At 35.4% G+C, this 72089-nt stretch overlaps 4 protein-coding genes across 6 annotated transcripts; 3 read left to right on the top strand and 1 right to left on the bottom strand.

Annotated features, from left to right (window-relative positions):
- The first annotated feature begins 1642 nt into the window (after positions 1-1642).
- On the top strand, positions 1643-21062 carry LOC108982936 (methionine aminopeptidase 1D, chloroplastic/mitochondrial). The gene is made up of 10 exons (XM_018954419.2): positions 1643-1788; positions 2145-2214; positions 3440-3668; positions 4034-4195; positions 4293-4334; positions 4840-4911; positions 18556-18635; positions 19046-19143; positions 19642-19689; positions 20704-21062. Exons 1-10 carry the CDS (start codon positions 1683-1685, stop codon positions 20847-20849), a joined length of 1053 nt encoding a protein of 350 aa, XP_018809964.2. The 5' UTR covers positions 1643-1682; the 3' UTR covers positions 20850-21062.
- Positions 21063-24791: 3729 nt separating this feature from the next.
- On the top strand, positions 24792-43712 carry LOC109003499. Of its 3 annotated transcripts, XM_035692132.1 has the most exons (13): positions 24803-25225; positions 25457-25558; positions 26537-26617; positions 28245-28354; positions 28474-28609; positions 29504-29602; positions 31864-31969; positions 32057-32188; positions 32261-32517; positions 32584-32760; positions 32859-33056; positions 42974-43300; positions 43408-43712. In XM_035692132.1, exons 1-13 carry the CDS (start codon positions 24923-24925, stop codon positions 43498-43500), a joined length of 2121 nt encoding a protein of 706 aa, XP_035548025.1. In that variant the 5' UTR covers positions 24803-24922; the 3' UTR covers positions 43501-43712. The 3 variants fall into 3 exon arrangements, with proteins under 3 accessions (XP_035548024.1, XP_035548025.1, XP_035548023.1); XM_035692131.1 differs by having other exon boundaries at positions 24792-25225; positions 32075-32517; XM_035692130.1 differs by having other exon boundaries at positions 32057-32517.
- A 275-nt stretch (positions 43713-43987) lies between these two features.
- LOC109003495 (patatin-like protein 3) lies at positions 43988-47048 on the bottom strand. Its single transcript, XM_018981643.2, has 7 exons — positions 46780-47048; positions 46396-46577; positions 45836-46022; positions 45241-45402; positions 44822-45124; positions 44373-44548; positions 43988-44233 (listed from the first exon to the last, which is right to left on the bottom strand). Exons 1-7 carry the CDS (start codon positions 46927-46929, stop codon positions 44161-44163), a joined length of 1233 nt encoding a protein of 410 aa, XP_018837188.2. The 5' UTR covers positions 46930-47048; the 3' UTR covers positions 43988-44160.
- A 17521-nt stretch (positions 47049-64569) lies between these two features.
- Positions 64570-68826, top strand: LOC108979575. The gene is made up of 6 exons (XM_018950281.2): positions 64570-64966; positions 65708-65943; positions 66032-66290; positions 67795-67974; positions 68095-68250; positions 68508-68826. Exons 1-6 carry the CDS (start codon positions 64937-64939, stop codon positions 68673-68675), a joined length of 1029 nt encoding a protein of 342 aa, XP_018805826.1. The 5' UTR covers positions 64570-64936; the 3' UTR covers positions 68676-68826.
- Positions 68827-72089: the final 3263 nt, after the last annotated feature.

The following is a 72089-nucleotide window of genomic DNA, read 5'->3' on the forward strand; positions in this document are numbered from 1 at the left end:
ATATATATGTATTACCAGAGTGATTATGTGCTTAAATCTCAAATTAAGTAATAATTATAAGGAGTGATCGAGAGATACAAGGACATTCGTGCATGTTAATCATGTAAAGATTTTAAATAAGTAATGATATACACACAACATATTACACAACAATGTTATAAAATGAGTGTATTTTTATAAAATTATGTTACAAGATGTTTTAAAAAATACTCATCATTTAAAACATAATTATATAAAGTGTTGTAAAAAATATTATGTATAAATTATTTTCTTTTAAATAAAGGCCTCATTACAATGCTCTCAGAAAATATAGCTTTCGATCCCACCTTTCCAATGCATGTGTGCGCGCCTCACGCACGGCCAGCACTATCTTGTGCTAGCTCGATCCATCTCATGTGACGATCATGCTTTTCCGATTTTATAGGATTATGTTATTTGCTTTTTTTTATTTAAAGGAGGACATGGAAGTAGTAAAAATGAGAATCTCCAACAAAAGCTCCAAAATAGTTGCTTGTACGTACGTATGTAGTGCCTGCATCACTTGGTGTGGCAAAAAAATAATAGATCGATCGATCTGATCATGACATGTTTTGACCTTAAAAGAAATAAAAGGAACAAGAACTATTCTTTTTTCTTTCTTCTTCAAGTAAAACCTATTAAAGGTGGCCGGCTATAGTTGCCTAAACTTGCCTTTATAGCTAGCTATATGCAATTCCCGTTAATACATGAATCTAGTATTAATAAAGATCATCTCTCTATTTTAATTAAATTAAAGTGTTCATTTCAAAAAAGAGATATATACAGGGAGACCAAACTACATCATGAGAAGGTAAGTCTCTCACCCTTGAAAACTAATGTGCTACCTTAATAACCCAACATTTAAAAAACGACGTTTTCTATAATATTTTTTTGAGTAATTTTATTTGAAGGTGTTTACACCACACATCATCTATATGATATAATTTAGTTTGTAAGATTTAAATTTTAAATTAAATTTTGTCACATGGATGGTGTGTATATGATGTAAAGGTCTTCATATAGAATTATTCTTTTCTCGAAAGGGGTTATGACTTATGACAATTCTTCTTCTTTGGGTATAGTTGGGGCAATATGCGGGTTTCCGAGCACTTCGGAGGCTTTGGAGGAAGCTCTTCCCTCATGTTCCTAGAGCCAAAAGGTCTGCCTAATGCATATTCTACTGTCCAATTAGTTGAAATCCCTCAGCAAGCGGAACCGATCGTGTTTTCAGTTTTTTCTCTTTTAATTTTTAGTTCCTATCTAATTCCCAGCAATATAATATTTATCATAAAGACCCTTAAAAGTTCCTAAATCTTAAAAAACCCCTTTATGATTATCTGTTACAGCGAGAACAAAAAAGTCTCATTAAAGATTATTATTTTGATTATTATTATGAGTTTTTTTTTTTAATCTGAAAAACACTGACCATAGGTCCATAATTCTAATTATACAATGCAGATATGAGATGGCAGAAAAAAAGTTCCATTTTGGGCCGAATAGCTGAACTGAGCCCAAATGGCCAGCCTTGGGCTTGAACAGTCTATTATGAGGCCTCAGCCGAGGCCTAGTTTCTACTTAAAAAAGAGAGACCGACAAATTGACAATGTTCCGGTTTCGTGTTATAAGGTACACAGAGTGCGGAAGGATATTTAGAGACGGGAAGAATGGTAGGCGCCATGTCTCTGCGACCAAGGATTCTCTCTTCTTTTGTTGGAGACCGCTTCCTTCATTCAACGCCGCCTCTTCACCAACTCTTCCGCTACAACCCAGGTCCTTCACTTTCTTCCTCACTATTCTTTTTATTCAATCTTACTTGTGGTTCTTGGAAACTGAGCTGCGATATTTGTAACGATTCTAATTCTTCAAGGGAGCGTTTTTTGAACCCACGACCGGAAAAAGTGTCATTTGAGTTAGAACCCAGCAGCAATTGGTAACGGTATTCTGTATAAATGATCTAACTAGATAAAAAAATTTCAAGGAGTTTATTTTCAGGTGATATTTGTATGAAATGAATGGTTAGCTTGCTTAACAAAGGAGGATTGATTGGTATAATCTGCTGTGGACTTCATACGACTAATGTCATCTCAAGTTGAGTTTGGGTTATTCTTAATTTGCTGTTTTTGTAGGAAGCAAGCATGTGACATTGCAGTTATCCAGAACGCTTTCTGGCTTAACCAACCTTTTATTCAATAGAAGGTGTGTAATGTTGTATTTGAAATTATTATTATTTTGTTAAGACTCATACACAATCAAACAATGGTCTTCACATTTCTTCCCAGGGCTTCACTTTAAGTGGGACCAACACTGCGTAATGACCCTTAGAGTATGATTCTGCAATATGAGCCGTGCCATGTTGTTTTGTTAATTTGATAGCAGTAAAATATAGTTTTATGCACTAAAATCTATTAACATAAAGATGAAACCTTAAGTGGGGTTTGTATATAGCATGGAATTTAATGGTCTTGTTTTTTATTGGCAGAGAATTTGAAATCGCAAGTAGCACTTTACCCATGGTTACAAATATTCGTGAGCAATTGGAGTGATTTATTGAAAAAAAAAAAAAATTGTGATTGTATAATTCAAACAAATGTAAAAGAAAAAAAAAACTTATAGATACAATTAACTACGATTAAAACCGTAGCGGTGGGTATTCCTTTCCTAAATTCAATAAACAAATCCATCGAGACTGTGGTTAGCTAACTGATTTGGCTAGTGTAGACCTATATCACATATTGCTGAATTCATATATAAGAGTTTGTTTAGGTTTCAATTTGCATCGGTAAGGAAATTCCAAGTCACATCTACGCTTATACTTCAAAATGACTAGCCCAGGTTTCAATTGAGGCCCCTTGAAATCGTTATAAGCTGCAAGAACTTCTCCCTCCTAGATAATTTGGGATTCTTTTTACTACCCTTCTAGACTCAATCTGAGGTATAGTCCTCATCAGGCCATCTTATTATAGGAGGCACAACTTTAAGTCCTATACTTATGGTTGGGATTAGTTTCGATACCGTATGTAACAACCCAAGGAAAATTCTCATTCACCACCGACCCATACTTAATTTAGGCTACTACACTTGAACTACTTCAAAGTTGGAGTGACATGATTATTTCAAAGGACTGATGTTTATACAAAATTGTCTGATGAAGGCATTACTAAAGATGATATTATTGTGCATGCCATTTTAGGTTGATATTTCTTCCACACTTTTGATGTGTATGTTAGAAGAAGCTCTTGGTCTTTAGGGTGGGTTTTGTATCTCCTGCTTTGTTTAAACTCATGATCTGGTTATGGCCACTCTTTGGGCCTTTTTTCCAGAGGATTGAGGACTTGACATGATCAATCATGAAATTGCATATGTGCAAGCGACACATTTTTCAGAGATAGATATTTGACAGGCTTTCCGTTGAAATTAGCAGAAATCTAGATGAATTGTCAAATAACAAGCGTAAAAGTCTAAAGCCTGGGAAAGTGTCTCCTCGTCGACCTGTTCCAGGTCATATACTGAGGCCTCCTTACGTGAAATCTAAGCAGCCACCTGGAATTGCAAGTGGACCTGAAGTGCATGATGAGAAGGGGGTTGAATTCATGAGAGCTTCTGGAAGGCTTGCAGCACAGGTTCTTGAATATGCTGGGACTTTAGTCAAGGTGACATTGTGATACTTTTGGTCCGCCCATTCTCAAATAGATTTAATTTGTGATCTATCACCAAATTTTTTCCTCTCCCTGTAAAACATGATATTCAACCCCCCTCTCTCCCCCCTTCTTGCTAAGGGCTTTGTCCATAAGAGTTGGGTTTTGTAGCTTAGCATTGACTTTTGAAAAGTATTGTAATTTTTCTTATATATTACCATCAGTTTTCCTCACTTCACTGTTGCAAACAATTGATGGTTTCTAGCATTGGTTTGTGTTTGGTAGCTGACAAGGAAATTATATATAGATGCAATGTATATTGTAGTACATGATGTTGGAGATGAGCACCTTCACATATCAAAATTTATGTGTTGTGGCAGCCAGGCATAACGACAGATGAAATTGACCAAGCTGTTCACCAAATGATAATTGATAATGGGGCTTATCCCTCACCTCTTGGCTATGGTGGGTTTCCAAAGAGTGTATGCACGTCAGTGAATGAATGCATTTGCCATGGAATACCAGATTCCCGTGCTCTCGAGGTCCTTTCATTTTAAGTTCTAAAGTTACTTAACCCAGTATGTTTAATTGTTTAAATATGAATTTAGATCAAATTACTGATACACATTTTATTTGCAGGATGGTGATATTATCAATATTGATGTTACGGTTTATCTAAACGTAAGCAGGTTTTGTTTTGGGCATGCATGATTTGAATGAAATGAAAGGGTATCATATAGATTTAGACTTTGGAGATGAGATATTCACGTACCTTGTTTTGACCTTATTGATGTATTCCTTTAGTATTTCCAAAGTTTTTTAGGATGATTTCATTGATGCTCATGCTGCTGGGTTGTAGACCTTGGGTACTGTTTCAAGCATTTTCATATTCACTTTTTGTTGTAAACAAGTGGTGAGATTAACCCACTTCCGTTGTTTCTTAATTTGGTGGTGATCATTCTGTCTTGTGCTCAATCAACTCTTTTTTGTTTTGTTCTTCCCCCAATCCCTCCGCTCCTCGTTTTCCACTCAAGTTTTTTCGTTTGATAACAACATCAGAAGATTTTTCTGTAAATCTCATACCATCAGCATATTGCATTTACATATCTTTTAATGCATACAGCATATTCTATGATTTACTTTTTTTGATCTCAAGTATTACTTGTGGCGTAACTGTGTTTTGCAGGGGTATCATGGGGATACATCAGCAACATTTTTCTGTGGAGACGTTGATGAAGAGGCCAGACAGCTAGTCCAGGTAGCTATCTTTGACTTCAATCTAGGGACAGCTCCTTGCGTTCGATTTAAGATTCATGATAGTTGGAAATTAAGTCTATAAAAATTATATACTTATAAAAAAAAAAAGTCTATAAAAATTATGTCTTCATGAACAAGGTGGTTTGTTGTTTTGAAATCAATGTCTTTCTTGGTTCAGTAAATGGGTACAAACTCCTTCCTAACTCCACCAGAATCATTACTTATTGGATGGGATTTTTATTAGTTAATGGGATAAATTCACTATCTTGGGTGCAAACAATTTCTAGGGGCCATCGGACTGTGGGAACTTCCCCTTGAATTACCCGAGATGCACTTGTGTCAAACTCCTTGACCAGGGCTTGTGCAGACCCGAGATTGGTCGGGACTTTGTTCTTGGACACCCTGTGCCAATAATAATAATAATAAAAAAAGGATAAATTCACTAATGTGAGGTACCAAAGCATTCATAAAAGAGTTACTCAACAACAAAATGATAATAGAGCCATTCAACAAGGACACTCCTGATTTCTCCATCTTTCTTCTACTAAACCTAAAAGCAAAGAATAGAGGTTGAAGGGAAGACAAATTTACCACATTTTGTGTTTGTGACTTTAAATGGTAACTAATGAGAGAGCAATGTGTACTGATATTATTTATTTATTTATAAGTAAATAATTGTATTAATAATAATAGACATAGCCCAAGTACACAAGATGATATACAAGAGATAACCTATCTAGGAAGAAACAAAAGATACAAGAAAGTCATGAACATCAAGTCCATTAAAATCTACAACTATGGCCCATAGAAATAGAGTTCTAATAAAAAGAGATCTAAGTTCCTCTATTGTGCGCTCCTTATCTTCGAACGTCCGATTATTTCGTTTTTGCCTAGGGGTTAAAGTTGGTCGGTTCGGACCGGAGAAACCGACCGGACTGGACTGGACCGACCTGGGACCAAGACCAGTCGGTCTCGATCCCTGAAATAGAGGACCGAGACTTTTCGGTCCAGTCCCGGTCCAAGGTGGGAGGTCTAGGGGTTTCCCACCCTGAACCGAACGGACCGAATTTAAAAATATATATATTTTATATAATAATTGTACAGTTAATTATGTAATTTTCATCAAACCTATCACCATTAAAAATATAAAATTTTAAATATGTTATTAACAAATTAATATAATATCAATTAACTAATTATATAGTAATTATATAAGTTAAGAATGTAATTTTCATATAATTTATTATCATTGACCATATAAAGTAATTTTTATTGAGTCAGTTACATAATCCACATTAATAATTCACTTAATTTTAATTTAGTATTTTAAATAAAATTTTTATTAATTTATTTTTAAAAAAAGAAGCAAAAAATAAAAAAATAATTGGGCCAAACCAAACGAACCGACCAAACTGGACCGATAGCTACCTGTCCCGTCCAGAGGGGTGATGGACCGATTTACACCCTACTCTTGCCACAAACAAACACCACAAAATACAGATAGGAACCATCTTTCACACGACTTTGATTTGTGGGATACCGCCTAGATTTGTCCAGCTGGCCAAAATCGCTGCCACTGAGGTTGGCATGACCCAAGCTAAGTCTAATATGCGAAAGACTCCAATCCCATAACGCTCTAGTGAGCTCACAATGTAGTAATAGGTGATCCACAATCTCGCCAGTTTTCTTACACATATAGCACCAATCTACTATAATCACCTTGGGTTTCCGCAAGTTATCCATCGTCAAAATCTCACCCAGAGAAGTTGTCTATATAGAAAAAGACGCTTTAGGAGGTGCCTTGTTTCGCCAAATCCTTCTCTATGGAAACTGAATGTCCTGTGATTGTGTGAGGGACTTATAGATAGAGCGAATCGAGAATGTACCCTTGCATGCGGTTACCCACCACAGTATGTGTTGAGTGCTCGATGTGGACATGGAATACAAAAGACTAAAACATTCCTCAAAGCTGCCTATTTACCAATCTTGGGCCACCCTATTAAAGTTGATATTTCATTGAACTTGATCCCCAAATATCACCATAAGGTCAGCCACTGAAGCTTCTTTCTCACTTGCAACACGGAACACTGAAGGGAATTATTCCTTTAAAGCATTATTCCCACACCAAAGGTCGCTCCAGAATTTTATTCTAGAGCCATCTCCCAGCACGAGTCTAGTATGACGAGTAAAACCTCCCCACCCTCGTCTAATGTGCTTCTAAACTCCCATCTCATAGGCTCCACTTACCTCTCTAGTGCACCAACCCCCCACACACTCCCATATATGCAATCAATCATCGACTTCCATAATACTTTCAGTTTCATATTATACCGCTACAACCATTTCCCAAGTAAGGTCTGGTTGAAAGTCCTTAGATTTTTTATGCCCAAACCACCAGATGAGATTGGGGAGCATACATTCTCCCATCTGACTAGATGAAATTTGAATTCATCCTCCATGCCACTCCATAGGAAATTGAGTTAAAGTTTCTCAATACAGGTCACCACACTTGCTAGAATAGGGAATAGGGAATACGTTGGTAAATTAGACAAAGTACTCTTGATTAAGGTGATCCTACCAGCTTACAGTAAGTACAATCTCTTCCAACCATCCAATCTACAGTCTATCTTCTCGATCACTATATCCTATATTGATTTGGCCCTCGAGGCAACCCCCAACGGGAGACCATGATAATTCATAGGAAGGGAGGAGATCTTACATCCAAGAGTGTTAGCCAGAAGTTAGATGTTACGAACATTGCCAACTGGCACCATCTCTGATTTATCAAAGTTCACTTTCAAATCTAATGCCACTCCAAAACAAAGAAGTGCCCTTAGTGCCCGAACCTGGTTTCGATCTGCCTCATAAAATGTTAGTGTATCATCTGCAAACAATAAATGAGAAATGTTAAGAGAACCCCTGTTGGAAACACCAACTGAGAATCCACTCACGAAGTCATTAATGACCAAGGCCGAGATCATTTTACTAAGTGACTCCATAACCAAAACGAAAAGGAGTGGGGACAACAGATCTCCTTGTCTTAGATCTTGGGAGCTGTTGAAGAAACCAATTGGGCTACCATTCACTAAAACTAAAAATTTCACCGTTGAAATGCACCATCTGATCCACGAAACCCATCTCTCCCCAAAACCACACCTCCCAAGAAGGTACAATAGAAAGTCCCAATTAATATGATCATATGTTTTCTCCATATTCAACTTGCATAGGATACTTGTATCTAGGGATGTAAACTCAAACCGGTCCAGACCGGACCGGTTTTACCGGTTTTGAACTGGTCCGGTCCGGAACCGGTTTTTAAAATGTAAAAACCGGCTGGTTCCGGTTCCGGTTCCGGGATTTTTTGGACCGAACCGGACCGATTGATTAAAAAAAATAAAAAATAATATTTTTATATATAAGTTTTATATAAAATATTTTTTATATATATTAAATATTAATATATATAAGTTTTATATATAATGTATGGGTAGTGATAGGCTTACTACCTACTACTACCAATCTACTACTTGTAGTGTTTTTATTTTTTTATCATTTTATTTTAAATATTTTTTTAACATCCTTAATCATTAAGAAAAAATTAAAAAAATATATAAATTTACTAATTATCACTTCCTTAACTATTAAGTAAAATAAAAAATTATAAAAAAAATCAAATATAAAAAAAGTAGTAAATAAGTAGTAAAAGGGTAGTAACTCTATCATTTTCCATAATGTATAATTATAAATTTTTATGTGAAATTTTTATATATAATATATATAATTATATATATTCATATATGAAATAATTTCTTAATATAATTTATAAATTATTACATAAAATGTTAATACTAAATCACTAAAAGTTTATAACTAATACTAATATATAACTTATAACCATATCAAAAGTCTAATATTAATACTATTATATAGTCTAATATATTAATAAAAGTATAAAACAGTTTTTTTTAAATCAGTTTTTTTTTTTTTTTTTATAAACAAATTTTTAATGACAAATTGTGAAACTTACATTTTAAAAAAATCGGACCGGACCGGACCGGAAGTACCGGTTTAGGAGGGTAACCAGTGCGTAATCGGTTTTGAAAAATACAAAACCGGTACATACCGGTTCGATCCTAGATTTTATCCAAAACCGGACCGAACCGGACCGGTTACACCCCTACTTGTATCGACAAATTTTAATCTACTATCCATGCATTCATTGGTGATGAGAACCGAATCCAGAATTTGCATGCTCCTTACAAATGCATTTTGAGTTTTGTAATTTTTCCCAATACCTCCCCTAGATGGTTTGCAAGCACCTTGGAGATTATCTTATATACCATGTTCACAAGACTAATAAGCGGAAGTCCTTAACCTCTAATGCCCTGGCCTTCTTAGGAATCAATGCAAATAAATGTGACATTGAGGTTTTTCTCAAATTTTCCAACCGACAGTTCTTGGAACACCTTCATTAGACTCTCCTTCACCACCTCCTAACATGATTGGAAGAATCCCATAAAAAAACCATCCGGACCTGGTGCTTTTTCTCTTACCATTTTCCTCACCACTCCATGAACCTCTGACTCATCGAAAGGCCTCTCCAACCAAGAGATAGTATGCAACTCAATTGACTCAAAAACTAGTCCATCCGGCTTTGGTCACCACCCCTCTTGCTCGGTAGGCAACTGTTCATAAAAATCAGCCACATGTTCTTGAATAGAAAGAACATCCGTACAAGCCACATCATCTATATTTAGCATCTCAATGTTATTGGTTCGCCTATGAGAGCTAGTCACTCTATGGAAGAACTTCGTACTTCAATTCCCTTCTTTCAATCACTTCGCCAAGATATTTCTTCCAATAAGATAACCCTCTCTAATTTTGATACCAACTCTGCCTTCCAAGATAATTCTTCAGAGGATAGAACCCGACCCTCTTGTAACCTTTCTAACTCCTAAAGCTCCTCCACCATAGATTTCTTCCATTCGCCTATGTCGCCGAAGGAGAGAGAGTCCCAAAGCTTTAAATAATTTTTTAGAGATTTCAGTTTACCTGCAAAGATAAAGCTAGGGGTACTATGAATCTAGTATGAGGACAACCATTGTCTGACCCTATCCACAAACCTTCAGTTTTCAGCCACATATTTTTGAACTTAAAAGTAACGCCGCCCTTCTTGGATATCGCCACAATCCAACAATATTGGAAAATGATACGAACAAAGACGAGACAGTCTTTAGACACACATCTGGGTAGTGAGTTTCCCATTCCGACGAGAGTAAAAATCTGCCCAATCTAGACCAATTCTAACTGTTGGACCACGTGAATGTTCCCCCATTGAGAGGAATAATCAAACTCAAGTCAAAAATACACTGAGAATTCTACTATTGCTGGTCGTAGCCTGCTTTCTCTTGAGCGTTCACTTGGAAACCTTATAACATAAAAATCCCCACGTATGCACCATGGCAAGTCCCACTAGCTATGGAGTCCAGCTAATTCTTCCCATAAAAATCTTCTGTTATTATCCACATTCGGCTCATAAATACCAGCAAAAGCCCACAAGAAGTTATCTTCCACACTCTTAAATGAACATGTCACTGTGAACTCCCCTATGAATTCCTTCATTCTCTCTACCACCCTTCTATCCCACATCATTAAAACACCTCCTGAGGCCGCATCCGATGCTAGATAAGCCCAATCAACATATGGACAGCTCTATATACTTCGGACAATTCTTCTTGTAATGGATTTCAGCTTAGTTTCCTGCAAACATACTATGTCCACTTTCAACTCACGAAGCAAATTTTTTATATGAAGACGCTTATTGGCCTCGTTGAGCCCTCGAACATTTCAAGAAACAATTTTGGGCTTGATAAAAAAGAAGTTAGCCCTTTCCCTTTGGATCTTTCTCTACTAGAGCTACCCTCATAGTTAAGCGACCACATTAATCTCTTTAGCTCCCTTTGTTTTTTGGATCTAGATTTTTTAAGCTGTTTATGACTCACTTCAATGGCAGTGAGCAAAGCCATAAATTGTTCATCAAATCCCTCACATTCCATCCCCACGCAACATTGAATTTCCTTCGCCTTGTGTAGAACCCAATCAGAAACATTAGACTGGGTTAGTAACTAGCAGTTAAGTGGTCTAGGCTCCCCATCTTTAGTAGGCCACTGCAAGCCCATTGGCGTCCCCATTTCCTCCTCCATGAAATTATTCTCATACACCTATTTAGAGAGTCCCTGCGATGGAACAAGCATCTATGAAGCTTCCCCAACTCCCGCATCGCTACTAGGGAGGGAAAACTCGTCGGAGTAAGCATATCGCCCCTCCACTACCAGCTGTGGAAGCCTCCACCAGAAGAGAAACTTCATCCTTGCTGTTTGTTGGCGTTTTCTGGCTAAGAAACGACTAAAATCCAACGTTTTTTAGTATGAAGACATTCTGATCTATTTTGAAGCTTGTTGTTGACGTCTCCTCCACCATCATCGTCCCCCTCTGGGTATCCGTCAAGTGTTGCTCGGTCTTTCTTGACGAGATCAGAGCCTTTTCTGGTGCGGATGCAAAACCCCTTCTACAGGAGGCCATCACACCTCCTTCTCGAGCTCTCCATACAGGCTAAGCCCTCTTTTCCTTTCTACCATCTAGCCCAATGGGCTGAGGCCTGACGAAGTGGCCCACTTGCTTTAGGCTCCGCAAGTTACTAAAGTTTTCCTCATGGGCTACCTTGCTACTAGATCCAGCAACGAACGAGCCCAAGCCCCTTTGACTTTTCTTAATCTGCCCTTTTCTAATACGTCCAGAATCATCCATGCCCAAGCCTGTATTGAGGCCTCTTTTCGCCGAGTCCATTCCCGTGCCTCTTCCTTCCTCTTCACACCATAATAAAAAGTCCACTCTGTCCTGAAGCAAGCAGAGTTGCTCCTTCAAGTCCAGTAGCGTACTGTGTACACTTCCCTTTGCCAAGCCAATAGCAGGCCTGCCACCGCCACCCTTCCATTGCGCAGAGCCTGTCCCTATTGTATAAGGAGCTCTGCCATACCTCTGCCCATTGCCCCGACTAGTAGAGGCTCCTCTCAGAGCTTCCCTGATGCCGCTACCTCCACCCTTGTCATTGGGTTGCCTCGACATTGTTGTTGCCTCCAGAATACTGTTTTAAATACCGTACCGTAACGGCTGGTATGGCCGAAATATGCCATACCGGTCACTGGTCCGGTATAGGTATTACACATATTTCATATCGGCCCAAATACCGGCCGTACCGGCCTATATTTCGGCCTGTACCAGCCTATATTTCAGCCCGTATCGGCCGATATTTTGGCCTTTATTTTTATTTTTATTTTTTTCAAACTACGAGCTCATTTTTTGACCCCCAATTCAGACTAGACTATTTATAATTTATATATATGTATTTATATATAAACTATTATTTTGGAATATAATTTATATATATAAGTTATTCATATATCGACTATCCTGAAACGGTATCGGTATCGAAATATTTCATTCTAGTGCCTTGACCTATATGGCGTCTGTCAAGATAAGTCGAAATATTGTGTGAAAATAGCCAAAAGTCTTCGGCCTTGTGGTTTCTCTCCAATATATAAACTGTACAAAGGATTCTATACATGGAAATAACGTTGTATATGCTAATTCTATCCCTATACAATCTGTCAATTATTAAGCTAATGATTCTGAAGAGTAAATCAAGGAAACAATATATGGAAACAAATATGGACAGCAAAGCTGTCCATTGACAGCCCCCCTTAAATTGATGCGGGTTGATCAACCAACATCAATTTGCTACTTAGGAAGCAATGTCGATGACGAGTAAGAGCCTTGGTAAAGATCTCTACAATTTGTAGCTCAGTGGAAATGTGCGGAAGAGTGATAACACGAGCTTCAAAGGCTTCACGGATAGAGTGACAATCTACTTCAACATGCTTGGTGCGCTCATGATAGATAGGATTAGCCGTGATCTGAATAGCACTTGTATTATCGGCGTGTAAAGGTGTAGGATCAATCTCAGAGAAGTCTAACTCAGCAAGCAAACCTCGAAGCCAAATAATCTCGGAACAAGCAAGAGACATCGCTTGGTATTCAGATTCTGTAGAGGACTTAGAAACTCTGTCTTGCTTTTTACTCTTCCAAGAGATCAACGCATCACCTAAGAACACACACCAACCAGTGATGGAGCGACGTGTATCAGCACAACCAGCCCAATCAGCATCGCTATAAGCAGCAAGACGAGGAGAATTGCCTGCAGGAAAGAATAACCCACGGGCAGAAGTGCCCTGAACATAGCGTATAATCCTACGAACAGCAGCCAAATGAAGATGACGGGGAGTTTGAAGAAACTGGCTGACTTGCTGTACAGCAAAGGAAATATCTGGTCTAGTGATAGTGAGATAGACAAGGCTACCCACCAACTTCCGATATAAACTGGGATCGGTAAGTAAGTCACCCTCCTCTTTGCGAAGCTTGACATTTAATTCCATGGGAGTATCGACAGAGGGAGCTTCCTGTAGACCAGCTGTAGCCACCAAATCAGTAGCATACTTATGCTGATTGAGGGAAATACCAGAGGAACTACGATGTACCTCAAGACCAAGAAAATATGTGAGAGACCCAAGATCTTTCATATGAAAAGATTCTGAGAGATGAGTCTTGAGCTGGACAAGTAAAGCAGAGTCGGAACCAGTAATCACAATATCATCAACATAAACCAAAAGGACAACAATACCCATGTCTGATTTTCGAAGAAACAATGAAGTGTCATACTTGCTCTGCTTGAAGGAAAATTGTAATAAAGTGGTTCGAAACTTATCAAACCAGGCCCTTGGAGCTTGTTTGAGACCATAAAGAGAGCGACGAAGTTTACATACATTGGAGGTCGGAGAGGGAAACAATCCCGGGGGCGGCTTCATATAAATACACTCTTTAAGGTCCCCATGAAGAAAAGCATTCTTGACATCCATCTGATGTAGTGGCCAATCATGGGAAGCAGCAAGAGCTAGGATTGTACGAACAGTAGTCATCTTAGCCACAGGAGCAAAGGTCTCTTCATAATTGACACCATATTCTTGATTATTCCCAAGGGCAACAAGCCGAGCTTTATAACGATCCAAACTTCCATCAAAGCGAACCTTGACTGAGTAAACCCATTTGCAACCCAGAGGAACTATAGTGGAAGGACAAGGTTCAATGTCCCAAGTATGATTGGCCTCTAGAGCGGCAATCTCTTCCTGCATAGCTTGTCGTCAACAGTCATGCTTGACAGCATGTGAGTAGCATGTGGGAATATCAAAATTGGACAATGCAGCAGTAAGAGCGGAAATAGAATTGCCAGAAGAGAACCCATACCTATCTGGGGGTATAGACACTAGAGGAGAGCGACGTACCAAAGGCTCTGGAGGCGTTGCAACTAACTGATTCTGATGCATGTTAGGATCAGATAGCGGGTGAGCCACCGGAAGAGACTGTGGGCGGGAGCGTCTCGTATACACCATACCTGGTTTAAAGCGAGAACTGACTTGATGAAGATCTGAGAGTTGCTGCTCAAAAGAGGGGAGGACCACAGTGGAAGAAGAGGGCATAGAAGGCACAGGAAAGAAATGTTGATTTTCAAAGAAAATAACATTCCTAGAAATGCGTGTGCGATGTAAAGTAGGATCATAGCAAACAAATCCCTTTTGACACATTATATCCCAAGAATGCACATCTAACAGATTGAGCAGATAATTTATGTCGCTCATGAGGAGATAAATGAACAAAACAAACACAACCAAAGATACAGAGATTATCGTAACTAGGTTGCTTAGCAAACAAACGAAAATAGGGAGATTCCATGTGTAAGACTTGGGAAAGTAAACGATTAATCAAGTGAGTAGCAGTTTTCAGAGCCTCGACCCAAAACATGGAGGGAACAGATTATTCTAACAAGAGAGTACGTACCACATCAAGAAGATGGCGATTTTTGCGTTCAGCTACTCCATTTTGTTGGGGAGTAGCGGGACAAGAACGTTGATGGATAATACCTTTAGAAGCCAAGAATACCTGAAACTCAGTAGACAAATATTCACCACCAGAATCTGTGCGTAACGTCTTAATAGTCGCAGAAAATTAATTATCGACATACGCTAAAAACTCAGTGAAAGTACGAAAAACCTCAGATTTAGAGCGAAGAAAATAAACCCAAGTGAATCTGCTATGATCATCAATAAAAGTCACATAGTATTTAAATTTTTTATGTGAACTAACTGGGGAAGGTCCCCAAACATCACTATGAATAAGATCAAAGCAATGAGACGCTCTACTAGCATGCAAAGGAAAAGGAAGTGTTTTGCTTTTACCAAGTTTACAAGAATCACACTCAAAAGATAAAGAAGAAGAACGTTCTTTATTACCAAGAAAACCAGAGTGCAATACATGAGATAAGATCTGAGTATTGGGATGGCCTAAACGACGATGCCATACCATACTCAAATCAGGAACATTATTACAAGCAAAAGATTTAATAGAGGATACTGAAGAAAATGTGGGAATAGGTAAAAATAGTGGAAACAAGCGCCCCACTTTAGGTCCCTTCGCGATCGGCTCCCCTGTGACCTGGTCCTGCACAACACAACCATCACCAGAAAAATTAATAGCACAATTGTTATCAACTAATTGACCAACAGAAATAAGATTCGTGGAAAGCTGAGGAGCAAGAAACACATCAGTAAATGTGGAAGAAGCATCTCCAACAGCATCTATAGGCAAAGAACTACCATTGGCAGTCTGAATGGCAGATTGACCAGCATAGGGCCGAACATGACACAGGGTTGTGGAAGTATTCGTCATGTGATTAGAAGCGCCCGAGTCTACGTAACAGAGTTTAGTATTATTTTTACCTTGAAATCTCATCGCAGATAATGCCGAAATGAGCATTTGTTGCACCATTTCTGGTGTGCAGTAATTTGCTGCAGGAGGTGCAAAATCAAAGGAAGCACCTGAGGAGGAGCCATGTGCTACAGGAGTTGCTGCAGGAGGAACAATAACAGAAGTCTGGAATGCTTGAGCTTGACGATTCTGTGGACGGATGCGACATTCTTTGATAATATGACCATTTTTCTTGCAATAAGAACAATATTTCTTGGGACAGTTGGCAGCAATATGCTCATATTCCTTGCAATAGAAACATTGTAAATTTTTAGAAGTCATAGGTGATCCTCGTCCTTGGGCAGCATAAGCCACAGTTGCCATCCCAGAATTACCATGAGATTGCTCCAGAATAGCTTGAGTACTAAGACGTTGTTCTTCACGAAATAACTCACCAAAACAAATATCAAGAGAAGGAACAGGTGATCTATTCAGCAGAGAGGAGCGAATAGATTCATATTCCGGGCGTAGTTTCATAAGAAACTGATCACGCCGGCTAGTCTCATGAAGAGTCTGAATAGTCGAAAGAGCGGCAACAGGAACATCCGCTGTAACCAAATCAGTATATTCATGCCAAAGAGTTAGAAATGCTGAGTAGTAGTCTTGGATGGAAAGACTACCATGTTGAAACATGGCAATCACATGTTCTAACTGAAAGCGACGAGCATCATTAGCTTGATGATAAACCTTCTTCAAGTAATTCCACATGGATTGAGCGGAACGATGAGCCCGTAAGTTGGTAACAATATGTGGTTCCACCGAACCAAGAAGCCAAGACATAATCCGAGCATCAAGCACAGCCCATGAAGGAGAAGTCTTGAGATCATGGGATGTGTCGGGATTAGATGTTTGGGCGATATCTGTGCCATCAATATGACCCCAAAGATCTTTTCCCTTGAGGAAAAGCTCAAACTGAAATGCCCAAGTAGAATAATTGGTGCCCGTAAACTTGACACATACAGGTGCAGAGTCCATCGCAAATAAATGAAGCCAAGACAAAGCAAAAACAGAAACAGCAAGGGAAATCAACCGAGACCAAAAAAATATAGACCGAAAGTTTCTATAGTCTCCAGGAAACAAAATCAAGACAGAAACCGAAAGCCAAAGAACATAAAAAACTGACCAAGCCGCGAGAGAAAAAAAATCCCACGTGAGAAGCTGCACCCAGACGAAGTCGAGAACCCAAACGGGAATAACCAGAACAAGCCATAGCCACCCAGACGAAGCCGAAAGTCACAACAACGAGAATCCCAGAGCCAAAAATTGCCAGAGAGTTGCGATGGCAACTACGAAGACACAGAGACGCCGGAAACACTACCAGAGTGTTGCGCCGACAAGCAACTGACCACAGAAATGGCCGAAAGGCATAGAGAAGACTGCGTCGACAGCCACCCAACAACAGAGAGTGCCGAAGCCACCAGACCCGAAACGGGATTGCCGAAAAAATTGACGACGACAAGAAACTAGGAGACGGCTCTTGATACCATGTCAAGATAAGTCGAAATATTGTGTGAAAATAGCCAAAAGTCTTCGGCCTTGTGGTTTCTCTCCAATATATAAACTGTACAAAGGATTCTATACATGGAAAGGATTCTATACATGGAAATAACGTTGTATATGCTAATTCTATCCCTATACAATCTGTCAATTATTAAGCTAATGATTCTGAAGAGTAAATCAAGGAAACAATATATGGAAACAAAAATGGACAGCAAAGCTGTCCATTGACAGCGTCTAGTACGGTATTCAAAACATTGCTCCAAAACCTCCCTATAGAGTGGTTTTGCAGCTGAAGCACCACGCCTAAAGGTGCTCTTCCTCTTCTGCGGTTTAGCCCTTTTCCTTTGTTTACGAACTCCCACAGTGCCTCTAACCGCGAATATTAACCGTTGTGCCTGCTTCCACCACCGTATTCCACTATTGCCATATACTAACCGCGAATATTAGAGTACCGCTGTGCTATGAAGCTGTAATTCCCTTCCCTTAACGTGGTATAGAAGTCCTTTTTTACACCCCCTACAAACAGTCCTCCAGTGCTTTAGCCAGCCACTGCACCGTGGACAATCCCATTGTCACCTTATTTATCACCTTCCAGGTTCTCTCAGTAATGAGCAAGGAATTTCCCTCCCTTGCAAATGAAAAAGCCTTCGATTCTATCAGTAAGTGTTTAGGAATCCCCATGCTAATCACACCTACAACTCTAAACTCAACTGCAATCTCACTGCCACAGACCACAGACCATCATCAGAGAAAAAAAAAAATTGGTTTGTACGGAGAGAAAATTTTGGTTTAGCCCATCAAATCCCCCAATGTCTAGAATATTTATTTTGTAAATCTAAGATCCTTCAAGTCTTCACATTGGAAAACTACAATTGGACATCAAAAAGGGAAAGGAGGTCCAGCAAAACGGTACAGGGGTGGAAAACTGTTAATGTGTACTGATTTGCAACAAGTACGGTCAAATTGGATGGTCATCATCTCTCTATGCTAAATGTAAATTACGAATGATCTGTTGACTTGTTGAATTACTTTTGGCCATTAATTAGAAGTTTCAATTCCTTTTATTTGTTACCTTTTGTGCACTCTTTTTGTTTATGGTATTATTTTACATTCTTAGGAAAAGTTTCTTGAATGATATTGGTCCTAAAGAAGATTGTTTAACAACTAGAGATGCTTTCTTCCTTATGTTACTTATATTTATACCTAGTATTGGTTGGGATTTATGCTTCAGGTGACTAAAGAATGTCTATATAAAGCAATATTGATATGTGCACCAGGAGTTGATTTCAAGAAAATTGGAAAGACAATTCAGTAAGTCCTCGACTATATTTTTATTTCTTAATCTTTTGGTTCTGATTTCTCCTCTTTTTTCTGCAGTCTCTGTGGCTATGTCGTTGAATTAGTTTTTAGGAATTAGAGAATTGCATGTTTGTTGTCTGCCATTTCTTTTTGCCGCATCCGATTCCCTATGCTTAACTTATCTTTTGCCCCCTTATCAAATAATTTTAGTTAGGAAATTTGTCAAAAGAAAATGATGATCAACTCTTATGATTTAATGAGTCAATATACTGTTACTTTCTGTGATCTTTTATCTTAGATACTTGTAATTATTGAAGATTGTGTTAGCATTTTTAGTTTACTATACGTGAATGTTGATTCTCTTTTTCACACTAACTTATTGTAAACATGTGTGTTCATGCGCACGTCTTTCTCCCCTTAAGTGACCATGCAGATAAATATCATTATGGCGTTGTTCGACAGTTTGTTGGCCATGGGGTTGGGCGTGCATTTCATGCTGATCCAGTTATTCTACACTTCAGTAATTTTCCTAAGCTTTTATATTGTGTCTTTCTATATTATTCATTTTTGTCTTAGCCTTTGCTTTCAATGCCAATATTGATTTTGGTTTGTGTGATCTTGTTTAGATCAGATTTTATATTTTAGTTCTGCTTATTTCTTCCAAGTCATGCAAATTGTTGGCTAACATCAATGGTACATCAACTTTGATAAGACCATCCCGAACATAGAAAGACATGCCATTTGACCAAAATGCAACTTGCCATACTGTTCTATGATCTAAATTTATGTACTCATTGAATGGTCCCTTATTCGGAAATTGAAAGCAATAAAGTGATATGAAGTTCAGTAATTGTGGTCATTGCATTTTGAATTTCTTTCAGTATTTTTTGATAAGTTCTTCCAGTATTGTTATAATGAGTTCTCATTTACAAGATTGCCTCTATCTCCCTGTGCCATGTGTACATTTTCCACGGCAGCTCCAACATACTCTGTTGTAATAGTACTTAATTCTTTTCAGGGAACAATGATGCTGGACGCATGATGTTGAATCAAACCTTCACAATTGGTACTTAATTTTCCCTTATTAAGTTATTTTAGTTATCTTTAGTTGCCCATGGATTCTCATGCTCATGAATTATGATATGTGGTTTCTCTGCAATTTTCTTAAAAGAAGTTATTCAAATCTGTACATTTAGAAAACAAAGTAGGTCTGATAGAGATCATTATTGATGGAATGACAGAAGTCTGTATGTATTGACTCAAATTGCTACCTTGTACTTTTTTGGAAAAAACAAAAGATGGCTTTGTTGACATAATTTGGCAGTTCAACTTTTTGTAATAAACTATTAACACTGACCATAAAGATTGCATTAAATCCAATCGTTGAATGATCTTTGGATGTTTCTTGAACTCCTTGGACGTAATACTTGTAATCAATGATAAACCTGATGATTTTGACTTTGAAGGAGTCTCTTTAGATTAGTGGCTGGTCATGGCTTCACATGATTTCCTTGGATTTTTGGAGTTACTCAGAAAGTGATTCCTAAAGTCGAGGAATCCATACTTACTCTAAAGAAAATGAAAATGTGTTGTTGAAAAGAATTGTGACTTCATACGAGCACGCCTGATATTCTTCTGTTAGAATCTCTTACTGTGGCCAGTGATTTCATAGTGTGTCCATGCCCAGTGAGTAGCACAGTCTAGTTATAACAAGAAGTGCATGCTTTCAAGATTGCTTCTATTCAAACTTACGAGTAGGCTTATAGTAGGGAATAGTCTAACCCTGGGAACGGGGGGCCTCGGCGTGTCCTTCCAATTTGAAAGGATACAAAGAGGTAATTAGACTCTGGAATAATGCCTGATGAATTTGCACTTGCTGGTGTGCACTCAACAACCATACCACAGATCTTGGTTACTAGCAAATACATTCACTGCTTATATGGTTTCAGCTCTCATTGTCTATGTTCCTCTATACAGACTCTTTTGATAATTATTCTTGTTGTGGTTACAAAATAAACGATTTAAATGTGTCAGATTCAGATTATGGATGATCGTGTGCATGTTTTGGTAAATTATGCAGAACCAATGCTTACAATAGGTAGCAGTAATCCTTTGATGTGGGATGATGACTGGACAGTCGTTACAGAAGATGGGAGCTTGTCAGCACAATTTGAACACACGATTCTAATAACCCAAGATGGAGCTGAGATATTGACACAGTGTTAAAATTATTGTTTGTAACTTTCCTTTCTTCAAAATTTTTATTCATTTAAACAACTCTAGATTTATGTTGTCCATCTTCTGGTTTCATCTGCTACATTTCTTCCAGCCTCTCTTATTATTATGGGCATACAGACAAGAATTTGGTTCAATTTCTTGTTGCATATCATCAATATTTGGTCTTCAGAAGAAAATATGTATTCTTTCTCAGTTTTCTTTCTTCTCTTTCAGTTGTGAATTATTGGTTTTCTCAGAAAATTAATGGAAAAAATATATATCTCAAGCAAAAAACATGGACTCAGCATAGGCTTTAGAATCATGTTAATAAATAATTATTAAGGCAATTGTATTGCAATTGCGACTTCAGATAGACATTCTTCATTACGAAAATTCTTTAGGCATTATGAAAATTTCCCGTCACTCACTAAATTGGTTTCTTTTTATTTAGGCTTTGTTTAAATACAATAAGTGTTTCATATTATTATTATAACTTTCTCAAATTTTCACACAAAATATAATAAACAATTCAACTTTTTCAAATTTTAAAATAATAATAATATTAAAAATAATATTATAACAACATTTTATTCAACTTTCAATTTTCATTTCAACTCAAAAGATGAATAATAATTCCGAATAATACTATTTTAAAATTAATATTTTCTACTATTATTTATCTCAAATGTTTTTTTACTTAAAAAAATAATATGTAATACTAGATGTGGTTCTAAAATTTATAAGTCATGTGCACTTTCTTTATAAAATAGTGGGTTCGCAATAAAAATTGATTTTTTTTTATATGGTTATCCGACTTGTCTATTCTTTTTTTTTTAAAAAAAAAGAGCGGAACTTGCATATTATAAAAAGTGAGTTTTTTTAATCAAATTTGTCCTTTTTTTTTAAATTGCATAAATCATTTTTCGTAATAACACATGGTATATAAATTTCACCATATTTAGGCCTGGTTTGAATTGCGAGATATTATCATCTCATTTCATCTTATCTCATTTCAATATCCAAACATTACAAATACAAACACTTTTTAATTTCAAATGTTCAACTTTTTTATCTAATCATGACAAATTTTCTAAAATTTTAAACAAACCTCATAGACATCTTAACTCAAACTATTTTATTATTATTTACAAATTATTTTATTATTATTTAAATATCATCTCATCTCATTTCACTATCCAAACGAGACCTTATATATCTACAAACACACTTGATTTGAGACCGACGCTTCCTCGCGTCTAGTTTTGACATTTAATGCATGTTTGGAATTAGGTTAGAAAATACAGCTTATAGTTTAAAGACTTATTTTTTATAACTTAAATAATAAATTTTACTATTAAAAAGTTATTTACTATTTGATGACCATATGCTTAATTTTCAAACATATTATATTTGTTTATAAACAAATTTAAAAAATGCTTTACAAGGTGGAAATTATGATTATTTGGTTTTCTAAAAATTATTATCATATTTTTAAAAGTTTGAAAGTTGTAATTATATTAAAGTTATACGGTATTTTCATTTATTGACAGTTTTTTTAAAATTCGAATTATGTTTAAGAAAAACATGTTTGTTTTCATCAAACGTACTTTATAACCTATTAAGATTAAATAATACTTTAATATATAATCCAAACAACCTAATTTTTTTTATTAAAAAAATTTTAAAATTATTTAATCACTTTTTAAAATTTCTACGGCAACCCCAAAACAAGGCATTAATAAATATAGTTCCTCTTTGGAATGGCAAATCCGATGCCATGAGTTTAACGAAAGCCAATAATGAGCTGCCACATCACTTAAGCGCATAGAAAAATCTCGCACCGCATCATACCATAGCAAAAGCAAAATCAAAATCAAAATCCCTTATGTGTGTATTTTCCTCCTGTGAAGAGACCCACTTTAACACCTTTGCGAACTTTGCACGCCTTATGACCTCCAAGACCACGGAGGAGCTCCAAACCAGACCCGCGCACCCTTTCAAACGATCGCATCTCTAGACCTTCAAACTGTTGCATCTCTAGCAAATTTTTTGTGTAAAAAATATTGGAGAATTCTATATATCATACTATCATTCCACTTTCATCTCACTAAGTATGAAGTGATATATTTATCACCATTAAATGATCATTTATTATATGTTTCTTTATCATTTAATGGTGATAAATGTGATACATACCACTTAATATGATCAAAATAGAATGAGAATATGGTGTATATCGTTACTAAAAAATATTATGAAGTATACAGGGGTACTTCATAAAAACTAATGTTATCATTGAAGTCTAGGAATGCTAGTAGTTTCTACGACAGTTTTTTATTGAATTAAATAAACGACATTTTTTTATTGAATTAAATACATTCATTTTCTAAGAAAGCCAGGTGATCTTCCTCATTGGTGGTTGGGGAAGGCAGCAAGTGTAGTTTTGGAGATTTTGTTCTTGCAAAGTTTGTTTGAAACTTAAAGATTTTGTCAATACTAGTCATTTGGTATGACACTGATAATTCAACTTCATTGTATTTGAAGCACATGTATCAAATGTCTACATAGATTTACAAATTACAGTTTCTTCTTGTTATATGCATGGGTCTCTTTGGTGATTAAGAAATAGAGGTCTTACATTCATCTTTTAAGAGTTTTAAAACACAGGACCTTAGACCTTGAGTCCATAAACAGTAGTCACTGTGTAAAAGCGAGTATATTTGTCGAGTTGGTTCTAAAATTAAACCAAAGTGCAAAGTTATTAAGTTGATAGATAAGGTATTTTCTTGCAACTTTGGTTCAATCCCCATTTTCTGTAGATGGATGGTTTAGCAAAATATTAAGAAGAAATTTTTTGAATTCTTCAACTTCTTTTGACAGTTTGTTGAAATGACAATATTTTCTACAGAAATTGATAGATTTCAAACTCAAATAAATAAATTAAGAGTAAATAAAGTTGCAAAATGCCTAACATTGAATGTCGAGATCAGAGGTGATCGTCGCATGCAATCCCGTCGTTAATTGAGGGGGTTTCGGTGGAGAGAGGATTATGGTGGAAGGAAAAATCTACTTTGCCGTATAAATTTTATCGCTCTATTTGACCGTTTTGTGAAAAAAATTAATAATAATATTTTTTTTACGTAATGATTAAAAAATTGATTTTTAATGTATTCATATATTTTTTATATTTTTTTAAAATATTTAAAAATAATAAAAAATATAAATAAAAAAATTAGATAAAAAAATACTAACTTCACACTACTCGGCACGCTAGCTTAACTCTATGGTGGAGATTGTGTATGCCTAGCGTGGAGAGAGAGACAAAGAGGGTGACTTTCGGTCAAAGGAGTCAGACCGAGAGAGGGAGGGTTTTGGTGGATTTTGTACGGAAATTTTCTGGTAAGGAGAGAGGGGGAAGACTCTTCGTGAGAGGTGAGTAAGGAGATATTTGGATTCGAAGATGACTTGAGATGAGCTGATATGAGTTGAGATTGATTGTGAATAGTAATGAGATGAGTTGTGAATAGTAGTGAGATTTGTGAGTTAGAGTTGCTGAATAGTAATGAATAGTAGTGAGATGAGATGAGTTGAGATGAGCTGAGATGACTTGCGAATTCAAACAAACCTTAAATTTTTTTTTCTTCCTCTGCAGTGTGGTCTACAATTGAGAGGATACGATGTCTACATGGCAAGCCACCATTAAATACTGTTATTTGGAGTAAATCGGATGCACTTGTGAAAATATATTCTCTATTGAATAAGGAACACCTCTCGCATCTTGCCTCTTGGGAAGATAATTTTAGGCATGTGATCTCATTTTGGTCCTTCGGATGTTACACTTCCACGTCGATGCCAGTTATATTTCAATTTCACATTGCAGGTGAGGATACCAAAACCCTAACTCACTGGCATTCCTTTTAAGACACCTGGCACCTTTGGTCCTATACACATATGAAATTCAATCAACTTTTGATCTCTTACCTCAAATCGCCGCCTTTCTTGTTTCCCGAGAAATTATTTTCTCTTCAGAGAACCAAACAGTAAGATTTTCTCGCTCTCAAGATTTTCCAGAGAAAAACGAAATGGATTCCGCGCCAGTTAATTGGGAAGCCCTCGACGCTCTGATCGTCGAGTTTGCTAAATCAGAGAACCTGCTCGAGGACTCATTCTCTTCTTCTCCACCTTCTTCTCCTTCGTCGTCTTCTTGTTCGTCTTATTCTTCTTCTCCTTCGCTGTCCTCTTCGTCTTACCATTCGAGGTTGACCATATGGAAGATCAGACGCTCATTAGAGGCCGGTGACATTGACGCCGGCATGGATCTCCTCCGCTCCCACGCGCCTTCCATTCTCGACGATCATCGACTTCTCTTCCGGTTACAGAAGCAGGTTAGTGCGTTGCAATGCTCTGCTTGGATATTGAGGAAATGTGGCGAAATAATACTGAATCTTTCATTCCCGAATATTTCTAATCGTTTCAGAAAAGTTGTGGCCGTTCGAATATGAGGTTCTCTTATCTCCTCGTTTCCTCAATTATCTGGGAAACTGAACCCTGCGTTTTGGCATCTGTTATTTATCTAGATTTCTGATATGATTTTTTTTTTGTAAATTTTGTTGAAGAAATTTATTGAGCATTTGAGAAAAGGGACTAGCGAAGGTCGCGACTTGGCAATTGCTTGCCTGAGGACAGCTCTCGCTCCTTGTGCGCTTGATGCCTACCCGGTATTTCCAATTTTATTTTTCTTTTCTGCACTTGTCTACTTTCTGTCCTTTATTTCTTTGGGACAGAGTTGATTGCTACCACTTATACTCTTTCCACCGTGTTTGCTATTGATAGACTTGTAATAATCTTTCAATTCTGCCAATTTATGAGTCCTTGATTTTTATTTGTTTTTATTTTTAGATTTGTTTGTACTTGCTACATACACTACAGATGTTACTACATAGGTGTTGGATACCAACTATTACAAATGAGAAGCTAGAATCAAAAGGCGAGTTACCGTTGTAATTATTATATTGGTGATGTGGTACCAATCACATGAACTGCCAACTCAGTTTGTAAGACTTTGTAGTAAAACGTGTAGTGTCCTTAGAAGTTAGCACTTTCCTTTTTATGTTGATAATTTTTTCCTATCGTATGGAGTGTTTAACTATGCTTAAATTCTCTTTTTCTAGGAATGGGAAGGTTGATATGTAAATAAAAATAGGGTTGGTATCAAAATTGAGGTTTTTGTTATCTCAAGAGAATCGTTCAGTAAATTATTGGCAGTTAAAAGTTGAACTTTCATATTAGAGTATGTGGAAAGAAAGTTATTTCGTTTCTTTTCTGTTGAGGGGCATAAACCGTATAATGTCATCAAGATCCCAAGAAAGATGAAGATGCAATGGTTAAGTGCATTGGAACTGATTAAAACCCTATTTTTGCCACTGGCAGCACTTCCCATGCCAACCTTTCTGAAGCTCAAACTCTAAGATCATGGCAGAACCCAAACGATTCCAAACAGCAGGACTAGGAATCCCTTTAACTTTATCGGTATCAAAACGGCATTTCTTGGGGATAAATCATTGTTCAACCCTAGTTTTGTTGTTTTGGTTTGAAATAATATTTTTTGTTTATTGCAAAATTTTTGAACCTGTTAGGAATTCCCATTCTCTTGTTTAAGTTGTGAATTCTGACAGATGTCTGTATTTGTTTTCAAGGAAGCATATGAGGAATTCAAGCATGTTCTTCTTGCCTTTATATATGACAAAGATGATAAAACTTCTCCAGTGGCAAACGAGGTGGGAAGTGTTTGATGTTCTTTTGGACTACTTTGACTTCATGTTGTTGGTTTTGTAGACAGCAAAAACTCTATGATGTATTCTATTGTTTTTTTATTTCATGTGTGTTAGCTTTTATCTATCAAAGATTAAATGGTTGGTTCACCTGTCAATCATAGGATATGGTAATATATGTCAATTCTTTTTTTTTTGTTTCTCTGAAGATAAATATTTTAATATGTGGATGGAGTGTGGCCTGTAGTTTCTCAGCAAACTTGAAATCTCTACAGTAAATGCTGAAAACAATAAAACCAACTGCACCTATGTATCTTCACTTATAACCATGATATTTCACAGATAAATGAACACAATCTCTCTTCTTTGAACTTGACAATTTGGTGAGAAAAATAACCGCAATGAATTATTTTATTTTATTTTTTATTTTTTTATTAGGAAATAAGAATTTCATTGAAAATAGGCGAAGCCAAGTACAACCGCAATGAAAATTTAAAACCATGTGAAACCTACTGTGGGTGGTTGTTATGATGTGTCTATGCCCTCTGGTCTTTTCTCTTCCACCAAAATGACAAGGATCTCACAGAATAAAATTAATGTTGGTCTTGGGTCAGAAACTCCCTAGATTCAGACATTGTGAAGTAATTTTTTTTTTTGATCGGTGACATTGTGAAGGAATTTTATTTGCTATACTTGATCCATTTCAGATACATCTATATTTGATTGACATGTCATGGTAGACAATGCCGGTAATAGCTCAAGAGTGGGTATGGGCCTTAATTTAGAGATGCTTAACCACCAAAGCCACATGTTGTGTGAATGGATTAGCGAATGGGACACCCTCTGGCAAGTCTCAGGTTTGGATTCTGCTGGCAATTTTCAAATGGTTGCCCCTTCTTTTTCAAATAATGCCGACATGGCTTGCCCTTTAGGTAATTCCAACTCTGAGATATTGAATGGAGCTGCTGTTGCTGTTTTGGTGTGAAGGGTGCCTCAGTAGCTTCTTTGGGTTCCTCTAGAGTTGTGGTAATGCTCTTGAGTGGGCTGTTATGGCTAGTCCTCCTATGGATCTGAAGGGCTTTTGTCAACTTAGATAGGTGTGATTTGGTTGGATTGGGGGCGTTGATGGGGGCTTTCAGTCTCTCAATCTGGCCTAGAGTTGGTAGCGTTCTCTGAAGAGGATCCTCTCCCATTGAGTAGTTGTCTGCTAGTTGCTAAGAAGGTTCAGGAAGGGAAAAAGTCTTCGCCCCGGATTTTAATGAGTGAAGGAAAATCATCATATGGCGGGACTTTTGTGTGATGGTTATGAGTCTCTTAATGCTTTTGATGCTTTTTTGGGAGGGGAAGTTCATTACGATAGAAGAGTTTTGTCTCTGGATGGTAGTTTATCTTTGTGGAATAGGACATGGCGGGTTAGGGCTTAGTCTGCTAATTTTTCTTTTCCGTCCTTTTTGATTAGGTGGTTTTCTTGTATGCTTCTTGTGTACTTCGGTACACCCTTTTGTTTTGAATGAATTTGATTTCTTATGAAAAAAATGATGTTTCATCTTCAGTTTCATATGTTTTAGCTGATAACAATGAAGTTAGGTGTTTCTTGCTATTATTGTTTAATATATTTGGCTCTTTTTTTCAGTGGTCAGAAAGGAGGAGGTATGACATTGCTGGATTGATGTCCTCTGTCTTAAGAGCTCATCTACACGCATATGATCCAGTCTTTTCGATGACCTTGAGATATCTGATAACGTATCATTCAGCTTCTGTTAATCACTTTCAGTTGATATCGTCACTTTGATGCTTGTGCTCCTGTGATGCATGTTGTTGATTGACTATTTATTTTTTAATCTTCTCCCTATGCTATGCAGCATACACAAAGGATATTGCTTTCGCCAAGGAATTGTATCGCCCATTTCAGATCTTACTCAGAGGTTGCTTCTTGATGAGCGTGACCCTCCTGCTACAGCACGGGAGAGTCTCTATGAAGCACCTCCTTTCGACGAGGTGAGGTTTCTGAATTACAGCTAATTGTCTTCAGACGTTAAATTGAGGTAAAATGAGAACTATCTTACTGCTCAATTTTTTTGGTATCAAAGGATAAACTTTTTGTTAATACTTGACAGAAAATTGTTCCAAAGCATGTGCCCCTCATCACCTCCCTCCCCTTCTCTATACTGCCATCGCCTTTCTCCCTACATGCCTTCCTACCCCCACTACAACCACATCCTCCCTCCCTTCTCCTCCTATGCCACTGCCCAGATGCCACCTCCTCTCTCTCTCCCCCACACAAAAAAACAAAAAAAAAAAAAAGGAAAAGAAAACTTTCCCACCGCTATAATGGCAACAACCATTGCCTATCAATGTTGGTAGGGTTTTATTAGCTTTAACATAGATATCTTTGGAACCCTTAGGGGTTGGCTCAAGTGGTAAGGGCCTTAGTCTTAGTGTTATGCTCTCTCCAGGTCTAAGGTTTGAACCCTTGGGTGCAAACAATTTCTAGGGGTCACGTCCCATCAGTGAAAAGCTGATGATTTACTTGATTCGTGTGATGGGGACCCATTACATTGGTTCAGGGTTTAATCGGGTAAAAGATATGCTGCGTTTGCATGGTCTTCGGGATTCCTCGTCATAAAAGAAACATAGATATCTTCAGTGCAACCAACACGAGATTTTTTTCAAGGTTTCAACCAAACAGCAACAAACAAATCATCTTCCCTCAAAGTAGAAATATTTTTCATCAAACAAATGATGAGTGACTTTGTATTCTTGTTAAAACAGGAAAAAAAAGGACTTGGTATTCTTGTTCATGGGTTTTGCAATCAACTATAAAAATGTAATTTCCAGAGTACATAGCAGGCCTCTTATAACTGTCATTTTGCATTTGATTTAATAAACCAGGTGGATGTACAAGCTCTTGCACATGCTGTAGAGCTCACAAGACAGGGGGCAGTTGATAGCTTGAGGTTTTCCAAGGGTGATTTATTTCTGGCATTTCAGGTTATCAAATTTTTATCAATGTAGAGTTTATAAGAATAGAAATATTATATTTCACCATATCCTCGATTTTGTTTTCTTTTATTAGCACGGGGTTTAACAGCAAGATGTAGGAGGCGAGGTCAACACCTTGCAATATTACAGATTGGAAATTTGGCTATACTTGGGTAGCTGAATTGGTTCTGTATATCATATTCTCTTGGTGAAGGGGTTTTTCTTTACTCTTGATATATACAAAATCGACATCGAATTTGATCTCTAGTATTTTCTCACTCCCTAATCAAACTTCTAAATTCTTTGATCTATCTTCAAACTTTAACATTGGCAAGGGCGCTGATTAATAGTCATTTCATAACTTTCTTCATAAAGTTGGATTGAGAGAAAAAGATGGTGAAAGCACCATTTCATTTGAAGTGCACAAAAAATGACATTCTACTATATATACAATATGTGGTAGATGTTCAGTGGGAAGGAATTCGACCTTATCTCCATCATCCACAATAGAGGAGAGTGGACCAATCTCATTGAGAGGCTATTGACTTCCTACGTTTGTACTTGTGGTTCTACTTGGAGGCACCCTATGAGGATGTTAGGGCCTAGATTTTGATCATTTAGACTAGTTGCACCTTTGCAAGAATTAAGACAGCATTATATTCCATCACGATTTTTCATCATTTATTCCTCTTTTTGTTTTTTTCTTGGAAATTAAATATTGATTCATTTGAGGTGTTCCTTATTTGCGTCACTTTTAATCAATGGCTGAACCGGTAGAAACCCGGGAATGAAACTTAGGCTGCGTTTGGTTGCAAGACTCAGCTGAGCTTAGTCTAATTTTAAGCTGAGTTTAACATCAAAACACCTAATTCTCAAATTACTAAACCTATCTCAACTCAAAACCTCCTTACACGTGGGACTCACAATCTTTTTTAACTTAATACATCTTTATACTTGGGACCCACTAGGGCTGTACAGAAACCGACAGCACCGGCCGCCACCGACGCGAACCGACCGGCCGCGTCAGGAACCGGCCGGAACCGGTGGAGAACCGGTCGGCGTGCGGTGGAAATTTCAAGAAACCGATGTTCAGCTGTTCGGTCTCGGTTTGAAGCTGGACCGGACCACTGAACCGACCGATATAATAAAATCCTTTTTTTTTTTTAATATACCCTTATCAAAACGGCGTCGTTCCACTTAAGTTTAAGTTGAACGGCGCCGTTTTAGTTAATAAGTACTGCAACTGATACTGGAAACGACGCCGTTTGGCATTAAACCAAACGTCTTCGTTTTATTAAGGACGTAAGAAAAAAATAATAAGTCTGAAACGACGCCGTTCCACTTAAACTTAAGTGAAACGGCGTCGTTTCGTTAAGAGTATTCTTCTTCTTCCCCGATCTTCTTCTTCCTGAACTCTCCTCTGTATCCCTCTCTCTCTCTCTCTCTCTCTCTCTCTCTTCTGTAACTCTCTCTCTCTCCTATGCATCTCTCCCTCTCTCATTCTCTCTCATAATTATCTCACTAGAACCGCCAAAGAACCGACGCCGACCGAGAACCGGCAGAGAACTGCCTCGATCGGTGTCCTCCTTGCCATCGACTAGTTACGGTCGGCACCTCATCCATTTTTCCAGACGTCGGTCGGCGTCGGTTTTGCCCAAAAACCACGCCGACGACGTCGGTTTTCACCCCTAGGACCCACAACATTTTTTAATTTTCCATGAAAAGTACTAAACTCATCTTAACATCCAAACACACTTTAAACTCAGTTTAGATGGGCTCCACATAACTCTCTAGACTACTCAACTCACTACTATTCATAAAGAACTGAGCTCAGCTCAACATCCAAATGCAGCCTTAGAGTTCAAGTTTTCCCATATATGTAACATCACAATCCTTGGAGTTGTGGGTTTTTATTTTTAAACAAAAATAATAAATAGCAAATAGCAAGGAAACTTTAAGCATTGATACCTTTTAATACCTGAAAAAGAAATTGCACTTAAAAAAGAAAAAAAAAAAAGTGGCAGGCTGGAAATATTTATTTATTAACTGATATCTGTTTAAGTTACATGTTTATTGTACCTCTTAAGTTTAAATGACACCAATATTTTCAGTTTTATCATTTTAAAAAATATGCTTTCTTCATGCTCATTTATCAAATTAGTGAACTTGTAGTGTTCTGCTGGAGTAGTGCTATTCTATTCCTTTTTTGGTCATGTTGTAGCTGGTACATTGAGTCTGTAAGTATTTATTGGTGTCTATATTTATTGCAGAATGAATTGTGTAGGATGAGATTGGATGTTTCCATGCTTGATGAGCTTGTTTGTGAGTATTGTGTTTATAGGGGAATCGTGGATTCAGGCCTTGCATCCACTTCTGGTAAAAGTCAAACTTTCCTGCTTTTTTTGTTTTTTAAATTCTGATTCTCTTTTCCCTTTTTTGAAATTCTGGTTGTATCTCACCAAGGTTTCATGATGCTTTCAGCATCAGAAATGCAAGCAATTTTGGAACCTAAAGTAAATCAACTAGAGCCCGGGTGTAGTTCATCAAGAAATTGTTCTCTCGAAGTCGATTCTGGTGCCAATAAACATTCTGATGGTGAGACCTCCATTAATAATACTCATATGGATGGTTCTCCTGAAAATAATGCTGATGTGTCTAGCATGCAAGGAATGGATGTTGAGTTACGATATGCTTGTGAGCCATCAAGCAACCATGAAGACTGTAGCACCAGTGGATTGCATCAGTCTGAAAATCCAATAGCTCTGCAGAGATATAGACCCCATGGAACTGGAGAGAGGAGCAAACGCAAGAGATGGAGGGGAAGACATGATGATAAATGTGGCATGTCTTTTGATGAATGCAGTGGGCTAGAGCTTAGCACGACTACCCTGGTTTCCAGTTCTTATACTTTAAAGGAACAACAGGTACCTTTTCGGTAATTATATTTAGTCCTTGTGACAAGTAGATATTGACATACTAATTTTCTGTAGGGCTCAGGAAAACACTTCATTTTAGATGTTAACAGTAGGGAGGATAAATATGAGATTGTGCTGGGGTTGAAGGAACTAGCTAGGAAGGGAATGGCTGCTGAGGTTGTGGAAGAGGTTAATGCAATGGATCCGAACTTTTTTATGCAAAATCCTATGTTATTGTTCAAACTAAAGCAGGTTAGTTATTCTATACCATCAGCGGCTTTATTTGAATGAAACAGTTTCTATTCGTATAAATACATAAAATGCAACTGTTTGATCTGTTTGCCGGGTAGGTTGAATTCCTTAAGCTGGTCAGCTCTGGTGACTATTCTAGTGCTCTGAGGGTTGCATGCGCCCATTTAGGCCCTTTAGCTGCTAGCGATTGTACCTTACTGAAGCCCCTAAAGGAGACTTTGTTGGCATTGCTCCGACCTAATGAAGATGCACTTGGGAAAGGCTTGCCTTTACATGCCCTTTCAACTTCTCTCCAGGTATGGTGTGATTTGTAGAGCTAATTCATCGACATTCAATTGATGCATTATTCAGTTTTAGTTTTATGCTTCTGAGGCTGGCATTCCCCCCTTTTGCTAGCCTTTGTGGTGGAATCTTTTGATAAGAGCATATGCTTGATATGAAGCGTGTTGCTGTTTGTTATTCATATTGATACAATTGGAAGCTATTTATAAAGAAAAAAAGGATACAATTGAAAGCCTCGGTACTTTTTTTTATAGGTAAATGTTAAATTTTACTGAAACACATCAAAAGGTGTTCCCCGAGTACACATGAAGTATATAAAAGAAAACACCTAATTACAATCTAGGAACTAGAAGATGATATGAGAAAACCATGAATGCTAGTTCCTTTGTGTACAATAGCAGAAAACCAAAGAAACAGTGTGAAAAAAAAGGTTTCTAAGCTCTTCCAAAGAACGTTCTCACTATCTTCAATGCTCATTTCATTCCCTTCAAACCAAATGCACCATATAAGATATAAGGGAATCATCCTCCACACAGCAGCTACATAAGGACTGCCATGTAGACTTATTCCAACGAGCTAGAAGATCCACCACCCTCCTGGGCATCACCTATGCAAGCCCAAGCCTACTAAATGTCTCATCCCATAATGCCCTTGCCACCTCACAATGTAAGTGATCCACAGTTCACCATACTTCCTACACTTATAGCACCAATCCATGATAATAAGTCCTTGCTTCCTAAAATTGTCTGTAGTCAAGATTTTTCCAAGAGAGGCAGCCCAAACAAAAACAAACAACTTTAGTTGGCACCTTACTCCTCCATATACTCTTCCAAGGAAAAGAAAGATGACTCTGAGAAGACAGCACCTAGATTGAATAGTGAACTTCTTTGTAACACCTAATTCCATAGGTCAGGAATATTACTTACATTCGTAACATAATGCCTGGTAAAGTGATTCAATTTCATAAAAATACCTCATCTTTTTTATCATAAAACTTGTCTAGCATGAGTCCATGACAGTCTTTCATAACTTAAAAGCTGAAACATAAAAGAAATGATATAAGCTAGTTCTATGTGATACTAACACTGTCTTCATTAGTAACATAAGCAGAATCAAACATAATCATGGCAATATATGTAACATGGATGCATGAATGACTGACTCCGTGCATTTCCTATCATTCATACATAACTTATTCATCATGTCCTTCACTTATTTAGTGGCCATCATAACATATGTGCATCGGTCCAATTGTCATTGACCTCATAAATCATGTGGTGAACCACACTTGGGCCCATGGCACCATATAACGTATCATAACATGTAGTGAAATACGCTTGGGTCTGTGTTATCACATAACATATGGTAAACCATGCTTGAGTCTGTGGCACCGCATAACATATCATAACCTGTGGTGAAACACGCTTGGGTCCTTGTCACCTCAAAAAATAATAGCTTACATGTGGTGGACCATGCTCGAGTCCATGGCTTGCACTTCCACCCATAACATAAGGCCAATCTTGAAGCTTGTTTGTCATTCATGTGTTTTCTTACCAACTTTCATAATACATGTGAACTTGTTGACTTTCATGAATTTACATGGCATGACATACTCTTGTGCATGTCATACCATTAAACATGTTATATTAACATGAATCTTACGCAACATAGCATAGCATAGACATGGCATAACATGATCTGAATATTACATGGCATACGTGTGATTTGCATAACATATCATCCATTCTAACAACAATCCATATCAGCATAGCATACATAGTCTCATTCACAAGCATATCATCGTAATTTATCGAGATTCATGAAAAGGGGCTAACCTTGAATTGGCTTGTAGTGTAGCATAGGTAAACATCACATTTTTCATGCAAAAACATAATTTTTTTTTCTTTTTACAAGTAAGAAGAATTTATTAATCCACAAATTAGGCATGGCTCAGGTACACAGGAAGTATACAAGAAATGAACTTAATCACAAGCTAGGTGCTGTTAAAAGCAACATAAAAGTCATTAAAACTGATCTCATTCAGTAAATAGCCGAAGCCCATAGTAACAAAGTATGAAAGAAGACCCTAAACCCTCCCCTCGAATGTTCCCGATTATCAAAGCAGTGACCATTCCTTTAGTTCCAAGTACATCGCATTAAACATAGAGGCACCATCTTCCATACAATTGCGATTTGGCAACTGTCCCAAATTCCTTTCCAACATGATAGCAAGTCGACCACCCTCCTAGGCATGATTCAAGCAATGTCAAGCCTAGTAAAGATTTCATCCCATAAAGCCTTAACCACATCACAATGAAGAAGGAGATGATTCGCCAATTCTCCATTTCTTTTACACATGACGCACTAATCCATTATATAAAGACCGTGCTTTCTCGGCTTGTCACCAGCCAAAGAAAGCAACCTTGAGAGGAACATTACTCCTCCAAATGATCTTCCAAGGGAGAACATTGGAAGAATGGTTGACTTAACCTTGAAAAAGGAACTGACTGAGAAATTCTTGTTCCCCGAATGGATCCATAGAACCTGTCCTCCCCTCTAGCATTTAAATTCATTGCATATAATGCAGTGTAAAACTCTGTCTTCTACCTCCCAATCCTGGACAGCTCTAATGAACCTCATAGACCATTGAAGAGAGCCTGAAGAAATGTCCATGTTATCGGCTGCAAAAGCACCCTTGTCCAACACAATCCTATAAAGAGAAGGGAAAGCATTTTTCAAGGCAACATCACCACACCAAATATCGTACCAGAATCTTATTTGTCCCTTCCCACCTCTAATATGATATTACTAAAGGCATCTTTCCATCCATTCTGGATAAATTTCCAAACTCCCACACCATATGCCCCTCTTACTTCATTTGAGCACCAACCTCCCCAAATGCTCTCATATTTGACATTAATAACATTCCTCCCAAGGGCATCCCCTTCCCGATGATATCGCCATAGCCATTTCCCTAATAGTGCATTATTGAAGGTTCTCAACTTTCTGATCCTCAAACTGCCACAAGATAAAGGGGTGCAGATCTTATCCCACTTAATCAAGTGGGATTTTTTTGCATCCTCTAAGGCCCCGTCTGGATACACTAAGTGTTTCATCTCATCTCATAATTACAACTTTATCAAATTTTCACAAAAAATATATTAAACAATTCAATTTTTTTCAAATTCTAAAACAATAATAATATTAAAAAATTATATTTTAACAATATTTTATTCAACTTTCAACTTTCATCTCAACTTATCTCATCTCAACTCACTATCCAAATCGCACCTAAGCCTCCCCACAAGAAATCACGAAAAATCTTCTCCAATCTATTCGCCACCCCTGCAGGCAAAGGGAATAAAGATAAAATGTTGGGAGGTTAGAGCGTACTCTTGATTCAAGTGATTCTCCCACCTTTGGACAAATAAATTCTCTTCCAACCCGCCAATCTACATTCAATCTTTTCAGTAATCCCATCCCACATTGCCTTGGATTTATGGGGAACCCCCTAGGGAAGACCAAGATACTTCATAGGCAAGGATGACACGTTGCAGCCCAAGATAGCTACCAATTCACCTAAGTTATGAACCGAGCCAACAAGGACCATTTCAAACTTTGATAGGTTTAGCTTAAGGCCGGAGACAGAGACAGCTTCAAAACAAAGCAATAGTGTGCCCTCAAGGAACAAATCTGGTCGGGATCTGGCTCACAAAGAACCAGCGTGTCTTCTGCAAAGAGAAGGTGGGAGACATTTAAACTACCATTCGACGAGCCATCCACTGAAAACCCCGAGATGAGACCTCTATTTGCTACCGCCTTCAACATTTTGCTCAACACGTCCATAACTAAAACAAACAAGAAAGATGACAAAGGGTCCCCTTGTCTCAAACGCCGAGAGCTGTTAAAGAAACCTTCAGGAGTACCGTTGGCCAAAATTGAGAATTTGACAGTTGTGATGCAATGTTTCATTCACTGGCACCATCTCTCTCCAAAGCCATATCTGCCAAGAATATACACAAAAAAATCCTAGTTTTTTTTTTATAAGTAAACGATATTATTCAAGTACACAACATTGGCAGTGATCTTCAGCCCATGGACCATCTAGGTCGCAGTAGTGGAAATAAGAAAATCATGTAAATTTAGGCCATTAAAGTCTAAAGCTATGCCCCATAGAAATAAAGTACGGAGAAAAAATATTGAAGTTCCTCTAGTGATAGCTCCTTATTTTCGAATGTCCGATCGTTACGCTCTCGCCATATGCACCACATAATGCAGATAGGAACCATCTTCCACAAGACTTTGATTTGTGGAGCACCTCTCGAAAGTGTCCAGCTGGCCAATAACTCAACCACTGTGGCAGGCATTACCGAATTTAACTCTACTCGGCTGAACACTTCAATCCACAAGACTAGCTGTCTCACAAAAAATCTCAGTTAACATGATCAAATGCATTCTCCATATCTAGTTTGCAAAGAATACCTAGGGTACCGGTTCTGACTCTACTGTCCAAGCATTCATTAGCTATAAGTACCGAGTCAAGAATGTCTTCCCTTAACAAAGGCATTTTGTGACTTCGAGATGATCTTTCCTATGACTTCACTCATTCGATTAGCTAGAACTTTGGCAATGATCTTTTTTACCCCGCTCACCAAACTTATGGGACGGAATTCTTTTGCCTCCACCGACCTTGCCCTTTTTGGAATAAGGGCAATGAATGAAGTGTTGAGACTTTTCTCAAATTTCATTAACGAGTGAAATTCTAGAAAAACCTTCTCGATGTCCTCCCTAACAATGTCCCAACAAGCCTGAAATAAAGCCATAGAGAAGCCATCTGGTCCCAGTGCTTTGTCTTTGTCCATCCTCCTTAATACACTAAGCACCTCATCCTCTTCAAACGATCTCTCCAACCAAGACGAGCTTGACTGATCAATCGAATAAAAAACTAGCCCGTCTACCTTAAGCCTCCAAGGGTATTGTTTTGAGAGAAGATTATCATAGAAGTGAACAATGTGGTCCTTAATTTCAGCGCTGTCCATGAGGACCCTACCTTCTGAGTGAAGAACCTCAATGGCATTGTGTCTTCGGTGGGAGTTAGCTACTCTGTGAAAAAATTTTGTGCTTGTCCCTTCCTTCAACCAAAGAGCCCAAGACTTTTGTTGCCAAAAGATCTCCTCCATAGGGGTATTTTTTACAGCTTGGTCACAACAACCATTTTCCTTGCCTTGTCGTCAACCGAGAGAGCCCCATCCGCCTCTTTTTCATCAAAACACTGCAGCTCCTGAAAAAGGATATTCCGCTGCTCATTAATGCTCCCAAAGACTTCCATGTTCCATTTTATCAAATCTTTTTCAGGAGTTTAAGTTTCCCAGCCAAAACAAAACTAGGAGTCCCCGAAAAATGATAAGAGGACCACCACGACCTAACCTTATCCATAAATCCATCAACTTTCAGCCACATGTTCTTGAATTTAAAGTATCTCCGCCATTCATGTAGACGACCCCCACAATCCAATAATAGGGGAAAATGAGCAGAGCATAGCCTAGGAAGGCGTTTTTGACATAGGTTAGGAAAATGAGCCTCCCATGAAGGAGAGACAATAAATCTGTCCAACCTAGACCAAGTGAAGTCTCCTCCAGCCAAAGGAAGATCAACCAAATCCAGCTCAAAGATTAAAGAGGAGAAGTCATTCATGGCCAAACCAAAACTAGAGTCCTTTGACCTTCACTCGGGAACTGAGTGATGTTAAAATGCTCCATGGGCCAGCCCACCAATTGCATAAACCAACAAGCTCATCCCAAAGAAATCTTCTATTGCTGTCAACATCAGGCCCATATACTCCAGCAAAACCTCACCCAAAACCATCTTCCACATTCGTGAAAGAGCAAGCCACTACAAATTCACCGAGACACTCTTCCACCAAATTAACTATTCTCTCTTATCCCACATCACTATAATACCACCTGAGGCACCCTTGGAAGCGAGAGAAACCCATCCAGTATAGGGGCAAGCCATATTCCTGTCAACAATCTTCAACTTAGTCTCCTGCAAACAAATTACATCAACCTTTTATTTCCTGATTATATTCTTCACCCGGAGGCGTTTGCTCGGGTCGTTCAATCCCCGAACATTCTATGAAAGAATTTTAGGCTTCATAAAACACCAAGATTCTCCTTATCATTGTGCCTCCCCCTACTGGCACTTCCTTCCCTTGCATCGTAATTGATAGAACAAGAAAGTCTCCTAAGCTCCCTTTCTGTTTTTAGAAGCAGATCTAGCTAAAAGGGGCTGTCCTGCTTCAATGGCTATAAAAAGAGCTTTAAACTGATCCTCGAAACCATCACAAGATATCCCTACACAATTGCGAATTTCATCAACCTTTCAAAGGACCCAGTTTGAATGTAGACCAGCCCATAAAGGCGCTGGAGGCAAAGAGCAGATGGGGCTAGGCTCGTCCCCGGAATCTTCTAGAAACAGAATATTTACAGCACACAAAGTTATGATCATGCTACTTATATCTTAGTGCTGCTTCTTGGATCCTACTTCGTAGCTCGTTACCTATACGAGATACTAGACATTACTAAATTTCTAGAAGAACATGTCGTAGCATTTTACTCAATTAAATACATATCATGAACTTTAATCTACCAAAATATTCAGCTACATACTGAATTCAATAAATACTAATATCATATAATTATTTAAACACTAATATCATATTTAATCTTTCAAATATACTTAGTAGCGTAGATTAGGCTTTATACAAATCTATTAGACAAGCCGCGGAAATCTCACTTTATAACATAGTTTTAATCACATTCAAAACGCTTAAGAAAATAAAATCTGAACCCTTATTAAGTACTGCTGTAAATTGATTTGTAAAAATATTAATACTTAATAACATAATTTTAACTCCAAATCATTTTCTGAAAAATAAGGTTTTTGAGCTAATATTTGCCCAAGTAAAATCAAGCCCATGTAAAACAATATTAAAGGATTTTTCTGTAAAATACAACCAGCCCAATTTAAACATCAGGCCCACATGAAGTCAGCCTGCTTAAAATATATTAATAGTTTCTGAAATACAATAAAACCAATAAGAGATTAAACCCAATGTGAGAATTACACCCAGCCTGTAACAACCCAATAGAAGGTTCAAACCACATGGCCTATACTCTGAAAGGACTAGTCAATGATACAATTGGAGCCCCATTGAAACCTTATAAAGAGCAAGAATTTCTCATTCCCAAGCAATGTGGGATACCATTCACCACTTACCCTTATCCTTATCATATGGGGTATCACACAACCAAAGCTCAATATATATACATCTTGCTATGACTTGCAAATGAGGGCAGAAGTGTAAGTTAGGCTTAAAAGTATCCAAGGGTTTACGGAAATCTAAAGGCAATGGAAGGGTGTTTTTGTAATAACCAAAAGCAAGCATGCACTTTTTGGGAAAACTGAAAACAAAACAATAAAAAGAAGAACAAAGGCTTACGGGAGAGGAGCATCATGCGACAGGGAAGGATTCAACTCACCGAGAGAGAAGGGAGATGTGACGGTGGCTCTGGGTGGTTGGGAGTGCCTGGTTGGCGAGTTCTGAGCAACTTGGGTAGTGTTCTGACGTTCCTTGTGGTTGACGTTGGGCTGAGCAAAACACACGGGCTGTTTGGTTATTGACAGTGGAGAGAGAGTGATGGAGAGAGGTTTAGGGGTTGACGCACGTCGTGGAGGAAGGAGGGCTCACCGTTGGCGTGCTCTGTGGTGGTTTCCGGCAAGGTAGGTGCTTGGTTGCTATGTAGCTTTGGTTTGAGGTGTAGGAGAAAATTTGATTTCCCGTGGGGAGGTTGTGGCCGCAAGGATGATGTTGGTTTGATGGAGGGACTGTTGTGGGGAAAAGAGGATTTATACTAGGGTTTTGTTGTGTGAATTGGTTACCAATTAGGAAGGTTTACAACTAGGAAATTAACACTGAGAGGTATAGGGGTCTGAAGAGAGCGGAAGAATCTCACTAAAATAAAATCACCATCTCAAAACAGATATTATAAAAAATTACTAAAAATACTACTACTACTAATAATAATAATAAAATAATAATTCTAAACCCTAATTTAGGACCCGTATGTTACATTCTTGCTCTCAGTTGCCTCTGAAGCAACCTATCCACCCCATGATTACCAATGCTCAAAGAGTGTAACAAGCTAAAGAACTTCGAAATGACTCCAATTTCCCAATTTTTGGCCGCTCTAATAAAATGAACATTCCATTGACGAGAGCCATTAGAGCTGTCCAAAAATCCAACACTAAGGTTGTGTTTGGTTGTTGAACCAAACTCAACTCATTTCAACTCATCTCAAACCAATCATTTATGAGACTCACTTCTTTTTCAACTTCCCATAAAAAAGTTAAACTCATCCCAACCTACTTCATACATTTCAACCTAAAATGTTAAACTCATCTCAATCTAAAAAAGTTAAATTCATCTCAATGGGTTGCACAAAATACTACTATTCACAACTCAACTCAATATCCAAACGTAGCCTAAAGTGTCCTGGTTAGAAGCAATTCGATAAAGAGCTGGAAACACCACTGAGAGCAAAATTACCACACCAAACATCATGCCCAAATATGATCCTAGACCCCACTCCAACCATAAAACTGATATAATTGGCAAAAACCTCCCATCCTTTCCTAATAAATTTCAGAGGCCCACCCCATAAGCTCCCCCCAGGCACTTCCGTACTTCAAATCAAGTACCTCCATTTAGAGAGACTTCCCCCTCTTGATGATACGGCCTTAGCTTTAATAGAGCCACCAAGGGGAGACCAAGATATTTCATAGGCAAAAAAGCAACCTTACATCCTAAAATGCTTGGCAAACCTCTAATATTGCTCACCACTCCCATCGTGACCATCTCGGACTTTCCAAGATTTACATTAAGACCAGAGGCAGCCTCAAAAGAAAGCAAGAGAGCCCTCAATGATTGGACTTGGCCATAATTCGACTTGCAAAAGAGCAATGTATCTGCAAAAATAAGATGGGAAACATTGATAAAACCATGGTTAGAACAGGAAACCGGAGATAAACCCTTCTCCAACTGCAGCCTCTGCCATCCAACCAAGCGCATCCATCAAAATAACGAAGAGGAAAGGGGACAACGGATCCCCTTGCCTCAATCCAAGAGAGCGAGAAAAGAAGTTCACTGGGGTACCATTTACCAGAACTGAAAAGCATGTTGTAGATACACAATGCTTAATCCACATACACCTCTCCCCGAAACCACATCTCCTAAGCAGATAAAGGAGGAAGTCCCAATTCACATGATGATAAACCTTTTTCATATCCAGCTTACAAAGGATACCAGGAACTTTAGCTCTAATTCTGCTCTCTGAGCATTTATTGGCAATAAGCACCGAGTCTAGAGTTTGTCTTCCCCTGACAAAGGCATTTTGAGCCTTCGATATGATCCTCTCCATAACCAATCTCATACGATTGGCAAGGACCTTAGAAATGACTTTATAAACCCCATTCACAAGACTAATGGGAAAAAAATCCTTCACCTTTGAGGCCCCTGTTTTCTTCAGGATAAGAGCTAAGAAAGTTGCATTAAGGCTTTTTTCGAACTTCTTAAAGAATTGAATTCGTGATAGACCCCCATTATGTCCTCTTTCACAAGATCCCAACGCATGATAATCTATTGCCAGTCGTTTATGATGTTATTATTGGAATGCCAGTCTTAAATTGCCTTGTGGGTATATAATTGGTATTTTTTGTCCAGTCTTGCCAGTCCACTTATGACTAAACGTTTGCACTTTAACTTTTATTTTCTTTACATGCTTTGAGAACCTTTACAGATTACCAATTGTAAATCTTCCATGTATTTAATTTTAAACTTTACTGATCTCTAAGTGCATTTCGTCTTGAATAGGTTGCAATTGGTAACAGGCTTGGTATCGAAGAACCCCAGCTTATGAAAATTATGAAGGCAACTCTTAACTCCCATAATGAGTGGTTTAAACTTCAAATGTGTAAAGATCGGTTTGAAAGTCACTTGAGGATTGATTCCTTGAAAGAAGTGAACACACCCTTGCACCCATCTGTTGCTTTATCAAATTTAAATGCTGATACTTGCACCCTTGGTTCTTCTCAAGTTACAATATCTTCAAGCGCTAAGAATTCAGAAGATGGTAGCAGTCCTACTCAAGTATCATCTAGGGATGTCATCTGCGATGAAAATTCCATTCTTAAAGTAATGGTGAGTTGTGGATGTCTTACCCCAACTACTACACTGTTAAGTCTTAACATAATTTATTTTTTTTCCTTCTGCAACCTCTAATATATTTATATTTGGGTTGGGTGCAGGAGTTTCTTGCTTTGCCAAGGGTAGACGCCATCCATCTTCTTGCACAGTACAATGGAAACGCAGAGATGGTCATTCAGCAAATATTCGCTTAGTTAGGAGTATGTATTAAAACTGTACTATAGCTGAATGTATTTGTTTATTAATTTATGGATATTATTTGATTCAATTTGTGCCCATATATTTCCATTTCAAGATAGTAGTTAGTTACAAGCCTCGCATTCTGTAACTTTTCAATGCATCTTGTTATAACATAAGTTGTGATTAATAAAAACAAATTTATGTATGGATTAAATGGAGAGGCTGATCATAGGAGTAATTGTTCTTGTTTTATGACACTACTAGCAACAACTGTTCGATTTCAGTTGAGTCTAACAATCAGCTCTTAAATTACTAAACTTATTTCAATTTAAAATCTCTTTATACGTGAGATTTATAATTTTTTTCAACTCAATTTTTTACACGCGGGACCAATAATATTTTTTAATATTTCATGAATATATCTCATCTTCACCATCTCAATTTACTACTATTCATAAAGAATGTAACCCAACTCAACATTCAAACAGGACCTAAGTAAGCCCCGGAAAGCTGTAAATTAATGAGTGCTTCTAATTATTTTGAAATTCTTCACATTCCATTTTATTCTTCTATGTTGATTCCTTGCTTATCAACTGAAATTACAAATTATTCTCCTTAAACAGCATCATTCACTATTTTGTCCCAATATCTGTAGGTCAACAAATCGGAGTTCACTATTTTGTGCCTTTGTTGCTTGGTTTTTTGGACTCTCGGAGTTTCCTTTCGTCTGAAAGTATCTTTGCAAACCTGCAAGCATTATAGAAACAAATACATGCATTACTTTATGGGTTGGGTTGAGTTTTAAAATATAAATCAAACGATTATAATATTCAAGAATTCAGCTAAATAAACAAACCCCATAATACAGAAGGAAAATTGTTATGACCTTTCCAAGGCTTCCTCATTGGTTCCGCCATTTTCAATTGCTTCATAGAGACCAGTATCCAGATTGATGCGCGAAACTGGTTTCTTCAGCAAGTTCTCACCCAATTTCTCTAGATTTTCCAAGTTCTCTTTGGTAGCTACATCAACAGAAGATAAATTACCGAGCAGCGTATCATCCTGATTCAGCATTCAAAGAACAATTAAAAGCTAATCATTTGGCATTACCCTTTAAAAACTGCAAAACAAAACAGCTCAACTTCAATAATATATATTAGAATATAGAAAGACTTTTCTATTAGAGTATATAATATCCCATGCTCTGCTTTGACCAACAAGAAGTACATGACTCAATGGTGTCGCAGGTGTTTGTTACTTTCTTTTGGAGATAAAGCAATACACTTTTGTCCAGGAAAAAAAAAAAAAAAAAAAGAGATAATATTGATCACTTACATCTATACGAAGGTAGTTGTTTTCGGAATTAAAAGCTTGAAAAACCACAGAATTGTGGAAATCAACCATATCCTTGCTTGCATCACTGTAACAATCTATCACTGGACTATGGCCACCATTATATACCCAAGATATTGCTCCCCACTTTGAAGCCATTTGAGCATTATATTTTTTTTCGCTCTTGTTTGAACCGGTCCCCAACGAAATCACGAGCAACCGGTTGAATTCCATGCTTTCAGTGGGGGGAAAATCTGGATCCTTCTTAATAATCTGTTTGACCACTTCAGTAATGGCCACCAGTGTCTTGAATCATAGCCAGCAAGAAATCAAGAATGTTAGTTTCCATGCAGTATATAGTTTCAAAGAATTATTAATGTTAAGCCCTTTTGTAGTTTATTTTTTTGATAAGAGGATTTTACCGGATTATTAACAGCCATGCCACCATCAACAAGATTGAAATCATGCGTGTTCCCTTGTGCATCTTGATTTGTAAAATAGTGGGCAGGAAAATAAGTCGGGGCTGCAGAGGTGCCTATACATATGTCTGATAGTGCAGCATCCACATTTGTTTGGGTTGACACCTGCATCAAGAATTTCATATTCGATCAGGTAGCACGCAAGGATATATGGGAGAAGAGTTTTAGATCTCAATTTAAAGTTCAAGCTCGATCGTGGTAAATTCATGAAGGATTCATGCCTTGTTAATATGTGAAACAGAGAAAGTTTTTGGTATAAGGTGGTGTTCATTGCTTTTCTATTTTATTTTTTGCCAAATAACTTTTAAAACTTGGGTTTTGGTAAAACTTTGTTACAGGTATACATAGAAGGGATTCTGAATTGGATTATGAACCAAATCCCTTCAGAATCTCCAGATAGGATCGATGCAGCTAGCCTAAGAGTTTGGTGCATGGTTATAGATCACATGCACGCTAAACGAATGAAATGATTTGTTATTTTTACTAAATGATTTGCTGAACGGTATAAACTCAACAAGAAACCCAAAAGAATACAGACCATGTATGAGGAAAACATGGTGGGCTGAAGTTTCTTGATGTCAAAAGTTGGAATAATGACATTTGTCAAGGTTTGGTGCAACTTTATGTCCCCTAGATTCTTTCTTATGAGGTTGTGAAGATACTTCCCATCATACTTGGGACCTATTAAAACTTTCACTAGATTCACAGCTGAAGCACAAATCCCCCTGCATGAGTAGTTCACAAAAAGCCAAGAGCAAAAGACACTTTTTAGTTTACACAATATCTTATGTATAAAGCGGTACAATCTACAAAAACATTTTACAAAATAAACTTATAGATTGACAACTGCCGTGATTTGATATGATACATTAAATTATTACAATTTTTTTTATTGTAAAATAGATTTAACATATCACATGATCATACCACATCAATTGGTAAATTTAAGCACCTCCTTTCATGCATGATAATATACATATATGCACATATATTGATATATGCAATATGCATATAATTAATACGTCCGATTAGCATGGTATAGTCAAGAGTGTGTCTAGTTAGCATCATGACAACATTGATCAGCTTCAATATTCTTACTTTGCTTGCGGGAAGATTTTGGGAGAGTTCTCAAGGTAAAACGGTACTATATCTTTGGCAGCATACAAAGGGCGATTCTTTGCATTTGGTGCTGCTATCATGGCTGTAATAAGACCACCTGTACTTGTCCCAGCTATTACATCAAAGTAATCAGCAATTCTTGCATCCTCGCCATCAAGCTCCTACGTACGTACGCTCCCGCCAAAACCCAATTCATTAAAGGAGTTAATTACAAACAAATGTAATCATATATATATATATATATATTATTAGCTTATAATTTACTGATAATTTGAGTACAAACTTGGGAAAAATAACCGTAGGTTTTGGCATGCATGCATGCATGAATCTGGATGAATAAATGTGAAGATTATATATAATTACCTGAAGTTGAGACTCGAGGTAAGCGAGAACCACTCCAGGAATGATTCCTCTAATACCTCCTCCATCTATACTAAGAACTGTAATAAGATCTCCATATGCTGGAGGTTGAATTTGAAAGCTGGACGATAATATTCTACTTGCCTCGGCCATTACTAATTAATTTTTCTAGTTTGGAGAGAAAGATCGAACACTAGCTCCCACAAAAGTATGACAACTTAATTATCATGAAAACTGTACAGTACTACGTACAAGACGGTTTCCTCTGGCTTGAAGATGAAGACCTTATCTATCTATATATATATAGTAGCGGTGTGTGTGTGTATACATACATACATGTATGTATGTATATGTATATGTAAATGAAGAATATTTAGCACGTTTACTTTTTGATGATTTGAATGCACTGTTCCAAATAGGCCAGGCTGCTGTGATTGCGATTCTTTCATTTTTAAACTTTGATCGCCCGCATAACTTCATTAATTAGCCACCAATAATTTAGCAGTTTCTTGAGTAAAAAAAAAAAAAAAAAAAAAGAAGAAAGAACAAACCCTATAACAAGTACGAGGGAATCCCGCTGCCCTGGTCAGCGAGCGAGGATTGCTCATGAAGACATGATCATCTAGTTTGTTTTTGCATGGTTTCTTAATTAAGTTCTTGGAAAAAGAAACGTCCTAGCTACCTCATGACGAGACCTAATTTTTGTAAACGACACATTTCCTATAGCTAGTACTAGACTAAGGCTATATTTGTATGCTGAGTTGATCTCATTAAAATGTATTTAAATATAAATAAATTTATATATGCGTTTGAATGTATGAAATAGATTGAGATAAGTTTTAAATTTTTATGAGAAATTGAAAAATTAATAGGTCTCATTAATGATTGGTTTAAAATGAGTTGATGTGATTTCATTTTCCAAACCAAGACATTTGGAACTACTAGATACAAATTATAGCATTGAAAATTGTGTAATGTTGAATACAGTCATATATAGGTTGTGCAAGCATCACACACTTATTTTGAAAAAGAGTAGAATCCACCATTAAAAAATTAATTTTTTTCATATAGATCTTAAATTTGCTCACTTTTTTTCAAAATGAGTGAGCGACGCTTACGCAATACATGACTGCAATTAAATATTATTTCTCATATCAGCTTATGATCTATCATCAATAACTACTATTTTAACTATATACTATTTAAACACTCGAATAAGCTTTTGCATGTGCAGTTCTTGTGGTTAATTTTCTTATCTTTCCCAAGTCATTCAAGATGCATACATATATACATACATACATATTAAGAATAGGCTCACGAAGATGGATTATATATATAGATCATCATCAAGACCTAGATGGGAACTGCCTGCCACCCTTTTGCACGTAAGTGAGACCTATCCAAAACAGATCTCATCACTAATTAATTAATGGACGTCAAACATCACTTAATTCAAGTTATCGAATATCTTAATAATTAAATTATTTATTATATTAATATTAATGCCGGATGCATGCTTAATTCACGAAATCTCTAGGTCTCCCCAGCTAGCACGTCTTCGATCGATCCCTAGTTCTTCTATATATCTAATTAGCAAAAAAAGAATATTTCAATTCTATATGATATATATATATATATATAATTAATATTGAGGTCACGTTGCTTAATTCTTGCTTACTAGACCGTCGACTATATATATATTAATTAATATTGTTGATACCAATTTGGTTGTTCATCATGTGCCGTGTGTTGAAACGATTCATCATGAAATACAATATAATTAAATGCTTAATTGGGGCATGATGATAAACCCTAGCTATCTAATTATATTAATTAATCTCAAATGCATGCACGTGTTATATACAATGGTGGAACCATGAATTTGTTGTAGGAGGGCCGAGCAAAGCTAAAATTATAATATATAAAATATTTTTTATTATATTTCTAAGTCAAAATAATCTATAACTTTAAAATAATTTTATAAAAAGGGCCAAGATAATTTTTTAGAAAGAGAGCCAACACAATATAAGATTAATATAATCTTATTAAATTAAAAAAAATTAATATATATATATATTTTTTTTCAAACTTTGGGGGCATCCCCCCCCAAATAGGTCCGCCACTGGTTATATATTAAACTCTCCACTTAATTATTTGCGATGATCATAACTTATTGCTGCTGCAAAGCTGGACGAATTAATATTTAATGCGCCCTTAATTATAATATATGTTATACGGTACTATAGACTATAGACTTTTGAAATTAATATTCCGCAAGCAATGAGGTGTCTTTGATAGTGCGTGTACACGTTATATCACTCCAAGTTCTTCTTCCAATAATATTCCTAGTAATACTTTTATTTTTAATTTCTTTCGGAAAAAGTTTTCTAACTTCTTAATTAATTGGAATATATGACCAAAAAATTAACCCGATCGAATGGATATATCAAACTAAATAAATTAATAATTAGAGTGGTGAGATTTTAATTAATCTAATTTTACATTTTAGGTACAATATTATTCTCAAGGTGTCCCGTTTCTTACTATCATTATGTATAATTTATAAGAGAAATAATAGTTACAGTTGTGAATATGTAAATGCTGTGTAATCATTAAAAAAATAAATATATATGGGACTCTCATGAAAAAAAAAAATTAATTTCTTAATAATAAAGTACCTTATTATTTTTTAAAATAATTATATAATATTTATATATTTTATAACTACACGTAACATTACTCAATTTATAAATAGATGGCGTATAAAAGTAGATCAATATTGACCAGATTATATATCGATCCAGAACAAGTACAGAATTTTCAAATTAGAATGAGTAGTACGTACTACTACAAGCTATCGAAACTCTTCTTCCAGCTCGGATATTCTTCTTCTTTTTTTAAATCACTTTCTATATATCTTCTCTACGTTAAAGAAACCCATCTGTCATGATCTCGCTCCCCCCAACACCACCCGACAAAAAATAACCATATAATTAACTACATGGACCGACAACTTGTTATCAAATTTTATATAACTATGGATTAAAATAAGATATTTTAACAAATTTTAGTTGGGCTTTTATTTTGATTTGAAGTTTTTAAATGTTTTAAAAAAATTATTTTATTATTGTAAATGGGGCTATAATTGGGTTGTAAGCCTAATATCACTGCTCTTGCCTAATGTCACATGACTTTCTATCATTTGCCAATTCCATTCAAAACTTAATCCCATGTTATATTATTTATCTAAAGTACTCTATATAATAATATGTTATTATTTTTTAGAATTTCTTTGTCATATTTTGTAGATCTACTGGTTATTTTGTTTTTAATTAAATAAAATATATTGGGACGAAAATCACAATTTCGTCTCAAAAAATATCTTTTAGGACAAAATTGAAAGAAACCATTCGAATATATTTGAACGAGAATTTCTTTTGTCACGATTGAAAGTCGTCCCAGAATATCGTTCGAACGGAAACAATTTGACGTTCGAACAGTAGTAATGTGTTTGAATGATTGTAAAATATGTTCGAACAAAAATAAATTCGTTCGAACGGTATGAATTTAGCTTTACGTTTGAACGTTAAAGGGTCAGATCGAACGGTATATGGGTTCGAACGGTATAAGTTATGTTCGAACACTACGGAAATAAATGACGTTCGAACGTTGTGTAATCGTTCGAACTCTACGAAAATAAATTACGTTCGAACGTTAACAAACGCTATGAGCGTTCAAACGTTGTTTTGTCGTTCGAACGATAACATCTTTATTTAAAGTTAAAAATAGAAAACCAAATAGACATTCATAATATTTGAAAAAATACATTAGAAATTGTTTAACATTCACAAAAGTTTTATAATAAGTGCGAACTAAATAAATAACCGTGAGACTGGCATTGTTTGTATATAAATAGATAATCCCAAAATCTGTACGCAAAAAACCATCAGTTGCTTGGAGGCCTGTACTGTTGCATAAGCTGCTGCATTTGGAGTTGCATCTGTCTTCTGAACTCTTCTTGTTGTTTTCATGTTGTTTGAGGCGTATCTCCATATCTGCTTGTTTTGCCAATTGAACCTATAACTCATGCTGTCTTGTAGTCAATTTTTCGATTTTGAAATTCGCATTCTCTAGCGCTACAGAAGTCATAGATGCATTCCCAGAAGAAGAGGAAGAGGGAGAAGGCTTTACACAGCGACCCAAACCCCTCAAATATCCTGAATGTGGACTCAGGACTTGTGTAAAAATATCAATATCACTTGTTGAGAAATTTTAATCTAACGCAGATTCAGCACATAAGACAACCATTTTATCCTAAACATATATAAGATAAAGAATTAATATCGTCATAAATATTCGAATATATTTAATTAAAACAGATTATAATACTTACATAATTTTCACGAGCATCAGGATGAATCCACTCTCCATTACGATCAGTATACTATGCAGCATATAATTTTGTCAGATCATAATTGGTATCTGAATCTTGCTACAATAAATGTGTCAAAATATAAAGTCATTATGATTTATCCAAATAATTAACTATATCCAATAAAAAAAATAGAAATACCAATTTCTTAGAGAGGCGATAAAAAGATCTTGAGCCTTCATGATGATTAATCTTCAATTTTGATCTATTTGTTTTGTTTATAAAACTTCACTCCTACAACGAAATTGAAAATATTATGAAGCGAAATGACAAATAGGACAAGTAAAATAATTAAATTTAATTATACCTGATATGATGGATCCTCAAATATGTTACAAAGTTTTTCCCACTCAGAAGGTCAGACATCCTGAAAAGGATGTTGGCGTGCATCTTCCTTCTTCTCAAACTTATTATAATGCTCATGATACATTGCCTTATATTTGCAGAATGCATTATCCATAAGCTCTTCCACGGTCTTACGCTCATCTCTCCGACTAAAATTTAATTCGAAATCATCATTGAAAAAAATAGTCACAAATACATTATCATTTATAATATTCTAAATTTAAGTAAAATATAAAAATTTATTCTACTAAATTAATGTTTTAAAAATTACCAAACAACGCTTCTTGATAAGCTCTTTAACATCTTGGGGGACTTTCTTCCATGAAGTCGTTACCAAATGTGCGTAAGTTCGTGTAAGAGCACCCACATGCGATGTAAGCCAAGCTGCTAGTTGTCATTCACCCCCAGTATGTTAGTCAGGAATGTTAACCTTGATCTTACCCACCTTACGATATTTTTCCAACGTCACCTCTCTAGTGGTGCCTCGACCTTGACGAGATTGTACTGTAGACTCTATAAAATATAACATTGTAATCAATGAAAATTTATATGTCTATTATATGACATTAATTAATAACTTTTATGAGTATTAGATTTTTACCTTATTCTGGAGAGTCAATCTCTAAGGGTGAGTCTGAAGGAGAGCTAGGAACAGGTGGAGATGGGTTGTGAACTTTCTTTCTCTTTGGCGGCATAATTTCAAACTACTAATACATTCAATAAGTAAAATATTTGTCATCAAGTGTAATATTAACACATAATTGGTCAATCATAATATGTATCAGTTTCATTTGACAATTCGCTCTCATCATTTGTAGATACTTCAGATGATTCAACATTTTCCTCAATTGACAGCCTCAACAATTTAAGTGTTATTAAATCCTAACTATTTCTATTTTAATTTAAAGATTTAGTAGTATTTTAATATACAAATTTCATTTTATTAATTTATAATTAAGTATTTAAGTATTATTAAATCTTAACTATTTGTTTTTAATTTAAAGATTTAATAGTATTTTAATTTAAATACTTAAATCTTATTAATTTAGAATTAACTATTTGAGTGTTATTAAATCCTAACTATTTGTATTTTAATTTAAAGATTTAGTAGTATTTTAATTTACAAACTTAATTTTATTAATTTAGAATTAAGTATTTAAATATTATTAAATCTTAATTATTTGTATTTTAATTTAAAGATTTAGTAGTATTTTAATTTACAAACTTCATTTTATTAATTTAGAATTAAGTATTTAAGTATTATTAAATCTTAACTATTTGTATTTTAATTTAAATACTTAAATCTTATTAAGTTAGAATTAACTACTTAAGTGTTATTAAATCCTAACTATTTGTATTTTAATTTAAAGATTTAGTAGTACATATAATTTACAACTATCCTTATATATTTATATTCTAATTGTAAATACATTGATGCATAGTTTACGTTTGAATGGTGATAAACTATGTTCGAATATAACATACACGTTCGAATGATAAGACTAACCTGTTCGAACGGATTCATTCCAGATTTCAGTCGTCTTCAACAACGGAAAACTCCATTAATCACGAACTCACCGCAACACAAACAACAAATACCCAGAGCATACAAATTTTCAACATTGCAAAATATTATATTCAAACTAAAATGAGAATATAAAAGACATACCTGAATTTTTGGAGATAAAAATGCAAGGAGATTAGATTATATGTTGTGCAAAGGAGCTCCCCAACAAGTAGTAATTCGAGAAAAATTAAGTGAGATGAAAACTCTTTTGAGTTTGGGGGCTAAATTGAGGAAGAATTATACCTGGTGTCGTGAAGGGTCTTTGTTTCGTGAGAGACTGAGAGTGGCACGCGGGAGGAGAGCGAGATTGTAAGGTTTTGTCGTGTATTTGCAGAAGATTTCATGTTCAAACGGTTATTTACTAACCGTTCGAACGTGAAAATATGTAGCGGGAAAAATTTCCCCCTAAATTTTCACGTTCAAGCGTATAAATAGTATGTTCGAAAGGTAATGGATGCATTCCCGCTCGAACATTAACTATTTGAACGTTTATTGTTAACAGTTCGAACGGTTTGATAAATGTTTACTAATTTTTTTTTCAAAAAATCTACTCAACCTCCTACTATTCATACAACCTCCACACTCCACATTATTTTTAATTTTTATTATTTTTTCCTTTTATTAAATATTTATTATATAAATAATGAATAAAAAATTTAAAATAATTTAAAAAGAATAAACTCAAAAAAAAATTTAAAAAAAATATTAAAAATTTAAAAAATTTAAAAAAGTGTGGAGTGTGGAGTGTGGTGGAGGTTGTGTAGCAAAGCTCAGTAACATAGTAATATCATGTTAATATATTAGACTATAACACAAATATATTATGTTAATATATTAGACTATATATAACATATATATAGTATCATATATAATGTCATCTATAGTACTAGCATATATAGTGTTATCTAATTAGACCATAAATACTTAATTAATATCTTAATATATTAGACTATAAATAACATATATAGTATCATATAATTAGACTATAACTAAAATATAATATATTAATATATTAGTATAATATTTAAATAAACCGTTCGAACGTATTTTGATCGTTCGAACGGTATTGCATAAATAAGTTCTCGCGGACGGTCATTTTCACGGTCCTCACGGATGTTCGAACTATTAACAAAACTTTGTTTTCTCCAAGTCAACCATCCATCTCCGCCGTTTAAAGCCGCCGTCGCCACCGCGAACAGTACCTAGTCAAAGTCTCTTCCTCTAAGCACCGATATGCTATTTTTCTAACTATTTTACCGTTTAAATTTAGGTTTTTGATGGATTATTTATTTAAATTAGGATAAAACAATTTATCCATCAATATTCACCGTACGTTTGCTTAAATCCATTGTAGGAAGGTTTATTTAAGTCTTTTTGTATTTGTTTGTTGAAAAATCGATGGAATCAAAGGATTCCATGGATTTCAATGGTTGAGTCGACTCGTTAAATTCGTATAGCGTTCGAACGCTGGTTAGTGCATTCGAATGATACCAACCAAATAGTTAGTATACTGTTCGAACGTTGGTTATACGTTCGAACAGTATACAAGCCAAACACATACCGTTCGAACACTATTTTAAGCGTTCGAACACAAATATTAATTTTATTAATATTAGTGAATCAATGTTTTCATTCCATATTGTAGTTCTATTAAATCTTAACGAGAATAGATATTATATTATAATTAAATTATTATAGAAATTTATCACATTTTGTTAAATATTTAATTTCTATTAATATTAATCTAATTATATTCTATTAAATTACTATTCGTATGTAATTTAGTGATTAGTTATTTATTATATTTTTATCGTTAATGTTGTATTGATAAACTCTTTAATTGTAAATTTCAGATTTATTAAAATGTCTTCTTCTAGGGCGGGATGTAAGCGACGCAATCCAGTTGAGACTAATATCAGTCCAGGTAGGGAGAGAATTGTTTCAGTAGAGCGACAAGTGAAACTTTCTGACTTCCAGAGTCTTGTCTTGGAGGGTCATTCTTTGCCATCGGTCTTCAACGATCGTGGTTGGGGACCTATCTTTGATGAGACGGATATATCATGGGGGATCGTCTCCTATATTGACATTGTTTCTGAGTTCTATAGAAAGCTCGGTGGTGCCAACCCAGATGATGGAGGGGCATACAAGATCTCTATTCGAGGAGTTTCAGTTGTATTTTCACTGGACGGACTCGCTGAGCATCTCGATATTCCTAGGCTACCAGATGCATATCCGAACGTGGTGCCTAGAGAGTCTGATCCTTCAGCTGAGGCGGAGACAGTTAAGGAGGAGGCATCAGTTTATACAGATGAGGTCGATACCCTTACTGATCATGAGGTGAGGGATTTGATTGTTGGTCCAGATGCTCCCCCGTATGACGGGACGAAGAGCATCAAGTAGACAGATCTATCTTCTTTCTTCAAGATCCTAAATTTGATAATTGCCAACAATATTGACCCTCGGTAGTACAAGATAGAGATTGGCATTGACCGGACGAAATTTATGATATGGGTCGCTTGTGGTATTCCTATTGACCTGGTGGGGTATATGGATTCGATCAGAGTCTTGGTACATTTTGACGGATATAATGTCATTCGGGATCCTGATTACCCGACTTCTACTATTTGCCGGTGTCGTGCCTGATGTTGCCGAGCGTAAATGGGAGCGGATGAGACCGATCAACAGCACCACCCTCTCACTCAGCATGGGACACTCAAGACTGCGTCTTCATGGAGATGTTCCAGACCCGATTGATCCTCAAAGAGATGCACAGCCGAGAGATCATGGAGTATCGGCTGCTGGGACATCCTAACAGACCGAGGCATCAGTACACAGCGCTACTCGTGAGGACATGGCCGAAGTCGTGCATGCAGCGATCAGCGGACATACATCAGCGTTGATCGATGCAGTGCGTATGAAGGTCCGTTCTGTTGTGTCTGAGTTTCGTAAAGAGATTACTGGTACCATCTCTGAGTTACGTACGAAGCTTGATGTCATGTCTGCGACTCAGGTCACCATTAGTACACGCCTGACACAGATAGAGAAACGCTTAGCTGCTGTCGAGGAAGTGTGCAAAGAGTTGGGGTCTTAGTACTTTCTATATTTTATTTATTTATTTATTTTATTTTTAGAATGGACAATATTTAGAGTTTTGTAAATTCAGTATTTAATTATGAATTAGTATTCATTTATATTTTCTAAACTAATTATTGATTGATATTATTCCTATTATTTAATTGATAAATTTGTTAAAATTACTAGTTAATATCAATATAATTCTCTAAAAAAAATATTTGATCACCGTTCGAACCATGCAAATAACGTTCGAGTAGTATTGATTCATCATTCAAACGATGAATATTGTACGTTCGAACGGTATATCAATTTCCCTCTACGATAATGTTACTTAACGCGCCAAATTGCACATTCAAACAGTGATGATTTATCATTCGAACGGTGAAATTGTAAGTTCGAACGTAAAGCAGTTTCCCGCTATAATAATTATACTTAATGACACAAAATATACGTTTGAACAATGCTGATTAATCATTCGAACGGTGAAAATAGTACGTTCAAACGGTATAACAATTTCCCGCTATAATAATATTACTTAACGAACCAAAATGTACGTTCGAACGGTTAAATTTAACCGTTCGAATATTAAAACGTTACATTCAAACGGTTTCATTATTAGGAATAAAATATTTCATCGCTAATTATCCCATTCGAACGGTTAAATTTAACCGTCCGAATATTAAAACGTTATATTCGAACGGTTTCATTATTAGGGATAAAATATTTCATCGCTAATTATCCCGTTCGAAAGGGTTTGTTCTTCCCTCATTTTTTTGGAATGATTTTCATTTCGTTTCAAAAGAAAATCATCTCAAAAAATATTTTTTGTTGTAGTGTTTTGCACTTTATAATTACATGTAATATTATTCAATTTATAAATAGATGACGTATAAAAGTAGATCAATATTGACCAGATTATATATCGATCCAGAACAAGTACAGAATTTTCAAATTAGAATGAGTAGTACGTACTACTACAAGCTATCGAAACTCTTCTTCCAGCTCGGATATTCTTCTTCTTTTTTTCCATCACTTACTATATATCTTCTCTACGTTAAAGAAACCCATCTGTACGTCATGATCTCACTCCCCCCACCCCCACCAGACAAAATATAATTAACTACATGGACCAACAACTTTTGTTAACAAATTTTATATAACTATGGATTAAAATAATATATTTTAACAAATTTTAGTTGGGCTTTTATTTTGATTTGAAGTTTTTAAATGTTTTAAAAAAATTATTTTATTATTGTAAATGGGCTATAATTGGGTTGTAAGCCTAATATCACTGCTCTTTAATGTCACATGACTTTCTATCATTTGCCAATTCCACTCAAAATTTAATCCCATGTTATATTATTTATCTAAAGTACTCTATATAATAGTATGTTATTATTTTTTAGAATTTCTTTGTCATATTTTGTAGATCTACTGGTTATTTTTTTTAATTAAATAAAATATATTTTATTTTAATTATCATAATTTATAACGCATATTTTTTTGATAGTTTTATAATTAATAATAAAATGATAATATCGTTTATACTAATTAGATTATTATTATTTTCTTATATTTCTAAAGCAAACTAATCAATATTAAAGTCTCAACACATATTTTACCCCTATTTGAATTGAGGGAGAGAGGAGAAAAATGGAAAAAATTTATAGATGTCTAATCAATTTTGTGTAAGGAGCAAAGCAAAATTAGGATGAGAAAAATAACGTGACTATTTTGGAAGAGAGAAACTAAGCTTAAAACGTGGATGGCTAAGGTTACTGTTCATTGACATATATATATATATAGAACTACTGTAGTTAAAAGCTTAAATGGTTTTTGCATACTTAATCTAATGCACATCACTTTTGAGTTTAGTAAGTCAAAATTTGATCTCTTAGGACAATTAGTTATTCCGATAATTATGTGTAATGTTATATATAATCGTAAAGTATTGTATAAGTACTATGCAATCATTTTGAAAATAATAGAATTCAATATTAAAAAATTACGTCGTATTTACACACTCCACGACTGTAAATATCATTTTTTAATAATTATATAATATATAACAGCGTCTCGCTGTTGGACTTGATCCATCATTATATAACCGACATTTAATGTGGGCTAATATTTATTAAGAGCCCATAAGATGCCCAATATTCCAGAGCAGAGAGGCCGGCCCAACTAAGAGGAAAAAGTAAAATCCAACTAATTTATGAGCATCTACAATACCTGACACGAAGTATAAGGATCCTCGTGGCAATTAAGAAGCAGATATTTAGATATATATATATATATATATATATATATATAGATATAGATATATAGAGCAGTTTCAAATCAAGTTTTTAAAGTTTAAGCAATGGATACATAAAATAAAATCTATTATAATTGCTAAATAATTTTTGGGTCTTTAATTTACTAAACAGTTAATAAATATTGTGGAGTCCATTTATCTGTATATCTCTCTCTTAGAAAATTTAAAATATCCCAATTTCATAAAGAAACTTAGAAACTCACGAACGACTATATACGTGCATGGTTAATTCGTGATATGATCACCCTACAGTGCAAAATGATTGATGAAAGGAGATTAACAAAAAAATGAAAGTTAAGCCGCCAGCAGGTACAAGTTTATTCTCTTCTCTATATATATCAGTATATTTTATTATCAGAATATCTTATTATTTTTTATCTATTTTTTTTATTATTATTTAATATTTTATCATTATTTTTTTCACTACTATTTACAGAATACTTGAAACATCCAAACGCATCGGAGCCTAGATTCTTTCCTGGTACGCCATTCCAACATAAAATTACAAGCACCCAACTTTTGAAGCTAGTTAAGTTTGGAGCCCGTCGGGATCAGATCGATCGATCACCAGAAAACATTAATCATGCCCCTAATTGGGGCTTGATTGGGAAGAGAGATAGATCCGGCCCTATCCTTGTTCATAATGATCAGTACGTCTGGTCGGATTTATCTCGCATGCATGCTTAAAGTGCAGCAAGGTTGGTAGACTACTAGAAAATAAGCTGGTAATTATAAAGTCACATCTTATTAGATATCCTGAATTATACCTAAACTTTCAGGTGGCTAGTTTGAAATGCAAAGCGTTAGCTCAAGTGGTTAAAGCAACTAACTCACAGAATCTCCAACAACAGTATTTAACGATGATGATAAGAATAGGATATGAAACAACGTGGTCACCACAAAGTATTCAGCGTGGGCTTCACGTTTCCATGCATGCCACCCATATATATATATATAATATATATATGCATACTAAATTGATATATGATCAGTTTTGTACAGAACATGATCCATGTCCACTTGCCATCCTAGATTCAGATCATGAAGTACTTTACTCATTGAAGAAATTGTCTAGAACAAATGGAAAAGAAAGCAGATTAAAATAATAATAATAATAATAATTGAAGTGGGAACCTGATCATGAATGTCTCTATCCACTCAGCAGATCAATTCCTTTCTAGAAAAGCAATATATATATATGTGTTCTCTACTTATTGACAATGATGGAAACAGGCCATGCCTGAAATGATTTCATGGTTGGTTTGCATCTTATAACTTATAATATAAAGAAGAAGAGTCTTGATATTTTAGGTGATGATCTGTTTGTTCCGACAAGAAAGAAAGTTTTCCATGTCCATAAATTTCTATTCAAGTCAACATTAATTTACCAATAAATAAATAACACACACAGAAAGATGCATACTCTTTCCAATAGAACTTTGATCGATCGATGCATCAATAACAAAAACTGCAGGTTAAATGGTCTGTGTGAACTGAGTCTGCACCAGTTGATGCCTGCCCGATCGAGGAGCGAGCACGCTGTCAAGTACTAGCTGTTTTTGTTTTTGTTTTTGTTTTTCCCGGCCTTTCAGGTTCCACGCCATCATGAAAAATATGCGTCGTTTTCATGTGGGGGATCGAATCAAACCCAACTCAACTCAAATTTGGCATACTTTTTCTACATATATATACACACACACACATACGTATATAAAATTTTTTAGACATAACTCTCACACCCTGCACACCTATTTAAAAATATATTATTTTACTTTTTTATCCATGTAATGAAATTGATTCCAAACATGTTTGTAAGTAAAATAAGATAAAATGATAAAATGATATATTTTTAAATACATGTACAGGAAATGGAACTTATGGATAACACTGCTCTACATATATATATATATATATATATTTATATAGTAAAAGATGTTACGTGCCTCATGCATGTATGCCCAATTGAATGTTTTTTATATTTTTATCTCAGTAATAAGACACTTCTTTAATTTATAGAATTTTTACAAGTAGATAAAAAAGTTACAAATTTGACTAAAATGTAATTTTTTTTTTAGCCAATCACTCATTATTTGAAATTTACATTAGATTAACTATCACATACTTTATAATAATGAAATATTATTATTTTTTATTATTAATATTTCTTTAATTAAATTATATAGATGACAATATAGGATAAAAATTATTATATTATCATTTACTTTGGACGATGCATGATAGATATATGCTTTTGTCATATGTGGGCACAAACTAATTTGTAACATTATCTATTTTCATATCTAACTTATAAAAAAAAAAATCCCAAAACATAACCCCAACCCATCTTCCCTAATTTTAGACGAGGAGCCCATCTCTCTCTGCCCCCATATAAACTCTCATCTTTTACATTAAAAAAAATTATATATCTTAATAAATCATTAAACAAAAATAACACTCAAGACATTCATTTATTTGGAGAAATATAATAAATAATTATACAATAAATTTCAATTCATGACATTCATGTGTAATGTTTCAGAAGTCGGGCCCCATGATGAATTAACAATTTTATTTATTTAATCTCTGCTCGTTGGTAGATACAGAGATGTCATACTTCTTCTGAATAATTGCTTCCTCTCACCTCGCTGCAGCTTTTCAACCGGTGGTCCCTCCCACTTCCAAAATGTAAAAAGACAATAAACAATTTACAAACAGAAATGCTAAAGGTCTCGAAAATATATTTTAAAAATGTATTTCGAAATTTTTTTATTTAATAATTAAGGAAGTATTTTTTAATAATATTATAAATTTTTTATTTTTTTATAAATATTTATAATAATTAAAAAAAATATATGAAATAAAAAAAATTAAAAAAATTTTTTTTTATCTATTCGGTAGACTTTCGGAAGATGTAGCACTACTCCTTGGCAAAACGAAGAAATAAAATAAGGATGCGGCTACTATGCTGCCCCATCTTGTATGCTGGCCTTACCGCCCAACGAAAAAAAGTTTTTTTTTTTTTTTCACATTTTTTTAACTTATTTAAATACATTTAAAAATATATATATATATACCAATACATTTAAAATAACTTCCTTAATCACTAAGTTAAAAAAATAAAATACAAGCGATCAAATGGAGGTGTCAAATGGAGTGGGCATAGTAATATTTTTCATAAAATAAATGAAATGAAATTTCGTTATAAAAATAGGGGTAAAACAGGGAATATATTTTAATGGATTGATTTATAAAGTGATCTATCACATGTTAAAGCCCAAAAAATAAACCCAACCTTTAGCTACCTAAACGGCAACGTATTGGATGTAGGAAATCTATATTTTTATTTACTCTTCTCTCCCCTCCCTTCTCCCTTTCACGCACCGATCACTCCACTGTCTAGATTCATTCTCTCTTTTTTTCCTCCCTCTCTCACCCTCTCTTCCTCACGCCTCTTCCTTCCCTCCCACACCACTTTAGGGCCCCTCTCTCTTCTCTCATCTCCTCTCCCCTCTCTGCCTCGCGTAGCAGAAAATCTCACAACCACTATAGATCGACGGAAGACAGCACCTACAGAAACACTCCCTCTTCCGAAGTCTAAGGTGGGAATTTTGGTTTTTCTGTGTTTGATGAAACTATGCATATTGCCAAAGAATTTGTTGTTGGGGCTCGTTTGGAGAATTTGTTGATGAAAGTTACAAGTATTTCTTTGGATTTGCATTGGAGTACATTTTTATTTTCCGATCTGATGAATCTTTAGGTTTTATGTGTATGTGGGTTTTTGGATTTTCTTGGATCAGCTGTATTTTGGCCAATGGAAGAAAATCTTGGTGATTTTTGCGACGTGATGAAAAATTGGATTCTTTTGATGTGGTTTTTCTGTGTTTAATGTATGTGTATGATCTTAAATCTACTATTTATGTATCTCAAATTCTCTTAATGATGGCGATGTCGAGACTAACAAGGAAAAATTAATGGATGAAAATACTATTCATCCCCTACTTGAGAACTGAAAAACAACTCAAACAAATGGGTAAATAAAGAAGAAAAAAGGAAGACTAAAAAATACATGGGCATAGATGGAAGAAAGAAAGTGACTATTCATTGCTGTTATCTATCCTAACCTTTTTTAAGTACAAGGAGTTATATAAAACCCAAACCCCATGCAGTATGCACCTCCACATAAAGAGCCTATCTAGGCAAGACCTTTTAACTGTGCTTTTCTTTATGTTTCGTGCGATGTCTTTTATATTCAAACAATGCTGATCTAGTACCTCTACGTACGCATTACGCAACCATTTGGTAAAGAGTAGACATTGCCGGTTAATATGGGCGACTACTCCAAAATCTTTTTTTTTTTTTTTCTGCATTTGGTAGTTTATGGTTTATATATAGGAAAAGGGTACTTTTTTTTTTTGAAATATAGGAAAAGGGTACTAGTGACAGGCTAACAACCCATTCATGACCTTAGAAAAAAAAAAAAAAAGCAACCCGTTCACAACTTATAAAAAATAGTGGTAGATGGTGTTTAGTATTTTTTTAAAATAAAAAAAACACACAAATGATTTATAAAAAACAACAAGAAAAAAAAATAACACTTATTGCGTACCTGTCAATACCGCGGCTACAGCACCACCTAAAAGTTTGAACTGGTAAAACTACGCATTAAATCTTTTTTTTCTTACAATTATTTCTTTTAAAATGGGATAATATTTATAGTCGTAAAATTTATAAATATTATATATATATTTTTTTAAAAATAAATAAATATAAAATATATATAAAAAAATTAATTTTTTAATAATAAATTTTATTATTTTTTAAAACGATGTATTTTATAATAATATATAATAATATTCTAATTTAATTTTTAGGACGGCCGTCTGGATAATATAATCATTATTGTGTTATTATTTTATAGCTCATTATCTACATTTGTACGTAAACATTATTTTTCGATCAGAAAGCGGCCGCAGTACGTACTCTTCGATCGTATATCAGAGCCAGATAAGTTTGTGTACATTTGTTATATTATTCAATCTTCTGGGATCAACTTGTATATGTGACATAATTAATTACGAAAATTTCTCTGAGAGCTTGGCTATAAGTCCGCCCTTGAATAGTAATTAAGTTCATGTACGATGTCATGATACAAGTCTAGTAGATCATGAGTGATTATGAATTTCTTCTATTTTTTTATATGCAGGGCCGGTTTGGTATCTGACTCTCACTCTCAAATCGAATCCCGTGGCGTCATCTCTCTCAAATCGCAATCACTTTCGTCGTCACTGAAGATGTCGACAAATCGACTGGAGTTACACCGAGATTGATATAGACAGTTTTCTCCCCCTTCACCGACCGGTTTCGGTCGAGATTCACAATATTTCAAGATATCGGTGTTGTGACCAAAATCGAAACTAAACCTTCAATTTTCACCCCTACCCTACACTACATACTTGTGGAGAGGAAAAAGAAAAGAAAAAAGTTTTTCTATTCAGTCTATGTGTAATCTAAGATTGCATAATAGAATGGATAAATTTGGAGAGTGAGATGAGATGAGAATTTTGTGAATAATAATAATATAGTTTGTGAATAGTAATGAAATAGCTTAATTTTATGGGATTTTGGAAAAAGAAAAAAAATTTGAATAAAAATATTATAAAATTAAAATATTGTTAAATATTATTTTTTAATATTATTTTTATTTAAAAATTTAAAAAATTTGAATTATTTTTTATTTTTAATTTAAAAGTTTAGAAAAATTATAATGATTAATTTAAAAATATTTATATTTAAATATCATTTGAAAATAAGATAAGATAATATGAAATCTTTTCTAAACAAGTCGTAAATCTTATTGGTTAAACTACGAGCGATGGACTCTTTGTTCAACAAGTTCAAATAATTCCATGGTAAATCAAAAACTGATGAACTAAATAAAAAATTCAAAATAATTGCATCGTAATCTAACAGAAGTCAAAGTCTAAGGAGGAGTGCCCCATCCTACTTTCGCTCTTTCTCTTCACAAGCCTCAGGTCTTGCCGTTCTACAGAGTTTCCGAGGTTGGAGTCTGGGACTATATATTAATTTATGCACAGACGTAATAAGTTTGAAATAATGTTTCGCGTTTAGTAAAATTCTAGAGAGATAGAGGCCAACATGGAAACCCTCACTGTTCGTCTCGGGAAAATCATTTAATGGCTTTGTTTTCCGCGAGGCAAAAGTTAGCTCCGTTCCAAAGCAAGTAGGAGGAGTACATTTCCTTTTGGCTTCTTTTGCAGTCTCTCTCTCTCTGTTCGAAGGACTCGGCAGCTTGGTGAAAGAAAGAGAAGGGTGCGTGACGTGCGTCATGAGCTGTGCAATCTGAGGTCTGCCTTTTGCTTCGAAGACCCTCTTTCTCTGTTTTCTCTTCTTCTCTGAGAAAGCAATGGCGGAAGAAATGTGTTTCTTCAACAAGGTGCCCCTGGTTCACTCCGTCATATTCTTCTTAATTATTATCTGTTCCTCGCATTACCTTTTGAATTCGACTTTTTGTTTAAAATAGAGGAGCGAACTTTTTATTTTGAAATTGTTTGCCTGTTTGGTGGAAATTTTTTATTTTTGTGAAATGGGTATGGAACAATTTCCTGTTGGTCTTAAAGGATAATGATCTTCGTTCTCTCTTTCCCTCTTTCTCTTCTGTCTTTGTTATTTTTTATTTTCCTTCCTTTGACTTGGATATAAATCTTGCTATAGCTAAAAATAAAGTAAATTTCATTATGATGATTGATGGGTATTGAAGAAAGATATAGATGGGTTTATGAAGAATGCTTGGTAATTCCTCTTAATGTTCCGCTCTGGGTTTCAGCTGCATAAAAATGTTGTCTTGCTTATGGCTTATCTATCTCTACCAGTATAAAACTACGTTTTATTCCTATGTCCACCAAGTGGCCCTTTCTCTGGAGTTGGTTTAGCTGAAATCTAGTGGTTCTGTGATATATGTGCCGTGATTTGAAAACATTATATACACTAGAAATCTAGTGGTTCTGTGATATACTTAGGGTACTGTAACCAGTTTGCTTTCTCCTCTCTCTCTCTCTCTCTCTCTCTCAACACATGCTTAAAATCTAATGATATAAATGTCACACCATTTCTTACAATCCCCCCGTTGCAAAATGTTTAATTTTATTTTGGTTTTTATTTTCTCTGTGGGTCACAGGATACTCTCGTACTAAAGCCTCCAAAGAGATCTCCATTGTTATCAAGGATGGTAATCTTAGTGTTTGCTATGGTCTTTGGCGTTTATATCTACTCAATCTGTCTAAAGGGGATAAGCACCCACACCAAGACTAAATTTCAGAACCTTCAAGTTATTGAAATGCCTTGCCATGATAATGGGATTGAGCTATCCGAAATTCATTACACTCATTTCCCAAAACCTGAAACTTATAGCAGGTAATTCAGAACTTCTGTCAAAGGATTTTATGTTGGGAGTTCATTCAAATGGGCTAATTCCATTTTATTTTTTTTACATTGTAACCAGGGCTGAGTGTGAGCATAATTCTGTACAATTCTTTGCCATCTTGTCAATGCAGAGGTCGGGAAGTGGGTGGTTTGAGACCCTATTAAATAGTCATGTTAATGTAAGCTCCAATGGGGAGATATTCTCTGTTAAGGATAGGAGGAAAAATATTTCTTCCATTGTACAGAATCTGGATAGAGTATACAATCTGGATTGGTTCAGTAGTGCTTCCAGAAATCAATGCACTGCAGCAGTGGGCTTCAAGTGGATGCTTAATCAGGTATTAATGTGTTTGAATCTGTGTTGATAATCACATCTCTTTTATCAAGTTCTCTAATAGGTGGCAATTAGCAAAATTTTGTGGCTCTTGACCATTGAATCAAATGTTAAACCACGAGAAGGAATCACTCAACCCTTTACTAGTTACAACTCATGGGTAAGTGGAAGTATTATCATTGGTCCAATTGTGAGAACAGCCGCTGGGTTACTCGTGTCAAATTAATTTGTCAATTTATTAAGCATTTCAATTTCAGTGGATGATGTCTTCTCTACTTTTAATGAACTGTTATCAACAGTTTCTCTCCAATTAGTGATGTGTTACTTTTATTTCTATTTATACACTTGACCATTAGGTAATAGGACAGATAATTTACTTCTCCCCAAGACTTTCAGAGCCAAACTCATTTCTTAGCATAATACTTCGGCTTAACAATGTATGTGCCCTAAAGATTGCAATCATGTAACTGTCTGATTAGGTCTATCTCTGGGATGCAAATATTCCAATATAGCATTATCTGTGGCAACTTCCCTCCACTAAACTGCTCTGTTTAGCACCTGGTTTATGGCCCAGGAGCATTGTTAGCAACAGATTTTTCAAGTCTCTGACGACTTATATGGTTTTCAATTGGTTGCAGCAAGGTTGGATTTTTGCATATCACTTGTATTTAAGGGAACAGATTATTTGGTCATGATTTCCTTGTAAATATTTTGTGAAGGCCGTGTATTTAAATAATTGAATCAGGTGAAATTGCTTCTAGTATTATGAAGTAGAATTCTTGCATCTGTTATGTTCACACAACCTTGCTATTTTTTCTTTCTTTCAGATGCTTGCCAATTTTGTGGGTTCAGTTTGTAGTCAAATCCTATATGGTTTTTTGCTACTGACTTGTGTAGGTAGAGACTTAGTTAGGAGGGGGTAGAGTGGTTGTTCTACTCTTCAGTTCTGGAGATTTCTCTCTTAGCTAGATCGATTTCTCTCTTAGCTAGATCTCTAATATGCCTACTGTTTTTTAGCCATATCTAGCGACATATGCAAGGTTTTGGAGAACAATTAGAAACTCTGGAAACTTAGCATGTGGTTTTTCTTTAAAAGAACTAGTAACATTGGACATGTACATGGCATGAAAGAAAAAGTGAAGCAACTCTGATGGGGCTAGTAATTTGGTGGTAGTGCCCTACAAAGCACAAAGCGATGACAAAAACATCTTTACTTTTTTTTTTTTCCCTGCAAGAGGCTTTTTTCCTAGTTTAATCATTCATGTAGTGTTTTACAAATCATAATGGGAAGATTCAAATATCTTTACTCCCTTTAGCTGTATGTTTGTGCAAATCCATACTTAATTTGGAAAAACGATTACCATCATGTAAATTTAAGCATTTTATCAATATACATCACGGGAACATATATTTTGTGTCCATATGAATGCTTAGCATCAAGTTTTTGTGTTTGTTTTTCGTTGTGACTGTGGTGGAAGAGTCAATATTTCTTTGCATTGTACATACAGGGATTAATGGAGCACCATAAAGAAATTGCAGAATACTTCAATCGTAAGGGCGTTTCTGCAATATTTCTCTTCCGAAGAAATTTATTGTGTCGGATGGTTTCAGTGCTTGCGAATTCCTATGATCGATATGCTAAGCTATTGAATGGAACTCACAAGTCACATGTGCATACACATGAAGAGGTCTCTCTCTCTCTCTCTCTCACACACACACACACACACACACGCACACACACACACACACACACACACACACACACACACACGCATGATTTTGAACTAATAGCTTTTTATTTGATGCAGGCCAATATCCTTTCAAAGTACAAGCCTTTTATAAACTCCACCTCGTTGATTACAGACCTGAAGGATATGGAGGTGACAAGAGCCAAAGTTTTGGAGTACTTTAATAATACTCGGCACATCATTCTTTACTATGAAGATCTTATCATGAACCACTCTGTAAGGGCTTATTTATGATTTTTAATAGAAGTTCTCATATGATCCAATCATCTCATAACTTATCATTCTAATATCATGATCCTATACAATTTTTACATGCTCTTGTCACTAAACATTCCCACTATCACCTGCTTCGCCCCCCGCCCCCTTCTTTTTTTCTCCCCTCCCACACAATTTATCTCAATCATCTGAGATAGTGTAAACATCTCTGTAGTGTGCCTCTTCTTGGTGGTCCTTATTCTCCATGTTTCTTGCAGAAACTAGACGATGTTCAAGAGTTTCTAAAGCTTCCAAAGATGGAATTGACAAGCCGGCAAATCAAAATACACAAGGGGCCCCTGTCGGATCACATTAGGAACTGGGAGGACGTTAACAAGACACTTACTGGAACAGCTTATGAGAGTTTTCTCCGTTCAGAGTATTAAACAAAATCTGCCGAAAACTCTGACCGGTGTATATACCAAATTAACCTATTCTTAGAAAAGGAAGCTGACAGGATACCGGCCTCTTGAAAAATTTTGGCTTAGGCTTTTTGATGGTTTTTTCTTCCAATTAGAGTCAACAATCTGTTAATGAGCCTTTTTTCTTTTCCTTCATTTTCTTGATGGTTTTTTCTTCCCAAAGCCTCAATCAGCAATCCGTTGATGAGCCATTTCCTTCATTTTCTTGCTAGTAAAATAGACATCGTGTATATGTAGCCAATCAATGTGATTCAAATCAGCGTTGTTTTAAGCACAAATAACTATGGGTTTTATGGCTTGTGCTGCGTGGCTCAGTTTCATTGCATTGCATGGTAGTTACAAAGAATTATATGCGTGTGCTCTCTCCGTTTGAAAACATGGAAAAGTTGGAAGAGCGGAGTAAGAAAGACTCGGTGAGGTCTTGATGGTTAGAATACGATCCTCCAAAGGTTGTAAATACTGTTGATGTAGGCATTATTGGTTGAACCGCGTAAAATACTCATGTTCATCTTGCTTGTTGACGATCACATGATTTACTTTGTTCTTTACTTTGTAGCACTTTTAGACGATTGTAGGCCATATCAATCTAGAAACCTACAACTTTTCTTTAATTCCTGACTTAAAGAGGAGTTTCTGATAGTTATGCATCAAATTTTAGTCCTATTCTTGCTGCCTAGAAGAAGATAACTAAGACTTCGTTTGTTTTTGCAGACGAGATGAGATGAATTGATATTAAAGTTAAAAGTTAAATAAAATATTATTAAAATATATCTTTATTAATATTATTTTTGTTTTAGAATTTAAAATAGTTGAATTGTTTATTTTTTTTGTGAGAATTTACAAAAAATTGTAATGATTAGATGAGATGAGATGAATTAAAATGAGTTAAGATTGGATACATAATCTGAATATCACTAAGCAAATATTAAACCTTCCTAAAATAAAACTTCATTTACATATTTTATGTATCACTTTATACTGGGTATTTTGGTCATTTCACTTACTAAAATAATACGAAATAACTAAAATACCTTGTGTTTTAGAAAAAAATTTATTTGATATGTCTATCTCCCTTCCACTCTAAGCTAAGCTTTAGAACTCGGAGAAGAACTCTAGGAGATCTGAATCCATAATTCCATACTCTTAACTATCAACGCGCGTGGTGGTTGCTTAAGTAGTGTATATCACGTTATAGAAAGATCAAACTGCTAAAGCCACATGAAGCGTCCAACTTATATGGCTTTAAAGAATACTAAAAGATGAACAATAGTGACCAAAAAGAAAAGAACAAGCAAAAGAACATAAACAACTAAGGAAATCTGCAGGTGAACATCACTGTAACAGACAAGTAAGTACCTTGAAAAAAAATCTATTCACGATTCATTTTCTCATCTTCCTCTCATCATCTCATGATGTGTCATTAGATGATAGGCTAACAAGTGAAATATAATAAATAAATTTTAATTATCTAATACTATATCATGATATGATGACAGAATGATGAGAATTAAGATGATGAATTACATTACTTGTGAGATTAAGATACCGCCAAAGTGAAAGGTTTGTGAAGTAATATACAAATAACGGCTCAAATATTACCATTAAATAACAATAAAGAAAAGATAACTAAAACTGTACACAAACAACTGCTCAAACATTTTCACTAAAAAACAAAAAACAAAAAACAAATGACATGTGCACTACAACCATGACACAACAGACAATCCAGTTCTCTTTGTTCTTAGTGCACAAATCATGTATATATATTAAATTACTGCTCTGCATTTGAGAAGCCAACCACGCTCTCAAGTCTTTTTCAATACCATTTTAAATAGTTGGGGGGTTGAGAGAGACCACCTAATTTGGAGTCATCTCGTTTGGGTCATAAGGGGCCTTGAATATTGATAAGCCATTTATATACGAGAAAAGATATTTGTAATTGTGAATTTTACAACCGCCACGTAATCGTTTTGAAAAAAGTGAATAAAATATAGGACCCACATGAAAAAAATTAATTTTTTAATAATAGATCTCATTCTTTTTTAAAGTAATTACGCAGTATTTCATGGGCTTATTCAAACATTACCATATGTAATGTTCTTTTCATCTTGGCTGACCTACAATTCAGATACACTTGGGGCATCAAATGGACTTTCATTATTTCATGGGCTTATTTCATTTTATATCCAAGAAACACTATAAGGTCCACTTTATGTACAGTAAAGGGATTGTCATAACCCAAAACTGAAGTGTAGCTCAAATTAAGTAAACCCAATAATATCGAGCTCAAGCCTATATGGGCTAAGATTCCAAGTTATATTGGATCAATCTAAACCGAGAGTGTAATAGAAATTAGATACTATTATTTCTCTAAATTCTGAAATTAGAAGAAGTTAATTTTATTCGGTTTATTTAAAGAAAAATTATATTTATAATTAGTAGGTGTGGATAACATACTTAGTAAAATGTTTGCATGCTACAATTTCATATGAAAGAGAAATTTTGAATTTTGAATCTTATCAATCAAATCTTATCATTTAAATGATGTGAATGATGTACACTACACATCGACTTGATAATAGAATAAATCTTAATTTATTTTTTTGATATCTGAATAACTCTTATTTAAATGGGGTGGTAAAGATGTTTAATTTTAATTTTGAAACATGCAAAATTCAGAATCAGATCAGATTGACAATGGATAAAACCCTTTTCTCTCAACCATTTGAATTTTGATATTAGAGTTTCAAATCATGATCTCTACAATGTATTTTCCTTTTATCTTAAGCACGCACAAAAATATTTTATATACCCTGCAACTTGATCATCCTTACCATTTTAGTTTCCATATTCCCTAAAAATCATATAGTTACAAATAATTATTAAATAATTTTAAAATACAGACACATGGCACATCCATCCTATCATTGGATGACGTGTTATTAAATTTTATTATTTATACATAAAATTTTAATGCCATATATATATAGAAAAGGAAAATGCTACATGCCCCGCTTGGGGCTGTAGCAATTTTTTTATGTGTTTTTTTATATAGATATTTTTAATAATTTTAAATATTTTAAAAAATAAAATAAAAATTATAATATTATTAAAAAATATTTTCTTAATTATGAAGTAAAATAAAAATTAATATTTAATAAATTTTTAATTTTTTGATTAAAGAATTATTTTTTAATGATATTTTAAATTTATTTTATTTTTTAAAAATATTTAAAAGTGTAAAAAATATATATATAAAAAATAAATTAAAAAAATACACATAGAAAAGTACATACTAAGCCCAACTGGAGCCCCCAACGGGGGCTGTAGCATGACTATTTTAAATATTTTTTAAAAAAATCATAATATTAATAAAAA

The sequence above is a fragment of the Juglans regia genome, chromosome 7 (assembly GCF_001411555.2).
Source record: "Juglans regia cultivar Chandler chromosome 7, Walnut 2.0, whole genome shotgun sequence".
Taxonomy (NCBI): domain Eukaryota; kingdom Viridiplantae; phylum Streptophyta; class Magnoliopsida; order Fagales; family Juglandaceae; genus Juglans; species Juglans regia.

Bases quoted from the DNA above. Each gene is read 5' to 3' on its own strand.
- LOC108982936 (XM_018954419.2), top strand. From the start codon at position 1,683: ATGGTAGGCGCCATGTCTCTGCGACCAAGGATTCTCTCTTCTTTTGTT. The intron at 3,669-4,033 runs GTGACATTGTGA...GTGTTGTGGCAG, and splicing joins ATGCTGGGACTTTAGTCAAG to CCAGGCATAACGACAGATGA. The intron at 18,636-19,045 runs GTAAGTCCTCGA...TCTCCCCTTAAG, and splicing joins AAAATTGGAAAGACAATTCA to TGACCATGCAGATAAATATC.
- LOC109003499 (XM_035692130.1), top strand. From the start codon at position 24,923: ATGGATTCCGCGCCAGTTAATTGGGAAGCCCTCGACGCTCTGATCGTC. The intron at 25,559-26,536 runs GTATTTCCAATT...TTTGTTTTCAAG, and splicing joins GTGCGCTTGATGCCTACCCG to GAAGCATATGAGGAATTCAA. The intron at 32,518-32,583 runs GTACCTTTTCGG...AATTTTCTGTAG, and splicing joins ATACTTTAAAGGAACAACAG to GGCTCAGGAAAACACTTCAT.
- LOC109003495 (XM_018981643.2), bottom strand. From the start codon at position 46,929: ATGGCCGAGGCAAGTAGAATATTATCGTCCAGCTTTCAAATTCAACCT. The intron at 46,578-46,779 runs GTAATTATATAT...GTACGTACGTAG, and splicing joins ACCTCGAGTCTCAACTTCAG to GAGCTTGATGGCGAGGATGC. The intron at 45,403-45,835 runs GTCTGTATTCTT...TTCTTGATGCAG, and splicing joins CCATGTTTTCCTCATACATG to GTGTCAACCCAAACAAATGT.
- LOC108979575 (XM_018950281.2), top strand. From the start codon at position 64,937: ATGGCGGAAGAAATGTGTTTCTTCAACAAG. The intron at 67,975-68,094 runs GTCTCTCTCTCT...TATTTGATGCAG, and splicing joins ATGTGCATACACATGAAGAG to GCCAATATCCTTTCAAAGTA. The intron at 68,251-68,507 runs GTAAGGGCTTAT...TGTTTCTTGCAG, and splicing joins ATCTTATCATGAACCACTCT to AAACTAGACGATGTTCAAGA.